Raw genomic sequence first — 67,550 nt, 5'->3', positions numbered from 1 at the left:
GGTAGGGAGACAGCAGGAGACAAATATGGTCACAGAGAAGGGTTCCAAACCCACATGCCTACAGGGGCTAGGCAAGTACCTTCAGCGAGTACAGGGGACTAGGTAGAGAGGGCATGCTCCATCCCATGGGGACAGCTGCTGCCTATTACCAGAATGTGCTGCCATGCAGAAATACAGGACCCCTGTCAGAACTTTAGATTTTTCTTGAGAATGTGTAAATGCAGATTTTTGGATTTTTTGTTTTTCAATGTTTAAATGTTGACTCAAAAAACAAAACACACTGAGGGTCAATGAAAACACCTTTTCAGGACAAATTGGCCTGAAGGCCACCACCCAGAACTCCCCGTGGGTTCTGAGCGGCCTGGGAGGGCTTTAGAAGGGGAGTATGGCTGGGCAGGGGTAGGACTGAGGCAGCCCTGGGTTCTTACCACTTCTCCGTCCCTTCCTCTTCTCAGGTCCCGTTTCATCCTCCACCCTGTCCTCTCGGCAGCCGTCCTCACCACCTCCTGCCTCCTGCTCAGCCTCCTCTGCCTCCCCTGGAGGGTTTGCTTCCTGGGGGGACTCATTGCTGGTAGGGGCTGGCTCCCCACCCTCCTCTGTTTCTACCTTCTCTGTGTCTGCAGCCTTCTTCTCTCCATTCTCTTCTTCATCTTCTGCCTCCTCCTCCCCTTCCTCCCCATCCTCTAGGCTGATGAAGCTGATGTAGGGGCTCAGGTCTCGCAGGTGGAGTGGAGGCTCATCTCCCAGGAGCCGGGCAGCCCCTAGGCCTGGTCCAGGGCCTGGCTCTGCCCCTTGCCCCAGGCTGATGCCCACATTACGGTTGGGCAAGACATGCAGTACCCAAAGGGCAGGGTCCTGGGGCAGCCTTCTGATCTGGGCCTCCAGCTGCCGCCAGTGGCCCTCAAGGCTGGCCCCTACAGCTCCGCGCTCTGCCACAAACTTTCGGAACCAGCCAAAGAGGAGGGCAGCGAAATCAAGAAACTCATCTCGGTATCCAGACACAAACTCCATGTCTTCAGGGGCACAGGGCCTGGGCCCAGACTGAGCAGAGGAAGAGATATATGGTGAGGGACAGGGTAGTGGTGAGAGAGTTTGGGGCTGGGTCACAAATTGGGGAGAGGGAGTTTGAGGGTCATTTGGGGTGGGATCTATGGATGAGTGTTAGGAGCTGAGAATATAGTTTTCAGGGCTGAGCATGGGAGTTCAGGGATGAAAATGGGGGGCGGCTGGACTTGAAAGTGCGCGATTAGGGTTGCAGATGAGTATTCAGGGATGAGACGGTATTTGCGGTTTAAATTTTGAAGACTGAAACCCTCAAAAGTAGGGTTTAAGTTAAGAATAGAGATGAGGGAGGGCTAATCCTATCGGGAAGGGTTTGGTGAGGAGGGAAGAATTTTGGATCCGCCTGTTGGGTATGGGTAGAAGAGCCAGGGCATTCCCTGGAGCCTCGGCCGCCCCACTCCTCCGGTACCTGCAGCCGCCGCCACTTTTCGAAGGTAAATACCTCGGGGGCTTGCGGGTGATTCGGTCGTGACGTCAGGGTCGCCCGAGCCCACTGCCAGCTCCTCGGGCGGCCACGCCCCCATGGGCTGAGGCGTCCATTGGTGGCTGCCCCGGCTGGAGCGTGTCTGGGGCAGGCATGGCGACTCTCCCTAGGCCGTGTGACTGAAGCCAGGGAAGTGAAAGAGTCTTGGAGGGGGAGGGGCTGTCTAGCAGCTCATCTGTTTCACCGGTGACCTGGGGCGGGCGGAGGGCACTGGCACCGCTGAGCCGAACCGAATCAGCCCGTCGGGCCATGGCCCGCCTGCCCCTTGCTCGCCCCGCGTCGCCCGGCATCCTGGGTTTTCTTTCGGTTTCTGCAGACCTTCCTGGCGGCCCCTGCGACTGAGGGCCGGGTCCCGGCGCGGGGGCGCTGGGCGGAGGAGCTCCGCCTCCGGGGCTTTCCCCGCGGTGGGCGGCTGGCAGGGCGCGGGCTCGGCGGTACTGACCGCGCACGGGCAGTTCTCGACGGCGCGAGCGCAGGTGGGACCGCGCCGCCGCCTCGCGCCCCTTCCCCAGCCGGGACCGGAGCGGGCGGCCGCCGTCTCCTCCAGAATCTCCGGCGGGCGCGGGGAGAGGAAGCGAAAGCCACCGAGAAACCAGCTAGACGCACACTTTGGAGCCTGTCCGGGAGCCAGACAGGTCGACCGCATTCCCCCAAACTCCGCGAGCCCCGAGATGAGTCGGCGCTGGAGATCCTGGTTCTGGGCGGTCCCATTCCTCCTGATTCTGCCAGGTGAGGGGGTGGCGGGGGCGCGGAGTGAGGGGGGCGCTAGAGGCCCAGATCCCCGAGCCTCGGGCCGAGGGGGTGGGTGGGGGGAGGGAACACTAGGGCCACAGAGTTAACTGCGGAGCCAGGCGCTGCCAGTCCCTGGGCAGCTGACACAAGGAAAAGGCCAGCCGCCTGGGGGGGTTCGGGACAGACGCTGGGGAACATCCGGGCCCAGGTGGGATTACGGACGTTTTGGAAATGTGATATGTGGGTTAAGCCTGGCAGTCAGACTCTGTGGCCTAGGGGAGGGGCTGCAATGGGGCAAGGGATTGGAGGCTAAGTAACAGCAGCCGGGAGGCCCTTGGCCCGGGAACCTGTGCTGACCACCTTTGTCACGCTCAGGTGATGGCAACGAGGGCAGCGTCACTGGAAGTTGTCACTGTGATAAAAGAATTTCTTCTGATTCCCCCCCAACGGTTCAATTCATGAATCATCTCCGAAAACATCTGAAAGCCTACCACCGCTGTCCTGGATTCATCAGGTAGTCTCACCTGTACCTGGGAGGGCAGCTCCTGTGCAGTCCCTCCCTGCCAGGTGCCTCCAGGACCCTCTCTAGTCAAATCCAAACTCCTTTCAGGAGGACCTTACCCTCCCCCCTTTTGGGTTCTGTTTGCTCCAGTTCTCGCACCTTAATTCTCTGTCCCACCTAACTGGGGATTTCCCAGTTCCAGCAGAAATGGCTTTTTTTTGGCCACTTCACATCTTTGGAATGAGGAAATTGCTGGGCAAGGAAGGGAAGGAAGAGCCACAGCAGAGACCAGGTTCTTTTTTTTTTTTTTTTTTTGAGGCAGAGTCTCACTCTATTGCCTGGGCTAGAGTGCCCTGGCATTAGCCTAGCTCGCAGCAACTGCAAACTCCTGGGCTCAAGAGATCCTCCTGCCTCAGCCTCCCAAGTAGCTGGGACTACAGGCACGCACCACCATGCCCAGCTAATTTTTTCTATATATATTTTTAGTTGTCCAGCTAATTTCTTTCTATTTTTAGTAGAGATGGGGTCTCGCTCTTGCTCAGGCTGGTCTCGAACTTCTGAGCTCAAATGATCCACCGGCCTAGGCCTCCCAGAGTGCTAGGATTACAGGCGTGAGCCACCATGCCAGGCCTTTTTGTGTTGTTGTTGTTGAGAGAAAGTCTCACTCTGTTGCCCAGACTAGAGTGCCATGGTGTTGGCTTCGCTCACAGCAACCTCAAACTCCTGGGCTCAAGCAATCCTAGTGCCTCAGCCTCCGGAGTAGCCCGGCTAAGTTTTTCTATATATTTTCAGTTGTCCAGCTAATTTCTTTCTATTTTTAGTAGAGACGGGGGTCTCGCTCTTGCTCAGGCTGATCTTGAACTCCTGAGCTCAAACGATCTTCCCTCCTCGGCCTCCCAGAGTGCTAGGATTACAGGCATGAGCCAGGTTCTTTCTGTGCAGGTTCCAGCTACTTACCCGGAGTGTGTGTGGGGGCAGGAAAGACCAGTGGGTTCAAGAATTGATGGGCTGCCTTGATCACAAAGGTAAGAACTTCACCCTCCTCTTCAGGCTTTGCCTTCAGGGCTCAGTGGCCTCCACCTCACAATTTTCTTTGCCTCAGCCCTTTCCCCACTGATGTCACAAATTCCTACAATGATCGGGCCAAAGTACTTTCATTTAAGACTCTGTTGGCCAAAGTTCATTCACCACCACCTACATGATTTTTGCCAATCATTCTATCACGTGCTATTATTTATTTACTTAACATTTTTTTCTGAAATCAAGGCACTATTTTTGTTTTCCAATATTTTATTATGAAAATTTAGATATAAACAAGTTAAAAGAGTTATACACTGAACATCCACATACCCACTACCTAGATTCTACACTATTTGATTTATATATATTTATTTTTATATAATATTTACATAATAAAACAAAGATATTTTATGTTTTACAATATTGATTTTATAGCATTTTACTATATTTGCTTTAATTCACATCCATTTGTCTATCCCTTTATCCATCACGAATCACCTTATTTTTTGATGCATTTCAAAGTAAGTTGCAGGCATCATTGTACTTCATCCCAAAACATTTCAGCATGTATATCTAGTAGAGTTCAGTCTCTTAGTGCTCCTTTTCTTCTTTTGAGGTAAAATTTACATACAATGAAATGAATAAACCTTAAGTGTACACAAACCAGTTTTGAAAAACTTAAATAGCAACTTATCCTAAGCAATAATATCTGTGAAGTCACAAGTTTGATGTGCTCATTGTATTTTTCTCTTAAAATACACAACCATTAAAACTGTTCTTCCATGCCTTAGCTATAGTTGTCTTGTGTAGCAGCAGTGGTGCCCATACTGCCCTTCAGACTGCTTAGACCTGTGTTATTTCATTTAATCCTCCCAGCTCCCCTGGTTCTTGGTACTAAAATTATCCTCATTTTATAGCTGAATGATATGAGTCCCAGAGAGGTTATTATTTATTTATTTAATTTATTTTGAGACAGAGTCTCACTCTTTTTTTTTTTTTGAGACAGCGTCTCGCTTTGTTGCCCGGGCTAGAGTGAGTGCCGTGGCGTTAGCCTAGCTCACAGCAACCTCAAACTCCTGGGCTCCAGCGATCCTACTGCCTTAGCCCCCCGAGTAGCTGGGACTACAGGCATGCGCCACCATGCCTGGCTAATTTTTTTTGCTATATATATTTTAGTTGGCCAGATAATTTCTTTCTATTTTTTTAGTAGAGACGGGCTCTCGCTCTTGCTCAGGCTGGTCTCGAACTCCTGACCTTGAGCAATCCACCTGCCTCGGCCTCCCAGAGTGCTAGGATTACAGGCGTGAGCCACCGCTCCCGGCCCAGAGTCTCACTCTTTTGCCCTGGTTAGAGTGCCATGGTGTCAGCCTAGCTCACAGCAACCTCAAACTCCTGGGCTTAAGCAATCTTTCTGCCTCAGCCTCCCGACTAAGTAGCTGGGCCTACAGGCATGCGCCACCATGCCTGGCTAATGTTTCTATATATTTTTAGTTGTCTAGATGATTTCTATTTTTTAGTAGAGATGGGGTCTCGCTCTTGCTCAGGCTGGTCTCGAACTCCTGACCTCAAACGATATTCCTGCCTGGGCCTCCCAGAGTGCTAGGATTACAGGCGTGAGCCACTGCGACCGGCCCATAGAGAGGTTAGAAACCAGGGCAAGGTCACATGGCTACTTTGTAGCACAGTCAGGGTTCCAACCCTGGGCTCCTCTCCCGACTTCTCAGTTCAGACCACTCACTTGTCCCAGTGGTTGCATCTTGTGGTTTAATCACTTCCTTGTCCTCTACCATTCCCCTCTGTTGCTGCCTTCCTCCTCTTGGCCTTCAGCTGTCCCGCTGATGTTCTCCCTGACCCAGTGCTCTTTCCTCTGTCGGAGCTCAGAACCCCAAAATATGGCACCTTGGCAATTAAGAAAACTGCAGAAGCAAGAAGCTCACTCTGAGCTTCCCCTGTCTTTCTGTGTGAGAGCTAGCCACAAAAGAATTCTGAGCTACCTCACCTGAGAGTAAGTCATTACACTCTTATTCCAGAGGCGTCCTGCCCTATACTGGAAGCCAAGACTTCTTAAACGGACAGGCCTTGCTATTCCCCCCTTGTTGTCCAATCACACTTCTATGCAACTGTTCTTTCTTCATTGAACCTAAGCATAAAAACAGTTTTCCCTGGGTATTTGGGTCTTAATTTCTGAAGCTTGCCATGTCTTGAAAAACTTTGATTAAATTTGTTATGCTTTTCTCCTGTTAGTCTGTGTTTTTATTATAGGGGTGTTAGCCATGACTCTTGTGATGGGTGGGGAAAAGATACTACTTTTTCTCCCCTACTCCCCTATCTGCTTTTTCACCTTGTCCCCTGATAGCCCTGATTTCTCACTTCTTTCCTTTCCAGAATGTGGATATGCTCACTCGGGGACTCTGGCCCACCAGGAGCATTTACCTCCTCCCAGCACCCAGATTTCTGAGCCCTCAGAGGGGGCACCTTCAGACATGCGCACCCCTGCCCAGATGCTCATGCCATCCACTCTGCAGTCTACCCAGCACCCCAGTCTTCCACCAGGATCACTGTCCTTGGACAAAGAGCTCCCTCATCCCAATGAAACCACCACTCCCACTGTGGGCCACAGTCTTGGAGTTGCGCATGAGGCTGGGGAGAACCAGAAGCAGCTGGAAGAGAATGCTGGTCCTGAATCTGGGATATCAACCCTCATAGCAGTGCCATCCCTCCTGGGCATCATCTTTCTCCTCACTGGAATCCTTGTGTATGTGCTGTGCAAGAGGAGGAAGGAGCAGTCACTGCACTCCTCTCCAGGTAAACTGACCCTCTGAACCCTCCCCCTGGCAGGGACCCATAGCTTCCTTGGGAGGGATCTTGTCCCCAGTAGCTCTCAGATGGCTGGAAACCTGGCCCAGGCACCGAAATATTAAGGTTGCCTGCACCATGGACCACAGGCTGTGAGGGCAGAGTCAGCCAGAGTCTGTAGAGTAGAGATGGAGGGAAGCCACCATGGGCCCAGGGACCAGTGTGCTTGGAATAAGAAGATAGCTATTCCATGAGGGTCAGGGTATGGGGATTAAAAAAAAAAAAAGGAAGATGATAGATAGACACTAAGCTAGTAGGAAATGAAGCTGTGGAGAAAGGGAGGAAGGTGAGGGCCATTTATTCAATTCACAAATCTTTACTAAGCACCTACTGTGTACCAGGTCATAGGGTTAATGTCTTGGAGTCTGATTCCCCAGTTCAAGTTATCACCCCCACCACTTCCCTGACTTCAGAGTTCATCTCTCAATTTCTTTATCCTTTCCAGATTTGCAACCTCATTATATACCTGTGGCACCAGATTCTAATGCCTCAGTCAAGAACAGAAGCTTGCTGGGTAGAGACTGTGATTTATTTTTGTAAAGTCTTTATGGTTAACCTCTGGCACCAGTAGGTGTTCAATACATATTGCTTAATATTTGACTAACTAGTTGCTGCTCTTAGACCTCTCATTTAAAAAAAAAATGCTGTATTACAAAGTATGCCTAACTACTAAAAATTATTTTTGTAATTATTGACTCTTCATTCTGCAGACATTGGCTTCAGGCCCTGGCCCCATTATGCTTCCAGGTTTCAGTTTTACTAATGGATCCCCCTTGTCCCAAGTCTCTCTTTGCACCTCACCACTTGTTCCTCCCCAACCCCCCCACTTCCTCCCTAAACCCCACAATGAAAGTCTGGGCTTTCCCAGCCTCCCTCCTTAGTAGCTGCTGTGCTGCTGCCACCATACAGACTGGTTTTACTTCCTGAATCACTTGCGTCAGTCATATACCTCAAATGAGAATCTGTTCTTGTTTTTATTGTTATTGTTTTTATTATTAAAACCCTTAGTTCTTATTTTCATCTCTTCCAATGAAGAAGAATGCATCTTCATTGGGCCAAGTCTGCGGGGAGCCTGGGACAGTGGCATGAAGTGTATGAGGAAATGGGTTGGGCGTCTGAATCTCCATCTCCTGTCTGGGCCTCTCAGAGTATTTGTGAAGTACAGAGGAGGAGCACCCTGCTGGGGAAGCCAGGGCACAGCTGTGGGCAGGCCTGGGCTTTAGTTTCTCCATTCTCACCTTTTGACCCTTTGCTCTAACATCCTCTGATCAGCAGAGCATGTGCCTGCCAGCCTGTGGTCCCCATCCATCCTACAGGTTCCCAGGATCTGTCCCACAGTGCAGGTGATGGTTTCCCTCCAAGCTCTTCATCCACCACCTTGGCCTAGTTCTCTAGCATCTGCTCACAGGTTCGGGCTACATCACTGAGCTTGAGGCGGGCATAGTCCACTCGCTTCAGAGCCATCTGACAGTCTTTCCTTGAAGAGTAGCTGGATCCCTCATGGGGCTGCCCTGTGGCCACCTACAGGACAGTTAGACTGATCAATGAAGCATGGCCTCCTTTACCCATACCCTGACCTGGCATCAAGTCTCTTGTCTCATTTCTTAGGGAAAAGTTTGAATCTGCTATGCCACCTGGTAGCTGGGTGACCTAGGGTGAATCATTTAACTTATGTTAACCTCATCTTTAAAAGGAGGTGGCAATAACTACTTTCTAGAGTTGTAAGATAAGATAATGTAGAGCGTCTTGCATACTGTAAGAATTAGTAATTGTTGGCAGCCGTTGTAACGACTTCAGAACTTTCTGGATCTTGTCCTTTTTATCAGGATGTAAGCATCTGGGGCCTCATGCCCTCGAGGCCAGGCCAAGTTTCCCAGGACAAAGTTCTGTGGCTTTAGCATTTCACACCCTCCCCCAGGCACTTCCCTATCCGGCAGCTTATGTGACACTACCCCGTGAGGCAGACAGGGACGCCTTTAATTCTTTCCTTTTAAAGGAAGAAACCGGTCCTGGAAGGCCGGCCGGAGAGACACACCCACCTGGGTGAGGTAGCGGATCTGGGCCGACAGCTCCGCCTCCACGTGTTGTACTGAAGCGGTGAAGGCCGCCGCCTGCCGGTCTAGGAGCCGCTCATTGGTTTTCTCCTTGGACAATTCTAAGATCACCGTACCTGCCAGGGCAAAAAGTGGGCGCAGCTGCCCGGAAACTGCCAGTATAGCCCCGGCCTAAGGCCTGCCCCTCACACCCCGCACCGTCGCCGCGCACGCACTTAGGATCCCTCCCCAACCCTGCTCCACGTCTCCGATCCCCGCATGTCTGCGCAGCTTGGCCTCGCTGTCGCTCCCTGCCGACCCGTTGTTGCACCGCGAACCTGCATTCTGAAGGATGGCGCCAATTTCCCGTTCGATGTCTTCCAGGGCGCGTAGTCGCTCATTCGCCAGGCTGTAAGTAGCCATCGTCACTCTGAGAATCCTCCACGGGATTTGCCCCTGCGAAACGCGAGGATTGGTCCCGGAAGTAGCCGTCGGTTAGCGCCTGCGCAGATGGCGTTGTCTAGCGCGTACTACAATTCCCAGGATGCTCAGCGTAGCCGCACGCTTCTCGGCCCACCTGGTGAACTACAGCTCCCAGGGCGTTCTGCGCGTGGCCGGGTCTGCGTCTCCGCTGCGAGGCCGCGTGTGGTAAGAGGCGGTATGGAAATATCCCGAAGCCTAAAGGCATTCACACCTGTCCACCGTCGCTATGCTGTCTTGTGGCCTATGTTTAAGTCTACGAGAATGTGTTAAGCGTCTGCTGGGTGCTAGGTGACCAGAGTGGGAGTTTTCGGGCATTTCTCCAGACTGGATAGCCCTGGCCCTCTGTTCGCTCCACCCAAGGAATGCTTGACTTGGTGAGGGTTACATTAGTCTTCCTAGCGCTTCCCTCTGACCATGAGCCCAACTGGAACACAGACCATTGATATATTCTCAGATGCTGGCTCCTTCCGGCTTATTGCTCTTTCCCTTTCCGATTACCTTTTATGTGCTGGCCTGGGGAGGGGGGGGATACAAAGATGAATGAGATGGTGTCCAGAGTATATGGCAAGGAGCACGGAGAAAGGATTATTGGAGGAAGTGCTGCTTGAATTGAATCTTTTTATTTTTATTTTTCCAGAGACAGGGTCTCGCTCTGTCACCCAGGCTGGTGTGCAGTGGCGTTGTCATAGCTCACTGCAGCCTTGAACTCCTAGGCTCAAGAAATCCTCCCACTTTAGCCTTTCCAGTAGCTAAGACTACAGGCGGGAACCACCACGCCCAGCTAATTTTAAAATTTTTTGTAGAAACAGGGTCTTGCTATGTTGCCCGGGCTGGTCTCTAAATCGTGCCTCCCAAAGTTTTGGGATTACAGTCATGAGCTACTGCTCCCAGCCTTTAACTGAATCTTAAATGGTTGACTAGGTGGATGAGAGGTGGGAGTGGAAAAGGGAAACAGCATAGCCAAGAGCATGGTGCTGTGAGGGACCTAGCACATTTGGAGTCCAGCAGGGGGCTCAGTTTGGCTGAAGTGCATGGAGCATTTCATGGAGGTTAGGTGTGACAGTGGTGAGACTGAAAGAAGAGCCAGATCAGAAAAGGGCTTGCCAGGTAAGTAATTTGGACTTTATTCTGAAGGCATTTGGGAGCCTTTAAAAGATTTTCAAGAAGTGTGTTATGGCCAGATTTACCTTTTAGGAAGGATCATTTGTGACAATTTATAGAAAATCATCAAGAATGAAACCAGTTTGCCCAGGGTTAGCAAATAAATGGAGACTCAGTTAAACTTGATGGATCTAGCATTTAATTTCATTCTTCCTTAAATCCTAATGAAATAACAGTAAAGTTTTTTTTTTAAAGGGGTCAAAGAGAAAGGGAGAGGAGTTAATAGCAAAACTTTAGATAGAAGCTGGAAAACAGAGGCCAAGGGATAATTGATTAGGCAGTGAAGTGGTAACCAAGCCAGCACTGAAGAAAGCTTAGAAGCAACCTGATTTACTCTTAAATCAGTGGCATTATGTACAACTGGGGTGAAGGTGGTACAAAAATTAGGAGGACTTTTTTTTTTTTTTTTTTTTTTTTAGAGATAGGGTCTCCCTCTGTCACCCATGCTGGTGTACAGTGGCATGATCATAATCACTGCAGCCTTGAACTCTTGGGCTCAAACAATTCTCTGACCTCAGCCTCTCGAGTAGCTGGGACTACAGGCATGTGCCACCAAGCCCAGCTAATTTTAAAATTTTTTGTTGAGACAGGGTCTTGCTGTGTTGTCCACGCTGGTCTTGAACTCCTGCCCTCAAGCAATCTCCCACCTTGGCCTCCCAAAGTTCTGGGATTACAGGTGTGAGCCACCATGCCTAATCAGGAGGATTATTTGAAGTCATTAGACCATCGGATATTTTTCTTGACTCCATATATTAATATGTTGGCCACTAATCTCCCTCAACCCATCAGAATACTGGAGGTTGCTTTGTTGGAGATGGAAAAGAGGGTTTTTAGCTTGGAGGCCATCTGGGCATAGCTGAAGGCAAGAGTATTGCATTGAAAACAGAGATTAAGTGAAAGTTTATATACTGAGTGGTGGTTTCTAAAACTCTGGTAATGCGGCTTGTACTTTCCAGGTCAGAGACTAGAAGACTTTTCTCTGGGAAATTTGATTAGTTAGAGAAAAAACCTAAGGCTGTTAACATCAGGGGTTCTCCAACCAAACAGTTGGCCAGATCTCCCCATAGTGAAACTCACAGTAGGTAAGTCCCATTTGTGTATGTGGAACTTCTAGTCAACTTCTTAGCATCTCACTCTTAAATATGAACAGAAAGCAAAAGGTTTCTAAATATTTGAAGACACTTTCTAACATGAAGGACAGAGACCAAAATAAACTGGGGAAAAAAAAGTTGTTGAAGCTCTTAGGTAAGAGATACTCTAAAATAAAGAATTGAATCCCTGTAATCCTAGCACTCTGGGAGGCCGAGGGGGGGGTGGATCTCTCGAGGTCAGGAGTTCGAGACCAGCCTGAGCAAGAGTGAGACCCTGTCTCTACTAAAAATAGAAAGAAATGATCTGGCCAACTAAAAATATATATAGAAAAAATTAGCCGGGCATGGTGGTGCATGCCTGTAGTCCCAGCTACTAGGGAGGCTGAGGCAGTAGGATCGCTATGCTCAGGAGTTTGAGGTTACTGTGAGCTAGGCTGATGCCATGGCACTCTAGCCAGGGCAAAAGAGCAAGACTCTGTCTCAAAAAAAAAAAAAAAAAAAGAATCCAAGAAAGCATCCTTGAAAAATCAAACTATGGAGGAGGTAATGAAACATCTATCACAAAACTTGATAAGAGAAAGGGTTGAAAGAGAAATTGAGAAACTCTTCCAGCAAGTAAAGCAAAAGAAAAGAGATGGCATATAGGAAAGAAAATTAAGAAAATTAGAGAATCAATCCAGGAAACTTACATTCTGGAAGGAGAGATCACAGAGAAAATGAAAGGGGAAGAAAAGACTCGTGCTTTCAGATTAAGAGGGCCCATCAAGTGCCCAGTGAACTGGAGGAAAATAGACTTGTATCTTAGAACACTAGGTTCAAAGAAAAAGGCCTTGCAAAAGCTTTCAGAGAGAAAACAGACCACATGCTAAGAATCAGCAACCAGAATGGCTGCTGGGCCTTTTTGGTTTTTTGTTTGTTTGTTTGTTTGTTTTTAGAGACAAGGTCTTGCTCTGTCACCCAGACTAGAGTGCAGTGGCATGATCATATAATAGCTCACTGCAGCCTCTAACTCCTGAGCTCAAGTGATCCTCTGACCTTAGCCTCTTGAGTAGCTAGGACTACAGGTATGTGCCATCATACTTGGCTAATTTTAAAATTTTTTTGCAGAAATGGGGTCTGGCTTTGTTGCCCAGACTGGTCTTGAACTCCTGGGCTCAAGTAGTCTTCTGCTTTGGTCTCCCAAAGTGCTGGGATTACAGGTGTGAGCCACTCGGCCTAGCTGGGCTTCTTAATAGTAACGTTCTTCACTAGAAGACAGTAGAGCAATGCCTTCAACGTTTTGAAGGAAAGTGATTTCCAATCTAGAATTCTATACTGCAGCTGTGTTAGGGTGAAGACCAAAAATGTAATGACTCAACAAAATAGGGCTTAATTTTTTCTCATAAAACAATTCAGTGTGAGTAGTTCAGTGTGCTCCACAAATCATGCAGGGACCAAGGCTAGCAGTGCAGCTCGGCCATCCTTTACTTAAAAGTGTGATCTGCAGACTGGTGGCATTGACATTACCTAGAAGTTTGTTAGAAATGCACAATCTCACTTCCCACCCTGGACATACAGAATCAGTGTCTGTGTTTTTTTTTTTTTGTTTGGTTGTTTTTTGTTTTTTGTTTTTTTCAGACAGAGTCTCTCTGTGTTGCCCTCAGTAGAGTGCCGTCGCGTCAGCCTAGCTCACAGCAACCTCAAACTCCTGGGCTCAAACAATCCTCTCACCTCAGCCTCCCAAGTAGCTGGGACTACAGGCGCACACCATGACGCCCTGCTGATTTTTCTATTTTAGTAGAGATGGGGTCTCACTCTTGCTCAGGCTGGTCTCAAACTCCTGAGCTCAAGCAATCCTTCTGCCTCAGCCTCCCAGAGTGCTAAGATTACAGGTGTGAGCACCTTACCAACCCAGTATCTGTGTTTTAAGATCCCCAGGTGATTTGTATGCACAACAAAATTTGAGAAACACTGCTTTAGGGCATTGTTATTTGCATTGTCAAAACTGAGTTGCTGCCATCCCTGGGTTGCAGCTGGCAGGAAGAGGAAAGAGAAAATGTGGAGGAGGTATACCTCTCTCAGAGGTCTGGCTAGGAAGTGGCCTGTTTCATTTCTACTTACTTACCATTGAAGAAAACTTAGTCGTATGAGCTCACCTAATTCGGGAGTTCTGGGAAATCCAGTCCTTCCTTGGGTGGCCATCTATTGTTCTGGTACCATGGAAGAATAGATTTTAGGGAATATCTAGAGTCTCACAAAACCAAACTCTCAATTATGAACGTAGAATAAAAGACATTTTGATATGTACAAGGTCTCAAAATTTTTCTACGTGTACCGTTTCTCAGGAATTTATCAGAGTGAGATCTTGAAGAGGAAGATAGGGGATCCAGGAACTAAGGCTGACTCATGAGAGAGGTGAATGGGAACCCCAGGGTTATGGTGAAGGGAAATCCAGGGGATATGAAGAACAATCAGCTCGGAATGGAGCAGATTAGAAGGATCCTGAAGAGATTTAAGAGGTGAACATCTGTTTTGGTTTAAATGAATTGAGAGGATATATAGACTTTTGGAGGAGAGTATAGGGCTGATTAGTGATAAACTCAGAGAATAAACAAATTTAAAAATGACAATTATTTAGGGAAAATAAATTTGTACAAGAAGAGAAGGGTAATTATAATATACCACATGACTCAGCTATCAATAACATTTGCATAGGCATAATTAAATACTGAATTTAGATCTAACCCCAGTTGATACAATTCTTTTGGGAGTATAGGGTTTTGGGAAGATGGAAAGTATTTCATCACGGGGCGGGGGGATTGAAAGGGAACTGTTTTCACCTTATACAGCAGGGAGCTAGTAGATGATGGTTAAAACAAAAATCAATCAAGAAGTAGCAAAATAAGCATGTTTGGGGATACGGAGGTAAATGCCAAAAGAAACATCCAAAAGAGGTGAAAGTAATTGTCTCTGGGGAGAAGGAAATTGGAGGGGGAAGGGTCTGGTTTTTATTATCATAGGTCTTGTAGTACTATCCAATTCCTTAAACTTTGGAAAAAAATATATATATTTAACTTTGAAAATTGAAAGTAAAGAATGAAAAGCAAGAGAGGAAATAGAGGTGTACTTTACTATGAAAGAGACCTAAGAGTGGAGGAGAGTTTTTTCTTGGTTTGGTTTTCTCTCTTCCTCTTCCTCTTCCTCTCTTCCTATCCCCTCCTTCCTTCAATGAAAGAGACTTGCATGAGATTTTTTTTTTTTTTTTTTTTTTACTACGGAGGAAGAGCCAGGAGAGACAGAGGTTGAAGAGAGGAATGTGGTTTGATGAATCAAGGTCTCAGAAGAGGTGGGAGGAGAGAGATCTGAGCCAGGTGGAGGGATTAGCGTTGAACTAGAGAAGGCATCTTAACCTTGACTGCGTAGGAGAATTGGTGTAGATGTCAGTGTTTGTGGGTAGGAGGTGGGAAATTGAAATCATTCATCCCTCATTGCCTAATCTTTGTGAAAAACAGAAGTCACTATGAGCACGAGGAAGGTGGAAAATTAGTGAGTAAGATGGGAGCAGGAGAGAGGTGACCCAGGACATGGAGAGGGACAAGGGGTGATCAGTGCCCCCCGCCCCCTGCCAGTTTAGGTTACAGACCGTAAATCTTTAGGGGCCCCAAATCCATACATAGTGCCTGGTACCTAGAATGTGTTCAAAAATATTTGTTGAATGGAAGAGTAAGTGTGGTTGTATGATTTTTTTTTGGCAGTGTGCATCAGCCCCTGTGTTGGAGCAGAGAAGATAGCAGGGAGGTAGTTGGACAGATTGTGGTTTGAGAACATGATTGTGAAAGGAGGAGAAGTTGAGTGTGCTGATGAGACAGTGGTTGATATGATGATCTTGAAGTGTAGGCTGGAAAGAAAAGGAAGTATCAAATTGTGGAAAACAGAAGGGCCAAGAGCTTTGTGACAAAAAACAAGAAGCCATTAAAAAAAAGTAGTTATATCTGATCACATTAAAATAAAAGATTTATGTATTATTACGAATACTAGAAGCAAAATGTTTTGGAACTTGACAGAGGTGATGATTGCACAACATTGTGAGTATACTAAATGCCATTTTTTTTTCTTTTTTTTTTTTTGAGACAGAGTTTCCCTCTGTTGCCAGGGCTAGAGTGCTGCGTCGTCAGCCTAACTCACAGCAACCTCAAACTCCTGGGCTCAAGAGATCCTCCTGCCTCAGCCTCCCGAGTAGCTGGGACTATAGGCATGCGCCACCATGCCCAGCTGATTTTTCTATATATATTTTTAGTTGTCCATATAATTTCTTTCTATTTTTAGTAGAGAGGGGGTCTCGCTCTTCCTCAGGCTGGTCTCGAACTCCTGAGCTCAAACAATCTGCCTGCCTCGGCCTCCCAGAGTGCTAGGATTACAGGTGTGAGCCACCATGCCCAGCCCTAAATGCGACTGAAGTACACATTTTAAGATAAAAAATGAGGTACAAATTCGAAAGACATTGACCCAGCAATTCTACTGTTAAGAATTTGTCCTACAGATATACTTCACATGTGCACAAAAACATATTTTCAAGGATAATTATCATAATACTGTTTGAATTAGCAAAATAGTGGATATTCTACATGTCTATCAGTAGGAAACTGGTAAAAATAAATGACCTCTAGGTGTTGGAAAGCTGTTCTTTAAAAGAATACAGTGGATCTGTATGTAGTGCTTAAGGATGCTCTCCTAGATACACTATTAAGTGAAAAGAGCAAGATGTAGAAGAATTCATAGTATGCTACTACCTGTATTTATGATAAGATGGTGAGTACATATATTCACACATGTACGGCTGAATATGCAGAGTATCTTTGGAAGGGTAATCAAGGAACCGGTGATAGTGACTGCCTCTGTGAGAGAGAAATGGAGGGCAGGGGATTGGACAGGAGGGAGCTGCCCTTTACTATTAACTGTTTTATACCATTTGGATTTTTTTTTTTTGAGACAGGGTCTTGCTCTGTTGTCCAGGCTAGAGTGTAATGGCATCATCATAGCTCACTGTAGCCTCGAACACCTGAGCTCAGGTGATCCTCCCACCTCAGCCTACAGGCACACTCCACCACGCCTGGCTAATTTTTCTATTTTTTTGTAGAGATAGGGTCTTGCTCTTGCTCAGGCTGGTCTCAAGCAATCTTCCCACTTTGGCCTCCTAAAGTGCTAGGATTACAGGTGTCAGCCACCATGCCCAGCCTGTTTGGATTTTTTTTTAAAACCATATACATGTATCACCTTCTAAAAAACATTAAAAACATAAAAAGCTAAAAAAAAGCATTGTTTCTCAAAGTGATTGCTGATTAAAAATCTAGATTCATGGATTCTTCTTGGGATCTCCTGACTTAGTTTCTGGGAAGGTGGAGCCAGACTCTGGATGTATATCATTCCTTCCAGAGGGTTCTGATTCTCCTGAAAAAGTTTGAGATCCATTGGTTTAGAGGTCAAGGAGCAGGTTCGTGGGAGTCAGAGTGATGCTGGAGGTGAATGTTTTAGAGGAGATAGTTCCTCCACATGATAAAGTCCAGGGTATACAGGGGAGGCAGCTACTGTGGCGGGGTAAGCAAGGTCATTTTGGCAGCACTTAAAGCCTGTGGATAAATAATGATTTAATTAGATGTCATGAGCTGTAACATAGACTAATGGCCTGGATGAGCTGCCTCCATCTGCCTCACCAGCCTCATCTGGAACTATTTTCCTTTGGCTGTTTCTGTCCTAGTCCTTCTGGTCTATTTCAGTCCCCAAAATGAGCTCTGTTCCTTACTACCTTCACACATGACGTTGCCATTGCTCAGAATGTTCATGCCTGCACTGTCCTCTAATTCCTCCTCATCTTTCAGTTCTCTGCTTAAAGGTCACTTCCTCCAGGGAAATCTTCCCCTAAACCCAGCCTAAGTCAGAACTCCCTGCGGTGCCTTCTCACAGCTCCTGTACCTTTCCTTTGAAGCACGGATATTGTAATGAGATAATTAGGGAATGATTTAACGTTTGTTTTGGTTCTATTGCTATATCCCTATACCATGCCTGGTATGTAGTAGGGATTCAAATCAAGATTGTTCATAGAATGAATGAAGGAGCCTTGAGAGAAAAAGCAGAGAAAGGTTGGGCTACAGCAGTGGGAGTGGGTGATACAGGTGAGAAATGTCCTTGGAGCCTTGCTAACTCCCTCCAGCCCAGCCTGGGGCTTGGGCCAAGCCTCAGGGAGTGCCTGCTGAGCTACAGGAGCTGCACTAGGATGCAGGCCTGAGGACTCTGGCTCACAGCAGCATGACTTTCTGGGCTCCCCAAGGCCTCGGCTTCTGTGTTAGGATGTAAGTACCAGACTCCACAGAGATGGCGTGTGGCTTCTGTCTGGAGAGGCCTGCAGTTGCGGTCCCACTGATCCCCGGGAATGGACTGCCTGAACAACCATAAGGAGCAATGGAAATGAATACTACTCGGTCACAATGCGGTCATGTGTGTCAGCTGCAACAGGGAAGGGCCTGCCCTGCCCAGATCCCGTGAGCGTCTTGTCTACAGGGAAGTTAGCTATTATTTCCCCTGTAAATGACCAAGTTTACTTTGTGGCTTTACCAAGGTGTACCCTTGAATTTGGACCGACCAAATCATGTTTTGGTGTTTACCTTGAAACACAAGCACAGCACAGTCATTCAGCAAACATTTATCAGTAGCCTGTGTGTCAAGTGCTTTTTGGGTCCTCACCCACAGCTAACAGAACCATGGATGAGCACACTATACACTCTTTAAATGCTCCAGAGAACACATACACGCTCATGCTTATTAAAAGGTTTATTTTCTTCTTTATGCTCGGAAACAAAGAAACAGCCTTGCCCCCGCCAAGGGTCTTATCAAATGGGAGGCAGAGAGAGTGACAGGAGGGGGTGTTGGTGTGAGGTTGAATGTGACAGTTCTTTCTCCCCCTTTCCCTACTATCACTTCTCTTTTCAGTGTCCCCCTCCAACAAATTTAGGGATGAACACAGCTTGCCACCCACTGGGGGGCTGGAGAAGCAGAGCTGTAGTCAAAAAATTAATGCCCACTTTCAGCAAGAGACGGGTGCAGTGCGTTTGTTGGAATAGGGGAAAGGGAGTGAAGGGGCTGGTTGAGGAAGCTGCCAGAAGTGAAGAGAGGCTGGGACACCTCCCCTCAGTGACAGTGGGGATCTTGGTCCTGCCCCTACCTCTCCCAGCACCATCCACTCCCTTCTTCTAGCTCCCGTTCCTAGCAGAATTGGTCATCGTAGTCGTCATCCTTCATCCCCTTCAGCCGAAGCCGGGCAAAGTCCTCAAACACAATGTCGTCGTCTGTGGCATAGCTTGGTGGTGGAAAGGAGGGGGGTGAGGTGGGGGTTTCTGACCCTTTTTTCAGCCTCCTACTCCCTGCCTCCCCACCACCAGGGACAGAGGTATTTGCAAGAAGGGACAAACAAGGGCAGCAATAGGCAGCCTCACAAGGCTGAGGTATCTCGGTGCTTCAACCACCCTTCCCCTCCGAAAAAGAAAATAGGAGGTACGAGGGCTGATATGAATGTTGTGGGAATCTTTGTCCAAAGAGGTCAAAGCAGGGGAAGGAGTTTCTTACTTGGTATCAAATTCAATGAGGTTGGTATCCACGGGGACATCTGTTTCTGGAGCAGCTGAGGGGAGGAGGAGAGGGGGTGGGTGGGTGAGTGCTGGAAGGACCAGCTTTTCTCCTCTGGCCCTGTTGCAGGCCCTCCTCTCAGGGCCCTGGGGTGGGTGGCATGCTCACCTGACTGGGGTCTGGGGAGGGTGATGTGGTCATGGGGCTTGGGGTGCATAAGAACAAAAGGCAGTTCCACCGAGACATCCCTGGGGAGGGGGAGAGGCGGCATGAAGATGATGACACCGGGCCAGAGAGAACCAACTGAGACCCCCACCCGGGCTCCCCCGTGGAACTCACCCGCCTCGAGACACCACCAGCTTCACCTTGACCCTGTAGGACACCAGGATTCCCAGCACTTCCTTGTTGGCACCCTCCTTCACGCTGCAATTGGGGGTGGGGGCAGTCGGACCAGGGCCCTCTGCCTTGTCACCTAGCCCACCTTGGGGCTCCCATCAGGATTCTGAGCAGAACTATACTGGGCTGCAGGGCTCCAGCAGCATGGGCTGTGCGATCACCATGGTAAAGCACGCCACAGCATTCCCCTGCTCAGAGCCCTCCTGTGGCCTCTCATCTCTAGCAGTGAAAGCTGACGTCCTCCTCTTTTCACAGCCTTGCACTGTTTAGCTCTCCCTTGGCCCCTGACCTCACCTCCTCCGCCTCTCCTCGTACAGAGTTCATTCTCACCACACGGGGCTCCAGGCCTGCTGCGTGTGGTTGTGCAGTGAGAACCCTGAACAAAGGCACCGCTGGAGGTGAAATCCAGCTCTTTGTGAAGCTGCAGACCTCCGGGGCTGCTGCCTGAGGGCACAATGGCACCTACTTCCTCTGGGTCCTTACTCAAAATTCACCTCTGTATTATGCCATCCCTAGCTGCCCTACACACCGTGCCCCCACCCGGTACTTTATATCTCCCTTCTCTGCCTTGCTTTTCTCCTTCATACTTGTCACTAAACACGCTGTGTATCTGACCACCGATGGGATCTGTCTGTCCTCCCTTTCCCAGGATGTAAGAGATCTTTGCATCTCTTCTGTTCACTGATACGTCCCTGACACCTAGGACAGAGCCTGGCACACAGCACTGAATGAATGTCTGTCCCCTGGCCTGCAGGGGACCCCCTCCAGTGCCCCCTCACATGGTGCTGGAAGCCAGGTTGGTGTCCTCGTGCTTGAGCTTCCCGTCCAGGGCGAGACCACGCTTCTCCCGGTTGTCACTGAGCAGTGGGGTTATGGTGTACACCTTACAGAACGTGGAACTGGGAGACACCTGGTCACTGGGGGATAGGGATAAAAGAATAAGAGTTAGAGGGGCCAGGCTGGGTGAGGGGGCAGCCTCTCCTTCCCTCACTAGTCCCTTCTCTCCTTGGGCAAAGGTCACAGGGGAGTAGGTTTTGGCTCAACCTGCTCAGGAAAATTTTTTTTTTTTTTTTTTTTTTTGAGACAGAGTGTCACTTTGTTGCCCGGGCTAGAGTGAGTGCCGTGGCATCAGCCTAGCTCACAGCAACCTCAAACTCCTGGGCTTAAGCGATCCTACTGCCTCAGCCTCCCTAGTAGCTGGGACTACAGGCATGAGCCACCATGCCCGGCTAATTTTTTTGTATATATATTTTTTAGTTGGCCAGATAATTTCTTTCTATTTTTAGTAGAGACGGGGTCTCACTCTTGCTCAGGCTGGTCTCGAACTCCTGACCTCGAGCGATCCACCCGCCTCGGCCTCCCAGAGCTAGGATTACAGGCGTGAGCCACCGCGCCCGGCCTGCTCAGGAAAATTAACAGCTCAGAGCTACCTGGCTGTGGAGGGAATGCCCTTTTAAGTGCAGATGGTTCAGGAAGAATTCTACCCTGCACCTCGCATTCTCCTGTCCTACTCTTCTCCCCTAAGCCTGGGGCCTGAGTCTGTTCTGATACTCACTCTTGTTCGATCTGAGCCACGGGACACTTGTACTGGGCGGTGCTGAAGAGGCAGATGTCAGCATACTGTCTCACTGTGGGGAAGGGCGAGGTCAAACAGCTCTGAATGGAGCGTAGGCTAGCACCACACCACAGCTCCAGACCACATGGCAAGGGCCCCAGGCTCAGCTCCCTGACCCCCCCCCCCCGACACATGGCCCTCTCCAAAGCAGTAAACGTGGGGGCCCCACATATCTTTCTGGAACAACCTTAATTCTTTGAGCCCTGGTGGGTCTCCTGCACTGGGATGTGGCCTGGGCTGAGATCACACCAAAAGCCACTTGTGCAGCAACTCCCTCCCCCAAGACCCCTTTCCAACCCCCACCTCCTACCAGAGACTTTGATCTTCTTGACGGTCTTGGTGGAGTTGTTGGTGACGTGGACATTGACACTGAGGGGCTCCCCATGGTAATACAGCTTTTGAGGGGAGGGGGTCATGTGAGTTGGATCTGTTTTATCACTGGTACCATTACTAGTGTGTCCCCCAATACACACTGCTCTGCCCTTCCCTCTAAACCCAAGCCCATAGCAACTCTCCACACCCAGGCAACGCAACCTCCTTTGAAAACGCCATCTTGACATGTGGCTTCACCCCTCTCCCCAGGGTCTGGCCTGTATTGTGGCACCCCCGTCACCCTCTCACACTCCACCTCCTTGTCCAGGGAAGCCTCAAGGTGCAGCGACCGGTCAGACATGAGGAAGTGGCGTGTGGTTTCAGCTGAAGGCTGGGGGCCGGGTTTCTCTGGGGCAAACTGCACCTTTCGGATCACCAGTCGCACAGAGTTCCTGGGGCAGGGGTGAGGGGTAGGAGGGGTCGGTTCTCAGACCTCCAAATCTCTGCTTCCACCTCCTACAGGGGCCTGGGGCTTCTGGAAGTGGGTGAGGAATTGTTATACCATGGAGGAGGTTGCTTCTCTCACCTTTTGTGACTTTTCTCTTCTAGTGATTTGGCACAGAAGGCTCGAATCTCAAAATCTACACCGCAAGCCTTGGAAGGGGAAGAAAAGGTCACATGTCATCCACAGCCCCTGCCACTGCTAACACTCCCCTTCCTTCCTCCCCTCTTCCCTTGTCTTGGGCACAGACTCTTGCCCCATTATGATCTGAGGATCGTGGGGACTGAGTTTTCTTCTTCTGCCTCCCCAGGGCCCAGCCCCTGGCAGAGGCTTGATGGCAGCAGTGCAAGGGGAGCCCCCATGCCCAGGTACGTGCAGGTCAACAGATGAGGTAGTGTCACATATATACAGTGGCCATACCATACATACCCCACTGCCAGGGGGGACAAGGCCCCACCCTCAGCCCCAACCCGGCTTCTTGACAGTTCACCCTACGGCTCAGCTGTGCTCCCAGACTCCTACCAGACCCTGTTCTGCTCATACCTTCCCTGTATCCTCTGGTCCTGGCTGCAGTGTGACGGAGCAGGGCAGATTCTGGGGTATCTATGGCAGAGAAAAGAGGAGCCTTCAGTCCCTCCAGAAAGCCCCCAGATCTTCCTCCCAATCTCAAGAGGCTGAAGATAGGACCCCTGGGGATGAGAAAGGAAGAGGGAGGGGGCCCCAGGGAGGAGGCAGAGAGCCTAGGTGTTCCTGAATGCAGTGTGACCCTGAAGGGAGGTGGAACTAGTGTCCCTGCCTCACTGTTTCTTCCAGATCTGCTCTTAACAGGTGCCTCACCCACCCCTCCAAACACAGTTCCCGACCCCTTGCCCTGCAGAGGGTGGGGGGCATCCTCACTGTGAAAAAAAAGGGGTGGGCATGCTGGCCCAGCTTCCTCAGCAGCCGGTCCTGCAGGCGGGTGGGGGGCCGGGGTGGGTTGGGCATTGGGGGGAAGGCCTGGTAGGTGGCGATGAACAGGTCTTTGCGGAAGGACAAGCCCAGCACATCCAGGTCTTCGCGGCCATAGCGGAAGGCGCAGGTGAGGGTCACAAACACTGGCAAGGGAGGGCAAGGGAGGGTGGTCAGGAGCCCCCCTTCCCCAATCCCCTCACTACCTGGCAGCCACCGCTCCTCCCTCAGCGGCACAAGACTTGCCTGAATCCTCTTCCGGCCTCCCATCTCAGCCCTCCATCTCTCTGGGGCACCCATCCAGTGCCAGCCCATTTCACTTCTCTACCTCCTACCTCCCCTTGGGGCCAGTACCTTTGCGGTCCTTCAAGTAGTCAGGGTCCACAAGCACCACACCATCTAGGAAGGGACACACAGGCTCATTTCCTGAAAGGGCCTCTCCCCCATTCCTGGGCCTAGGAACCTCTTCCCCTCTTAGAGGACGAGCTGTCACTTTTTGGGAAAACTTACCTACAGGATCCACTTTGTCCAGGTGATCTACAAAGTCCCGTTTGCCCAAGTACACGGTGAGCTGAGGATGTCAAGGGGTCACAGGGAAGATTGGGGGGCATGGTGACAAGGCATCAGCGCCCTCAAGAAGGGCCACCCTATCTAGGGATCCCAGGCTGGCCTACTAAGAAAGAAGTTCTCCAGTCTTCCTCCCAGTAGTGTTAGGAAGTGAGGGTGGTGGGGTTTCCCAGACTACCTGACCTTTTAGGCTTTTAGCTGCTCCCTAATCTTTTCACACCTCTGCCCACAACAGTCAGGGGTGAGGGTGAGAGAGAAAGAGAGACACACACACACACACAAAGAGAGAATGTGTGTGTGGGGGGGTCCTCAGGGAGGACTCCGCCCAACCAGCCAGTTAGAGAGCAGCTGTCAGCCTCACTAGGTCCCTTAAGGGGCTCTGGGATAAACAGGCCATAGCCTGGGGGCTGTTAACTTTCCCCAGCCCCAGACACCTTGGGTTAGCTCCTAAGGGGGCTACAGGCACAGGGGTGGCTTCTGGCCTACTCCCCTTTGGTTTGCTTAGGGACACAGGCCTGCCCCAAACCAACCCTGTGGCTGGCTCAGGCAGAGCAGCCACCGCGGCAAGGGGCTTCAGGAGGGAAGGAAGTCAGCTCTTGGCTGTCACAGGAAGTGGGGAGCTAGGGCCTGGGGATTGTCTAGGGGCAGGCTGGGCTTTGTTAGGGCCCAGGGAGGGTCAAAAGGACAAGCACTGTGGGAGACTCACCTTGCAGTTAGGGCTGGACTTCTTGAAGACCCTAACAAAACAGAAAGGGAAACCCCACTGCCTCCCTCAGACTCAGCAGGGACCCCCACACCAGGACCTTATCCCTCCCCCATCTGAGAAGCAGAGCTCACCCAGGGTTCCTGTCTAGAGGGTTCGAGGTTTTGCCCAGCTCTGCCCCCTCCCACTTCTTCCCAGACGGTCCTTAATATTTCCAACACAGCAGCCAGGGTGGCTGCTGGTTGCCCCAGGAACCACTCCGACCCTTCCCAGAGGACCTCCCCCAGAAGGGACCTGAATGGGCAGGTTGCAGCAGTGTCTGGGTAGGACCTAACCATGTCTCCATCTGCTCTGCAGCTCCAACAGCTGGAGTATGTGGAAGAGCAGTGGCCCTGGCCTTTGCCCCTAAAATGGTTTCTACCATAGGCACTAATCAAGTTTGACCCTACTCCATTAGCCTCCAACTGTCCCCATCTGTGACCTCAGCAGCTTAAAAGCCTATTCATCTTTCAAGGCCCAGCCTTTAGAAAGCAGACCCAGCCCAGACTCTGTTCACTCCTTGTTTGGGGTTTTTGTCACACCCTGTTTATGGTTTATTTGTGGTGTGATAGCATGCAAGGGCAGTTAGCTGTGTATCATCTGTCTCTCTACTTAGACTGGTCGCCTCAGAGGCCTTATTCATTTAGGCACCCCCAGCACAGTGCCAGCCCTGTGATGAAGATGAAGGTGCCAGCTAACATTATTGGGTGAATACTTTGTGCCCAGCACTGTTCCAAGTGTTTCAAGTGTGTTATTTCATTTAATACTCTAACAACCCAATGACACAGGCCCTAATATCCCTATTTTTACAGGTGAGGAAACTGAGGTGCAGAGAGGTCAAGTATTTTGTCCAAGGTCACAGAGAGTGTAAATGGTGGAACTCACATATAAACAAAGGCAGTCTGGGTCTGAGTCTATGCTCTTAATCGCTATTGGTCTCTGTAGTCGGCATCAATTGTTTGTTGAATTGAAGGAGATTCACTTTCCAGTTGCTGAAACAATCTAAGCCTGGACTCCACCTGTTGCTGGGAGGGTAGGGAACTATCTGAGGACCCCAGTGCTCTGGCTGATTGTGGGCCTGTTCTTTGAAGTGCCAATCCACTGTCTCAGCAGTGATCCCAAGAAAGCGTCCCCAGATGGTAGAAACTGATATCCTGCCAACTAACTGGCCTATGTCTTCTTTAACTCCACCACCCCAGCTCCTGCTACAACTTCACTTGTCCCTTCTTCCCAGAAGGCCAAGTTGTCCAAAGGTCAGAAGGCAAAGGGTACAGAGGGCCCCAGGTATCCCCAACCAATAAAGGAGAGTAAACATTGATATGGTGGCAGCTAGAATAAACACACTACCTTTAGTCCCAACTTGGGGGCTGATTGCTATGGCATCATCCAGGCTCTCCCTCCCCTTTGCTTCTGGTTTTCTCTTTGTCCCAGTGTTTCCTCCCATTCGGAGCCCTGGCAGAGTGCTGTGACAGCCACAATCAGTTGGCCAACTGGAGTGTGGCTCTGGGGCAATTGCCCTGGAGCAGCTGCAGGGCACCTGCCCTTTGGATCCTAACCCAGCCACCTCCTGCCAGGCTAGGGAGGAGCAGTGTGCATATACCGAGAGTGGCCAAGGAGGCAGACTGTGGGGATGACCAGGGAGGTGCCCAGTGAGAGGGGTCAGTTGAAGCAGATGCCCCTTCACACTTCCTACTTTTCATTTCCTGTGGCCTAGAATTTGATAGGGGTGAGGGGAATTGTGCCAAGTCAGCAGTCCCTCTTTGGTCCATCTTTCCCCCTCCCTGAACCACATAACGGAAATCAGGGGCCTCCCTCAAGTCAGCGACTTCCCCTTTCTCTGGGGTGTTTAACCCCTAATCCAGGACACCAGTCCTCCCTCTGATCATCTCTGATACTTGTCTACTTGATGCTTAGAAACCTGGGTTCTCATACTGTATGACTGAGAAGTAGTGGAGTTGATGTGATGTTTTGCAGAACAAGTGACAGCTCAGGACTAGCCCCCCATTCCTGATCCCCTCTGGATTGAGGCATAAAGCCCCTGCCTTTTCCTCTTTTGCTCCTGCTCCCCTGGGACTCAGGCATTCACCCCCCTGCCCCCTTGGGGGTGTTGAGTCACAACAGGAAGTGGATTTTGCTAGAGACCAAAAAAAGAGAACTCGGGGTGTCAGTGGAAGGAAGGAGCCTCGATTGCACAGAAAACATCCGGGGAGTGGATGTGGGCCCAGGGCAGATACTGCTTCCCCCCACCTGGGGGAGAGGGATAAGGTCCAATTTCGTGGAGGGTCGTCACCCACTCTGCGCCCCCAAGATGAAGCTGTTGCTCCTAGCAACCCAAGGGAAGGCAGAAGTTTGAAAGAGGAGCCACCCAGCCCTTGGGACAGGTGTGGGCAGCCCAACTGCCTGTAGGGTATTGGACAGGAGGCTTTCCATTGGCTCAGCACGAGTCTAGAGGGGATCCCCCTCCTGGCATCCAGCCTCCCATACAGCACCCCTTGGGGCCAGCCACCTGCTCCTCCTTCCTCTGTCCCTGCATCGCAGCCTGCACGGGAGAACACAGTAGTCTGGCCCCCAGATCCCTGCGAGAACCCGGACGCCGGCTTTCTGATCCCCTTCAGGCCTTGCTTTCTGCAGGGGCCCGGGTATGCGTCCCCCACATTATCCTCGAGGACCTACTCATGCGGCCGCGGATGGCTGTCCCCTAGGGACCCAGGCGTCCGGCCCCCGGATTCTCTCTCTCCCGTGTCCCTGTCTGGGGACCATCCCAGCACCCGCCCCGAGCCGCCGCCCTTGCCCAGCTGCGTGGCCCCACCTCCCTTACCTGGTCCCGGGTTTCTCCCCCATGGTGCGCGCGCCCGCCGCCCGCCGCCCGCTCGGCTCGCGGCTCGCTTGCAGCCTTCTCGCCTGCAGCCAGGTCCCTGCTCCTCCCCGCGCCACTGCGCACGCGCACCCTCCGCTCTTTCTCCTCTTCCCCCTCCGCTCCGGGCCCCCTCCTCTGGTCCCGGAGAACCGCGGCCAGATGCGTCAGCCGGCTCGCGCGCGCCGCGGCGCTGCCGCCCTCCCCTCGCAGACACGCGCGGTGGCTGGCTCCGCCCCGGCCTCCGCGCTCCGTCCCTCCCGGGCAGCTCTGCCCTGCGCGCCGTCCCGGCTCCTGCTCTCCCCGCCCCCTCCGCGACCCCTTAGAAGCTGATTGGGCCCCCTTAAACGAAGGCGCCCGCCTTCCAGGAGATTAAAGCCCTCCTGGCGGCCAGAACCCTGCAGGGGTCCCCTCCCCTTTGTTTGCTTTCTCGGTGGCTGTGTAGGCAACGGGGGCGGTGGAGGGTGGTGGGATGAGCTCAGACACAGTCTGGGGAAGCAGGATGAGGGGATGCACACGTGGGTGAGCGGTTCCAGTTGCGTGATGTTTGCTTCAGCGCGCGCTGCTCACCCGCTCACCTCAGAGCATGCAGCCGTCTTTGGCCCGCCCTCCCGCTTCTTTATTGTGGAGTCTCGGCTCCCCCTGGTGTCTGCCTTTGATCGCTGCACAGTTCCCTTTTCTAATTTCTCTGACTATCCATCTCCTTCGCCCACCCATCCCAGCTAACATCCACCCACTCACCCACCCATCCATCCATCCATCCATCTGTCCATCCATCCATGCATGCCTATTTTGTGCTAGTCACTATGCCAAGCAGCGGGGACACACATGAATTACCATGGCCCCTGCTTTCCTAGTATAGTCGAAGAGACTCATAAACAGGTATTATGATCCCAGGAATGCTATAATAGAGGTATGACTCAGAAGACAAAGCCATTAACAGCGCTTGGCGAGGGTGGGGGTGGAGGGAGTGCAGGCTGTCCAGAAAAGGGAACATTTGAGGACGCTCTTTATGAAGGATAGACAGGAGTCGAGAAAGGGCATTCCGAAGAGAGAAAAAGGCAAGGCACATCCTGTTCTGAAGTGTTGGTGGGGTTAGACGGCAGGAGAGATAAGACTGGAACAGGTTGTGGAGGATTTTTGTAGAGCTGGTAAGGAACGAGACTGAGGAGGGCCCTGCAGAAGGACACGTGGAACCAGTCATGGTTTTTTAAGTAGAGAGGTGGCATGATGAGGTTTCTCTTTTTGGAAGATAATTCTGGGCAATGTGGAGGGTGGAGGGAGTGGGGCAAGACTGCTGTAAACTAGCCAAGGGAAAATGATAAATGCTAGAGTGGAAGGGATAGGAGGGGTCAGACTAAGAACTCATTTCTGGGGTAACATATTGGCTGGACTTGGGGGAGTCTAGTGAATGGGATGTTTTTGGACTCATGAAGCTAAGATATTTCTCCTTCGTCCATCTTTTTTCCCATGCTCTCTCTATCTTCCCCAAATGGAATAACTTCACACCTCTCCCTCCACTTTTCCATGCAACAAAAAATAGTGTACTCAAGTAGTTCCTAAGATCATCTTTAGGTTCAGACACAGGCCTTGCTCATCAACTGCCAGCTTCCCACCGCTCAGTTCTATCACCACCTTCTAAGCTTAGTCTTCAGTTTTTTTCAAGCTTTAGATCATGCATTTCTTTTAGACTCACGAATCACTTTTATCCAATTTGACCTTTGTTAAAGGATCATGACAAGAAGATAATGAGATCTATATCTAAAGACTGATGAGACTGAAAGGTAGTGGTCTGCATGACACGAAATCTACTGTATTAAAAGATAACTAATAAAAGGCTGGGCCAGGTGGCTCACAACTGTAATCCTAGCCCTCTGGGAGGCAGAGGCGGGAGGATCACTTGAGCTCAGGAGTTCAAGACCAGCCTGAGCAAGAGCAGCCTGTCTCTACAAAAAATAGAAAAATTAGCCAGGCGTGGTGGTGGGCGCCTGTAGTCGTAGCTACTTGGGAGGCTGAGGCAGGTGGATCGCTAGAGCCCAGGAGTTTGAGGTTGCAGTGAGCTATGATGATACCACTGCACTCCAGCAAAACAAACAAACAAAAAAACCCTGACATTAAAAAAACAAGAAATAAGATAAAAAGACAAATTGGTAGAAACCCCTTGCAACACGTATAACAGACAAGAATAATTTCCAATATCTACAAAGAGTTCCTACAAATTAATAAAATAAAGACAACCAAATATGACAATGGGTAAACAACATGAAAAGATAATTAATAAACAATGAATATAAATGTCTACTAAACACATGAAAATTATTTCATTTCACTAATGATCAGGGAAAACAAGTTAATATAAGGACACATTTTTTTTTTTTGAGACAGAGTCTCACTCTGTTGTCCAGGCTAGAGTGCCGTGGTGTCAGCCTAGCTCACTCCTGGGCTCAAGCGATCCTCCTGCCTCAGCCTCCTGAGTAGCTGGGACTACAGGCATGCACCACCATGCCTGGCTAATTTTTTCTATATGTATTTTTAGATGTCCATATAATTTCTTTCTATTTTTAGTAGAGACAGGGTCTCGCTCTTGCTCAGGCTGGCCTCAAACTCCTGAGCTCAAACAATCTGCCCGCCTCGGCCTCCCAGAGTGCTAGGATTACAGGCGTGAGCCACTGCACCCGGCCAGGACACATTTTTCATCATTCAGATTGCCAAAATTTAAAAAGATAAATAAAGTTAGAATTGGGGTGGTGTATAAGATATAGAGCACTATCCTTTCCTATGTAGTTGGCAGAGGTGTAAATCAATGCAAACTTTCTAGGGGTATTTTGCCAGTTCCTATCAAAATTTAAAATAGGAATTCTCTTTCCTCCAGCATACATTCATTTATGTATTCAATAAATGTTTATTGGGTACCGTTTATGTGCCAGGCATTGTTCTAGGTGATGGGAATAAAATAGTGAAGGAGAAAGGATTTCTGTCATGGAGTTTGTGTTTTAGACGGAAGAGATAATCAATAAATACAGATGTAAATAAATTTCTGATAACGATATGAGTTATAAAAACTAATCAGGGTAATGTGATAGAGGCTGATGGGGGTTGGAGTGGGGGCTACTTCAAAAGAAGCCCTCTCTATGGATGGCAAGATGGTGTCAGTTACATAGAATCAAAGGACAATTTCTCCAGCAGACTCAGCAGCACGTGCAAAGTTCCTGAAGTGGGAATGGGTGTTGCTGGAGGATAGAAAGAAGCCTAGTTTGGCTCAAGAATAGGGGGAGAGAGGGAAAATGGTACTCATGGCATGTGCTGAGGTCAGGGAGGTGGGTATGAATCAGATCATGCAGATTCTAAGTAGGCCTAAGTGAAGAGATGGGATTTCATTCTCATCACATTTGGGAGCCACAGAAGGGCTTTAAGCAGGGAGTGATAAGAACTGGTTTACCTTTGAAAACATGGCTCTGGTTGCTGCTCTGGTTGTGGGGAAGGAACTACAGGGAGCCAAGACAGAAGCAAAAGCAATGAAGAAGCCTTTGTAAAAGGCTATTGTAAGAGACCATGTGAGAGAATAGTGATTTGGACCAGAGTAGCACTGGTGATAGAGAAAAGTTAATCCTATTGGATTAATGTATTTTGGAGGCAGAATGCCAGGACTTGAAGGATTACATAGAGCAATAAATAAGAGGAAAAAAGATGACTCTTGGATTTGAATCCAATAATCACACAAAGACAGAGGTATTAAGGTGTTCACTACAGTGTTAGTATTAGTGAAAAACTAGGGCAGCCGTTAAGTATTCAGCAACAGAACTGTTGAACCACAGTGCGCCCATTTCATTGTACCATCGGGGTATCTCCTGGAGCTGCCATGAGGACTAAAAAAAAGTAGTGTAAGCCCAGAATATATACTAAATGATAAAAGCCAAGTGCAGCCCCTACTTTTGTAAAACAAAACTATGACTTTATGTGCTTGTGCGCAGACTAATATTAGGAAAGTACACACGTTAGAGGGGAAGGGGGGGATAAGCAGGTTTCTGTTTTTACTTTATGCCCTTCTGTATTGTTTGAATTTGTTTTCGCAAGGCGCGTATATTGTATACATTTTTTCTTTTTTTTGAGACATTGTCTCACTCTGTTGCTCGGGCTGGAGTGCCCTGGCGTCAGCCTAGCTCACAGCAACCTCAGACTCCTGGGCTCAAGCAATCCTCCTGCCTCAGCCTCCCAAGTAGCTGGGATTCATGCGCCACGATGCCCGGCTAACTTTTTCTGTATATATATATTTTTAGTTGTCCAGCTAATTTCTTTCTATTTTTTTAGTAGAGACGGGGTCTCGCGCTTGCTCAGGCTGGTCTCGAACTCCTGAGCTCAAACGATCCACCCGCCTCGGCCTCCCAGAGTGCTAGGATTACAGGCGTGAGCCACTGCGCCCGGCCTTGTATAATTTCTGAAGTTGCAGTTCCCTCGTGGATATTACTAATTCCTACACAGAAAGTGTCCTGAGACTCCGTTTGCTCAAGGGAACATCTTTCGGACTCTGGCGCCTTTTGTCCGGACCACGTGTACCTCAAACACCACGGGACCGCCTCCGACCCGCCCTCAGCCCGTCCCTCCCGCCCTCAGCCCGTCCCTCCCGCCCTCAGCCCGTCCCTCCCGCCATCCCTCAACACTGCAGGAACTGCTCGCCCGCCGTCTTGGCGCCCGAGCGCCTTTACCCCGCGCATGCTCCTTCCCGATCTGAGCTAGAAAATCCAACCTCCTTTCCCCCAGTGCGCAGGACCACAGACCCCTCCTCACGCCCCCTGCCCACCAAGCGTCCGTCGCGGTGTGTTTGCGTCATCGCGCCACGCCACCACTAGAGCCTGGGGGAAGATGGCGGCAGCCGTTCTTAGTGGGCCCTCTACGGGCTCCGCGGCTGGGGTTCCCGGCGGGACTGGGGGCCTTTCGGCAGTGAGCTCGGGCCCGCGCCTCCGCCTGCTGCTGCTGGAGAGCGTTTCCGGGTTGCTACAGCCACGAACGGGGCCCACCGTTGCTCCCGTGCATCCCCCGGCCCGCTCGGCCCCACATTTGCCCGGGCTCATGTGCCTGTTGCGGCTTCATGGGACCGTAGGCGGGGCCCAGGTGAGTCCGTGGCCCCCGTGCTCGCGGCCGTGTGGGAAGGTTGGTCCCGCACCTCTGCGCCGGGATTATGGTGCACTGCAGCTGCAGTGTGGAGGTTGAGGGGAGGAGAACGGAGGGCAGAAAAGGGATCCAGGTATCAGTCCAGACGAGATTCACGTATTTCTCCTTTAAACGCCGTGAGTTTCTCTGGGGGGAAAAATGGGCCTTATTTCTCTGTTGCTAGGCTGTTGGTAGACACACAGGAATGGATTAGATTCTAGGCCCGGTCATTCACTAGAGTATGACCTAAAGCATCATTTTCCTCTGGAGATACCTGTTTTGGGGATTGTTTCGACTAAGTTAATGGGCATATTCAACAGTAGAAATTTACCGAGCTCTTACTCTAGGCCAGATACTGTTCTGTGCGTTCCAATTACAGCCGTGATGGCGATGAACATGATGAGAATTGAGTAGCAGAGGGCCTCTAACCTAATCCGGAAAATTGCAGAAATTTTCCAAAAGAACTGGGGTTTAAACTGAGACTCTAAGGATGAATAGGGGTTGGGTAGGGAAAAAAGTGGGAAAGGCGTTTCAGTCAAAGACTCATATGGGAAGGCCCTATGGTAGAATAGAACTGAAAAACAGAGCTTTGTTTCTGGGGCTCAGATGTGGAGGGGAAGAGAGTGCGAAGAGGTGAGGCTCGTGAGGTGAGTAGGCAGTGGTCAGGTCGTGCAGAGCTTTGTAGGTTGTGTTAGAAGGATATTTTGGATTATTGTAAGAGCAGAATCTAACATCCATTTAGTTCTGCAAGCTAGAAACCTAATTGTCATCGTGAGCATTCCCACACACCTCCATAAACAATCTATTAAGTCCTCTTGATTTTATTCTGAGAAGCTTTCAGATCTGTTCACTCCTTTCCATTTCTTTCCCATTGCCCCATCCTAACTTGAACCCCCATCATCTTGCCTTGGTGAGGGCACTGATTCTAAGAACACATGTGTCTTGTCTATGTTAGTTGCTCCTTTAATTATGTCCTACCCTCTCTCTCCTACTAACCCTCAAATTATTGCTATCTTTCAAGACCCATATACATGAAGTCTTCCTTTTCCACCCCTTCATTCGTGGGAGCTTTCCAGCTTTGTACTTCCTTCCAGGATGAGGGTTGTCACAGCCTCCTGGGTGGTTCAGTAATCTTGGCCCCAGATTTATCAGTTTGTTAGTCTTTAACATCACTCCTCATTTGTTAGTCTTCCTCATCGTTGAGGGTAACAAAACTATGTCTCTGGTATCTAAGCCCAGTTTCAGAGGCAGGAGCTGATTATATATTTTCTCTCTAAATCACCTTCTAATTCATGTTGCTCTCTTTCCTCAGTTATATTAGGATGGTGGTTTTTTTCTGTTTTCGCTATCTGAAAGCAGATGCAGAAATATCTTTTCTTTCATAGGTATTTGGTTTTTTGTTTTTTGTTTTTGAGACAGAGTGTCACTTTGTTGCCCTGGCTAGAGTGAGTGCCGTGGCGTAAGCCTAGCTCACAGCAACCTCAAACTCTTGGGCTTAAGCAATCCTGTTGCCTCAGCCTCCCGAGTAGCTGGGATGACAGGCATGCGCCACCATGCCCAGCTAATTTTTTCTATATATATTTTAGTTGGCCAGATCATTTCTTTCTATTTTTAGTAGAGACGGGGTCTTGCTCTTGCTCAGGCTGATCTCGAACTCCTGATCTCGAGCGATCCACCCGCCTAGGCCTCCCAGAGTGCTAGGATTACAGGTGTGAGCCACTGCCCGGCCTTTCATAAGTATTTGTGAAATATTATCCATCGTGCCTATAAATGTGTGATTTCTTTAATCATCTCTTTCAAGACTTCTTCTCCCTCAGTGCTACCTACATGAACTTATTTCTTGCTTATTTTCCCTGAATGTCTAAAGTCTAGAAGAATTTTGAGTAAAGAAGCCAAGAGTGATGTGGGAAACTAGGGTCCCCCTGTAATACTTTCTGTACCGCATTTCTGGGTGCATCTTGCCTTGAATTTTTTTCTACTTATGTCTCTTCTTTTGGATCCTCGATACATGGGATCATGTGGAGGGTTTCCCTGGCTTGCCCGTAGATTTTCATTCAGCAAACATTTATTGAGTATCTTATGTTTTAGGTACTGTTCCTGATCTCTAGGTAGATAAGTAAGACATGTTCCTTTCCGTCAGAGAATTTCTAGTCAGGATTAGAAATTGAGGATAAGTAAATAGGCCTGGAGCTTGAGAGAAAGATCCATTGTTTGATCCACCCATCTACCAACTTGGCTTTTCCACAGGTGCCACAAAGTCAGTAGTTCCAAAATGGAATTACTGTAACATAGTGCCCAATTTCTATTATAGCTTGAATTATAACAACGGGCTTCTAACTGGTCTCTTTCCCTTCATTATTGCCCTCTTTAATTCATTCCCCTGACAGTAGCTGGAGTTTAAAGTAAAATTCTGATCCTGTTTGCAGCCTTTTAAAATCCTTTAATATCTCAGCTTTCTTGCCTCAGGGCCTTTGCACTTATGTTCTCTTGGAATTCCTCCTTGTGCCGTCTCCCTCCCCCCACAATTTCATTTTCTTCTTCTTTCTTACTGCCTCTTGGAAGCCTTTCCTGACTACTTGTGATTAACAGCTCTTTATTGTACTGTTTCATATGTATGTATGACTTCCCTCTTCCACACTCACACAACTAGTGTATGTAATTAAAACTTATGTGAAATTTCAGACATATACAATATTTTGAACCACCCCCCCATGCTGTCCCTATCATCAAAATTTAACAGTGAACATTTGCCAATCTTCATTCCTCAACTCTGCCTTTTTAAATTTTTTCCTGCTGGAGCATTTTAAAGCAAATCCCAGATATCATTTCTTCTATAACTATATGTTCTTTTTTAAGAGAATTATTTTTTTCTGACAAATGCCATTCAGGGCTGGGTGTGATGGCTCATACCTGTAATGCTAGCACTCTGGGAGGCTGAGGTGGGAGGATTGGGTATGCTCAGGAGTTCAAGACCAGTCTGAGTGAGAGTGAGACCCTGTCTCTACTAAAAATAGAAAAAAATTAGCCTGTCATGCGCCTGTAGTCCCAGCTACTCAGGAGGCTGAGGCAGGAGGATCACTTGAGCCCTGTAGTTTGAGGTTGCTGTGAGCTAAGCTGATGCCACGGTATTCTAGCCCGGGCAACAGAGCAAGACTCTGTCTCAAACAAACAAAAAAAAAGGCCATTCAGAAATAGCTATATGTTCTTTGAAGGACAGAGGCAGTTCTGTCTTGTATCCCCAAGGCTTAGTACTGTCCTTTTCTCCAGCCAGTAGCTAATTATCTTTTTAAACATATCAGTAAGACTACAGTATTCTGTTTGAAACTGTACAGTAACTTATTGCATGAGGGTGTACATAATGTGTCCTCTGTTTACCTCTTGACCTCATCTCCTTTGATTCCCTGCTTGTCTGGACTGTATTCCAGCCACCCAGGCTTATCTCATTTCTAGAGCATGCTGAGGCCAATTTGCTCCTCAATTCCTTTGCTCTTTGCTGAGAAACTCAAGGGGAGGTGAGCTGCTTCTCATTTAGGTCTCAAAATAAATGCCACCATTTTAGAGGATTCTCTCCTGACCACTCTGTCTTAAAATAGTCCCCTCCCTTCCAGTCATTCTCTCCCATTACTGTTTTGTTTCTTTCCTAGCATTTATCACTATTTGAAAGAAATTAACATACTATTTTTTGTGTTCTCTGTTTGCTTCTTACCCAGTTTAAATCCCATGGTTCATTTTAATCACTTCCTTGCCTCTCTCTCCCTTCATTGTACTTGCTTAGTAATACCCTGTCCTTGTTAAATCCAGCTGTATTCTGTGCCTGCACCTGCATAGCTCAGTACAGTTGGAGAAAAACATATATCCTTGCTGATTGCTTTCAGTTTAAATTCATGGCCATTATCATCTCAAGTGGACCCTTAGTGTTGCCTAGCAATCCTGTTACGTTTCCATTTTCCTAGAGAACTATTTTGTGCCTCCTTCTTTTTAAACCTTTGAAAACTTTTCTCCATCCTCATTCTTAGCTGATGACCTTCTCATTTCACTGAGAAAGTAGAAACAGATGGATGGGAATTTCCACAGGCTCCCACCACCGTATCTACCAGCTTACTTGCATCTGTGCCTATATGCTCTGCCTTCCCTCCCATTACTAGGGATGAGCTGTCCATGCTCTTATCTAAGGCCAACCCTCTCCTTGTGCATTAGACCCATCCCCTCCCCACTTACACAAGTAGAGTCATGTGCCACATAACAATGTTTCAGTCAGTGCTGAACAGCATATGCAGTGATGGTCCCATAAGATTATAATGGAGCTGAAAAATTCCTGTTTCCTAATGACATAACTATCATGATGTCGTAGTGCAATACATCACTCACATGTTTGTGGTGATGCTGGTGTAGAGAAATCCGTTGCACTGCCAGTTGTATAAAAGTATAGCACATACAATTATGTATAATACATAATACTTGTTAATAACTATGTTACTGGTTTATGTATTTACTATTTATTGTTATTTTAGTCTGTATTGCTACTTACAAAGGAAAAAAGTTAACTGTAAAACAGCCTCCGGGCCAGGTGCAGTGGCTCATACTTGTAATCCTAGCACTTTGGGAGGCCAAGGTGGGGGGGGTGTCACTTGAGGCCAGGAGTTTGATATACCAGCCTGAGCAACATAGTGAGACCCTGTCTCTACAAAAAATAGAAAAATTAGCTGGCCATGGTGACATGTGCCTGTAGTCCCAGTTACTTGGGAGGCTGAGGCAGGAGGATTGCTTGAGCCCAGGTGTTTGAGGTTGCAGTGAGCTATGATGATGCCATTGCACTCTAGCCCAGGTGACAGAGCAAGATCCTATCTCAAAAAAGAACCCTCCCCCCCCCCAAAAAAAAACCAAACCAGTCTCAGGCAGGTCCTTCAGGAGGTATTCCAGAAGAAGACATTGTTATCATAGGAGTTGACAGCTCCATGAGTGTTATTGCTCCAGAAGACCTTCCAGTGGGACAAGACATGAAGGTGGAAGACAGTGATATTGTTGATCCTGACCCTGTGTAAGCCTAGCCTATTGTATGTGTTTGTGTCTTAGGTTTTTTTTTTTGTTTTTTTCCCCCCATCTTTTTAAGTTGGCTTGAAAATGTGTCTTAGTTTTAAACAGTTTTAAAAAACTAAAAGTAGGAAAAGACCTTACAGAATAAGGGTATAAAGAAAGAAAATATTTTTGTACAACTGTACAATGTGTGTTTTAAGCTAAGTGTTACTATCACAGAGTTATTACAAGAGTCAGTCAAAAAGTTAAAAAAAATTCAGAGTTGGCCGAGCACGGTGGCTCACGCCTGTAATCTTAGCCCTCTGGGAGGCCGAGGTGGGTGGATCGCTCGAGGTCAGGGGTTCGAGACCAGCCTGAGCGAGACCCTGTCTCTACTAAAAATAGAAATAAATTATCTGGACAACTAAAAATATATATAGAAAAAATTAGCCGGGCATGGTGGTGCATGCCTGTAGTCCCAGCTACTTGAGAGGCTGAGGCAATAGGATCGCTTAAGCCCAGGAGTTTGAGGTTGCTGTGAGCTAGGCTGACGCCACGGCACTCACTCTAGCCCAGGCAACAAAGTGAGGCTCTGTCTCAAAAACAAACAAAAAAATTCAGAGTTTATAAAGTAAAAATGTTACAGAAATCTAAGGTTAATTTATTATTGAAGAAAGAAATTTTTTAAAATAAATTGTGTGCATCCTAAGCCTACAGTGTTTATAAAGTCTGCAGTAGCATGTAACAGTGTCCTAGGCCTTCACATTCACTCACCACTCACTGACTCTACTAGAGCATCTTCCAGTCCTGCAAGCTCCCTTCATGGTAAGCACCCTATACAGATACATCATTTTTAAAGCTTATATACCATATTTTTTATTTATTTATTTTTTTGAGACAAAGTCTCACTCTGTTGCCCGGGCTAGAGTGCCATTGCATCAACTTAGCTCACAGCAACCTCAAACTCCTGGGCTCAAGGGATCCTCCTGCCTTAGCCTCCCGATAGCTGGGACTACAGGCATGTGCCACCATGCCCGGCTAATTTTTCTATATATGTATATATTTAGCTGTCCATATACTTTCTTTCTATTTTTAGTAGAGACGGGGTCTTTCTCTTGCTCAGGCTGGTCTCAAACTCCTGAGCTCAAACAATCCACCTGCCTTGGCCTCCTAGAGTGCCAGGATTACAGGCGTGAGCTACCTCGCCCGGCCATTACATACCATATTTTTACTGAACCTTTTCTATGTTTAGATAGGTTTAGATACCTATACTTACCATTGTGTTATAATTGACTATAATATTCAGTATAGTATTCTGTACAGGTTTGTAGCCTAGGAGCAATAGGCTATACCATCTAGCCTAGGTGTGTAGTGGGCTATATTGTCAGGTTTGTGTAAGTGCACTCTGTGATGTTTACACAATAATGAAATCACGTAATGATGCCTTTCTCAGAATGTGTCTCTGTTACAGGATGAATGACTACATTGTTTCAGTAGTTCTCCCTGACTCATTCATTATCAGCTTTCCCCTCTCTGTTGGATCATTTTCATCAGCATATATTTCAAAGCTGCTAAAAAAAAATCACCTTCCTGGCTGGGCGCGGTGGCTCACGCCTGTAATCCTAGCACTCTGGGAGGCCGAGGCAGGTAGATCGCTTGAGGTCAGGAGTTCGAGACCAGCCTGAGCAAGAGCAAGACCCCGTCTCTACTAAAAATAGAAAGAAATTATCTGGCCAACTAAAAATATATAGAAAAAAATTAGCCAGGCATGGTGGTGCATGCCTGTAGTCCCAGCTACTGGGGAGGCTGAGGCAGTAGGATTGCTTAAGCCCAGGAGTTTGAGGTTGCTGTGAGCTAGGCTGATGCCATGGCACTCACTCTAGCCCGGGCAACAGAGTGAGACTCTGTCTCAAAAAAAAAAAAAAAAAAAATCACCTTCCTTTAAATGCATATTTATTTTATTATCTATATATTTTTTCTGGGTCCATTTAGGAGTAAGTTGCAGACACTATGTCCTTTTATGTTGACATACTTAAGTGTGTATTTCCTTAAAAACAAGGATGTTCTCTTACATAACCACATTCCATCATCAAAATCAGAAAAATTGATCTAAGTTTTGTCAGTTTTCCTAAAAGTGTCCTTTATAGCTAAAGAAAAACAAGTTTCTAGTCCAGGGTTCAGTGCAGAATCACACATAGCATTTAGTTGTCATATCTCTTTGGTCTTATTAAATCTGAAATAGTTCTTCAGTGTTTGTCTTATGATCTTCAGATTTTTGAAGAGTACAATGTAGTTAGTGTGTAGGATGCCCCTCAGTTTGGTTTGTCTGCTCTTTCCTCATGATTAGATGAGGTGTGTATTCTCAGCAGGAATACTGCAGAAAAGATGTGTCATTCTTGGTCATCATATCAGGAGCACATATACTACATTATACGTTAAGATGAAATCTGCCAGGTTTCTTAACTGTTCTAAAGGTATGATTCTTCCATTTGTAATTAACAAGTGTTGTAGGGAGGTGATGTGAATGTCTCCTGTCTTATCAACCTTTCATTCACTTGTTTAAGAATTGTTACTATGATAGTTGTTCCGTTGAACTCATTCCATTTAGGCTTTTAGCCTAAACACTTTGTTAAAACAACCCTTTGCTGGGTGATATGGTAGCCCATGAAGGTCATTGATGAAGTTCAAAGGTCAAATTTGGGTCCTCATATTACTCGACCATTTAATGCAGTTGATTATTCCTTCTTGAACAACTGTCTTCACTTGGTTTCTGGGATGTCCCTCCTCTCTTGATTCTCCTGTTATCACACTGGTCACTCCTTTCCAGTCTTTTCCAGGAAAGACTGGTTCCTCCTGCCCTCTCTGACTGTGAGAGCTTTGAGTGCCCAAGAACCCAGTTCTTGCATTGCTTCTTTTCTCTGTTTACAGTCATTCTCTTGAAGAACTGATCCAGTCTCATGGCTAGCAACTCCCAAATTCACATCTTTAACCAGGATTTTTGTTTTTTTTTTTTTGTTTGTTTTTTGAGACAGAGTCTTGCTTTGTTGCCTGGGTTAGAGTGCCATGGCGTTATCCTAGCTCGCAGCAACCTCAGACTCCTGGACTCAAGGGATCCTCCCACCTTAGCCTCCCAACTGTATGGAACTACAGGTACATACCACCATGCATGGCTGTTTATTTTTAGTAGAGATGAGGTCTCGCTCTTGCTCAGGCTGGTTTTGAACTCCTGACCTCAAGTAATCCTCTGGCCTCAGCCTCCCAGAGACCTAGGATTACAGGCATGAGCCACCATGTCCGGCCATTTAACCAGGATTTTTCCTCTTAACTTCAGACTTGTCTATCCAGTGCCTATCTGGAACCTCCATTTTGATGTTAGTTAAATAGGCATCACAGGCCGGGCGTGGTAGCTCACGCCTGTAATCCTAGCCCTCTGGGAGGCCGAGGCGGGTGGATCGCTTGAGGTCAGGAGTTCGAGACCAGCCTGAGCGAGACCCCGTCTCTACTAAAAATAGAAATAAAAATTATCTGGACAACTAAAAATATATATAGGAAAAATTAGCCGGGCATGGTGGTGCATGCCTGTAGTCCCAGCTACTTGGGAGGCTGAGGCAGTAGGATCGCTTAAGCCCAGGAGTTTGAGGTTGCTGTGAGCTAGGCTGACGCCAGGGCACTCACTCTAGCACGGGCAACAAAGTGAGACTCTGTCTCAAAAAAAAAAAAAAAATAGGCATCACAAACTGAAAATCTTCAGCTGAGCTCCTGATTCTAACCCCCAAAACCTGCTCCCCCTTGCATTATTCCTCTTCTTAGTAAATGACAAATTCCTCTTTCTACTTGCTCAGCAAAAAACCTTGGAGTTGTTTTTGACTCTTCTCTTTGTCTCCCACCCATATCCAGTTTGATATCAAAACCTGTTGGGTCTACCTTCAGAATATGTCCAGATTCTGACTGCTTTGTATCCCTACTATTACTGCATTCTTCAGGCTGCATCATCTCCTGCCTGGATTGTTACAGTAGCCTCCCTCCTACCTCATCTGTCTGCTTCTGCGTTCCCAACTAGGCAGCTCAAGTGTTGTTGATTTAAAAAAACAAACAATGTCATTCCTTTGCTCAATTGCCGTCTCCCCCCATGGCTTTTACCTAAGTCAGAGTACAAGTTGGCAGTTGCCCATCTGGCCCCACTGCCTGGACCATCATCCTTGGTTACTCCCTTCCACCTGCTCACTCTTCTCCAGCAGCAGTTTGCCTTCCTGCTGTTTTCAGATATGTCAAGTGTGCTCTTGTCTCAGAACCTTTGCTCCTTTTTTCACTCTGCTTGAAACATTCTTTTTTTGGTTATCAATATGCCTTTATTTAAAAAAAGACATAATTAACATACCATGCAATTCAGTTGTTTAAAGTATATAATTCAATGATTTTTAGTATATTTGCAGAGTTGTGCAGCCATCACTGTGGTCGGTTTTAGGACATTTTCATCACTCTATAGAGAAACCCTGTACCCATTAGTAGTCATTCCTATTGTCCATCCCCTCCCTGGTTGCCTGTGACCCTTGGCAAACACTGATCTTTTTTTTTTTTTGCTCTATAGATTTGCTGTTCTGGCCATTTCATGTAAATGAATCTTAGATATGTTGCCTTTTGGGTCTGACTTCTTTTGCTTAGTTTTCAGTTTTCAGGGTTTGTTCGTGTATCAGCTTCATTCCTTTTTATGGCCTCTTATTCCATTGTTTGGATATGTAGTAGTTCCCCTTATTTGCAGTTTCATTTTCTATGGTTTTAGTTATGTAACTGTGGTCAACAGTGGTCCAAAAATATTAAACGGACATTCCAGAAATAACTCATAAATTTAATTAAATTAATGAATTAAATTAATAAGTTTTAAGTTTCACTCCATTCTGAAATCTTGAGCCTTTCTGCCTTGTTCCACCAGGGACGTGAATCATCCCTTTGTCCAGCATATCCACGATGTATATGCTCCGTGCCTGTAAGTCACTTAGTAGCCATCCTGGTTATCATATCAGCTGTCTTGGTATCACAGTGCTAGTGTTCAAGGCACCCTTATTTTACTTAATACTGGTCCCAAAGTGTAAGAGCAGCAATGTTGTCATATTGTTATAATTGTTCTATTTTATTATTATTGTTCATCTCTTAGTGTGCCTAATTTATAAATTAAATTTTATCATAGGTAGTGTGCATAGGAAACAACAGTATATATAGAGTTCAGTAGTATCCATGATTTCAGGCATCTGCTGGGGGGGCCTTGGAACGTGTTCCCTGTGGATAAGGAGGGACTACATTTTGTTTATCCATTCATCAATTGGTGGACATTTGGGTTTTCACTTTTTGGTTATTGCTGTGAACATCCATATACAAGTTATTGTGAGGACATACATTTTCATTTCTCTTGGGTATATATCTGGAAGTGGAATCGCTAGGTCATATGTTCACTCTATGTATAACCTTTTGGTTATACAAAAAGACCTGCCAGACTGTTTTCCAAAGTGGCTGTACCGTTTTGCATTCTTTTTTTTTTTTGAGACAGAATCTCGCTCTGTTGCCTGGGCTAAAGTGCCGTGGCATCAGCCTAGCTCACAGCAACCTCAAACTCCTGGGCTCAAGCAATGCCTCAGCCTCCCAAGTAGCTGGGACTACAGGCGTGCGCCACCACACTTGGTTAATTTTTTCCATTTTTAGTTGTCTGGCTAATTTCTTTATATTTTTGGTAGAGATGGGGTCTCGCTCTTGCTGAGGTTGGTCTTGAACTACTGAGCTCAAGCAATCCTCCCGCCTCGGCCTCCCAGAGTGCTAGGATTATAGGCGTGAGCCACCACGCCCAGCCTGTTTTGCATTTTTACCAGCAGTGTATGAGGGTATAAATATGTCTTGTTCTCACTTTCTTTTAGGTCTCTGCCTAAATAACCTTTCTGGAGGTGCCTTTTATGCCCACTCTACTACAGAAAATGCTATCTCCCTTCCCTACTCCGGGCACTCCTTTCCTTCTGTACTCTGCTTTATTCTTACTTATAATAGTACTTAGCACCTTCTGACATACTGTATATTTACTTCATCAGTTTAGTTTCTGTTTCTTGTAACTAGAAAATAAGCCACCCAGCACCTAAAACAATGTCTCATACAAAGTATATGTTAAATAAATATTCATTGAATAAATGAATGAACATTTCCCTCCATAAGAGGAGGAACTTTATTTATTTTATTCAGCTATGGATTCCTTCACCCACCTGACCCAGTGCATAATATGTGTTTGTTGAAAGAATCAATGATGCTTACCATTAGGGAGATGCAGGTGCAACAAGAGGAGGCTGACTGTCCGGAGGATGGAGAGGTTACTTACAGGCAGGTTGATGAAATATTTTTCATGGCCTTCTGGATTGTAAGAGAAGGGGAGGATTGGAAGAACTCTGACTAGCTCTGTTTTGGCTTCTTACAGCTCTAAGGAGGCCCAGGAACAGGAGGAGGAGGAGGAGGAGGATTTGTTTGGGGGTGTTTGGGGTAACGTTATCAGATGAGTTCAGAGTTCATTCAGCAAGCATTTATGGATGTTTCCTCTGTGCTAGGTACTCTCTGGGGATACAGAGGTAAAGCAGGTCCATCTTTGAAGTCTGGCCAATAGGATGAATTGGACTGTTCTCTGTTTAGCACTACTTTCTTGGGTGGGGCGTAGGGGAAGGGATCAGCCAAGATACAACTTCAGGAAAGGCTGAGAGACAGGCTAGGCTGCTTTGTATGTTACCCACAGGAAAAAAGGTCAAAGGCCTAAGGCCTCTAGAGGGATGGCCTTTGGGCTTCAGAGGAGGTGTGACTTCAGAAAGGCTTCACAGTGCTAGGACAGGGAAGGGCTTGGGGAAATTCTGCATCTTTAACATCCTATTTCTGACTCACTTCCCTGTGTTCCTTCCTCCAGAACCTCTCAGCTGTTGGGGCATTGGTGAGTCTCAGTAATGCGCGTCTCGGTTCCATCAAAACTCGGTGAGTCTTGAACCCTGTTTTTTCTCCATGGGGGATATTCCTTTAGGAAGTAGGCTGTAGGTACATCTGTCCAGCCATTGTCCCTGCCACATGGATTCAAGAGACTTCTACGTTCTCAAGAGGGTAGAGAGTTTCACTCTTCATGAGTTCACTTGAATCAGACCCCACCTTTTCCAGGTCCTAAGTTTCCTATTCCCCACCTCAGATTACTTCTGCTCTCTTCTTTCTTTGCTGCCTCCACCACACTCCAAGTTCTCCAAGTATTTCAGGAGTTAGAAACCACAGTGGATGTGGGGCAAAGTCTTACCATAGCCCAGTGAGAATAAAAGAATAGTTAGTGGCTTTATCTGAAGTCTAGCCTGTGCCCACTTGTCATGATTCTCTTCTTTCTTTTAAGGTTTGAGGGCCTATGTCTGCTGTCCCTGCTGGTGGGGGAGAGCCCCACAGAGATATTCCAGCAGCACTGTGTCTCTTGGCTTCGGAGTATTCAGCAGGTGTTGCAGGTAAGGATTCAGCTGCTGCCCTGCATCCTCCCCTACCTTCACCTTATTCTTCATCCTGGATGTCCTATGTTCTTTGAGGTTTGGACATTTAGTTCTGAGAACAGACTAATTAGAAACAATTCCCTGATAGTGGAATTGTTAGAGGACAGAGGACAAACTTTGAATAGAAACATCTTTGTAAACTTTTTGATATTTTTATCTACTGGGTTATTAAATATTAACAATTCATCTGACCTTTCACACACTATAACCTCTGACAATTTCACTTCATTAGCTTTTCTAATGAGTGACATCTCTAAAGTTCCTTTTTCTAGGTGTTTGATTTTGTTTTTTTTTTTTTTTTTTGGCCTGCTCCTTTGTTCTTTTTTTAACATTGTAATTTTTTCCTCCTGCCTTTACGTGGTTTCATGACATCTCCACTTACTTAGTCAACAAGCATTTTTTGAGCACATATGGCAGGCTGTGTGCTAAGCTCTGGGGAGACAGTAATATGTACTTAGACCTTACTTTCACGGTGCTTAGAGTCTAGTACTTTTTCTATGAAGTAAATGTTTACAGGTAGCAAGTATGTTCTAGGCTTTGTGAACCACATATAGTTTCTGTTGCATATTGTTTTCCAACACTTTAAAAATGTAAAAACTATTTTTAGCTTGTGGGCTATGCAAAAACAGGCACACACAGACCATATTTTGCTGATCCCTGTTCTAGTACAAGACATTCTAATTGAATAAGTATACAAATGAATGGGATGATGGAACTGAGGTAGGTGCTATGGAGGTAAAGACTGCAGTTCTCTAAGAACATGTAATGAGACTCTCACCCCATCTGGGGTGGTGTGGATAGTGGTGGTCAGGGCCAGAGGTCCAGGGAGGGCTTTTTTTTTTTTTTTTGAGCCAGAGTCTCACTCTGTTGCCCTGAGTAGAGTGCTGTGGCGTCAGCCTACCTCACGGCAACCTCAAACTCCAGGGCTCAAGCAATCCTACTGCCTCAGCCTCCTGAGTAGCTGGGACTATAGGTGCACACCACGCCACCCCGCTAATTTTTCTAATTTTAGTAGAGACGGGGCCTCTCTCTTGGTCAGGCTGGTCTCAGACCCCTAAGCTCAAGCAATCCTCCTGCCTTGGCCTCCCAGAATGTTAGAATTACAGGCGTGAGTCACCATGCCGGGCCTCTTTTTTTTAACTGATCAGTAGAAGTTAATTGGGCTAAGAAAGTGTTCTAAATGTGCAAAAGGCCTCAGAGAAGAGGAGCTTGGCCTATTTGAAGAATTCTAAGCTTGCAGGTATGGCTGGAGATATAGCCTGAACATAGGTGGATGGGGGCCAAGCCATGTATGGCCCTGTAGGCCGTGCTAAGGATTTTGATTTTTATTCTTGAAGCAGTGGCAATTCATGGAAGATTTTAAGTAGGGGTGAGGAGGTGGTGGTGGTGATGGTGACAGTGGCATGATCACATTTTCATTTGAAAATATCACTCTGGCTGCTTTGTGGAGAATGGATTAGAAAGGAGCAAAATGGAAGCAGAAAGACCATGTAGAAGACTACTAAAGTAATCTAGGAGAAAGTTCACAGTAGCTTAGCCCAGGCTGGTGGCAGTAGAACTTTGAGGAGAAGATTTTCGTAGTGGAGAGAGTTAGCTGGAAAAAAATGCAGTAGGATTACTGGACAGTATTGAAGGCCTGTGTATAGTTGGTAGGTCCACCTATTCCTACTTTCTTAGTAAGTAATTCTCCTTTGTTTTGTTGATACATGGCTATCTCTGATCTAGCAGGATATACGTGCTGAATGCTTTTTCTATAGATACATGTTAATTTTCCAGGGAAGTCCTTCTAAATCCAAATCGTTTTTTCTCGCTGAGTTCCAGGGTAGGTTGAGCCAGCTAGGAGCAAGCTGGGAGATAGGGGGTGGTTTTGGTGTGGCTGAGGCTCATTTTTCAGTCTTAAAAGTGTTCTTCCCTATTCCCAGCAGGGAAATATAGCATGGGAGAATCAAAGAACTGTTGTGATCTTCCAGTTAGACAGATCTTTAAAATGTGACTTTGTGATCCTCTTTTCTGCAAACAAATTCCTAGGACCCCAGATACCCTTAATACTAAAATGTAAACATATGTCCTTTCTGGGGACGAATATGTTACTCTTGGATACTTACGTCTCTCATGTCCTGTTTTCCTACAAATAATGGATTTGATGGTAATACTGATATTAACTGTGGTGTTTCTCAGAAGTCCCATGTTATGCCTCCTGCCCCTCCCTGGTGACAGTCAGGGGGAGGCCGGAAGCAAGGGCTGTTGTTGCTTTTCAGTCGCAGGACCCACCCCCCACAATGGAGTTGGCTGTGGCTGTCCTGAGGGACCTGCTCCGATATGCAGCCCAGCTTCCTGCACTGTTCCGGGACATCTCCATAAACCACCTCCCTGGCCTTCTGACTTCCCTCCTGGGCCTCAGACCAGAGGTGAGCCACTTTCCCAGCCCCTGCCCCTAGGCCCCTGTCAGTGGATTAAAGGATGTGGTGGGAAGTGATGGGGGGAATAGGATTCAAGAAGTGAGAAGGGGGAGGAGCCCAGAAAAAGTAATTGTATGCAGAAGGGTCCTTCCAGGGTGGTGGGTGAGATGGGGGTATTGGGCTCTTGGCATCTTCTTCCTTATTTTCTGTTTTTCCCACAGTGTGAGCAGTCAGCATTAGAGGGAATGAAGGCTTGTATGACTTATTTTCCTCGGGCTTGTGGTTCTCTCAAAGTAAGTATTTATAGAAAGTCCTCTCCCCACCAACATAAGCCTTGATAGCTCTCTTTCTGCAGATTCTGGTCCTGAGATTTCTAAATGCCTATTTTCTGATTGTCCTTTAAAGTTAACTGTCTCCACAGCTATAATTATACCACCTTGTAGCAGTTATCTCATTTAATCCTCACATATAAAGAAGTTGGGATGGAGTAACTTGGCTAAGATCGGCAGGGATGAAACCTATATCTCTCTGATGCCCAGTCTCTTAACCATGGACTCCTTCCTCTTTCTGCCCTGCCTTCTCTGTATGCCCTGCCGATTTTTCTGTCATGCTATCTTTGTTCCTAAAGCTCGTGTAATTTCCTCTAGGAAGCTTTCCTGACTTACCACTTTCCTAGGACAATTCCTCCAAACTTCTTTCTGCTTATATTCCCGACTAAACTCCTCTGTCGCTTCCCTACCCCTTCCCCCAAGTTGCCATGATCTGTACAAGGTGACTGTACAACAAAGCCCTGCTAGGTCAGACAGGCAGGTCAGGGTGTCTGTGGGTCAGGTGAGGGAGGAGGTCAGGGAAAGCGTTGCAGTTGTAATTTCAAGGAGATACAATAACAGATATGAATGGTTTGCAAATTCTGCCAATGTAGTAACAGTTAAAGGGCCATTTGTAATTGGCACATTTGTTATTTGCAGTGTAATTAGATGCCAGCTATACCCAGGAACAAGTAGGTGTTCCCCTGTGGATTAACTGTTCTCTCGTATTTTGTTATACTCACCATTGGCCCCACAAACCACTGGGCAGTCTTTTACTCAGATGGAAGCACAAATCTCTAGATAGCTGGAATTGGTGGCAAATTAGTAATTTTTTTGTGTAACTGGTGTGGTTAACTATCCGCCATCAGTATTATCAATTAAGGAGGAGTTTGTTATTCAAATTGTTTTAAAAGTAAGATTACATGGTTCTGTGACAAATCAAGAAGGTAAGCTCTTGAAGGGAAAGGGAACTGGTGTTTAATAAGTACCCACTATGTGCCAGGTACCCTGCTGAGTGTCTAAGATGTGTTATTTTATCATTGTAATTATTCTGTGGAGTTGGTATCACTGCTTTTTACACACGCGGAAACTAGCTCAGAGGAATTTAAGTGACAACCCAAGGTTATATATCTGGTAATTATTAAAAAAAGGGCAGATAGGTTTCAACACTAATGCTAGTTCTGATCAGTCATTTGTCGCTGTGTACAACTCTGGCTTGAGAAGGATTGTGAGTCGGAGCTCCATGGGTACGAGTGCTGTGATCAGAGTGTGGTCTTGCTGTGGCTTTAGTAACTGGTTTCTTGCAGTATCTGAAAAGTCTCAGAGCAGGTGATATTTCTCAGTAAACATGGGGTCATGTCCTTGGTGCTGCTTTGTTTTCATATGAATCCCATTAATCACAGCTAATAAATCTTTGGATAGGCAGGAGATAGGACTTTTGTCAAGAAGGTATTTGGAGTAACTCATGGATTAAATGTTCCTCTGTCACTTCCCCGCCTCTTCTCCCAAGTTGTCATGACCCATACAAGGTGACTGTACAATAGAGCCTTGCTAGGTCAGACAGGCAGGTCAGGGTGTCTGTGGATCAGGTGTGGGAGGGGGTCAGGAAAATGGATTTTAGTAAAGATTAGTAAAGCTCTGTTACTAAAGTTTTACTAAGTTTAGAAAAAACTGCGTATCTTGCAAAATGTTCTGTAAATTAACTTCTCAAATTCCACAGGCCAGCAGCTTGTCCCTGACTAAAAGTTTGTGCAGTTTTACTGCAAATGTTTGTTTCAGTTCAGCTCTGGTTTTATCTGCATCTGCGTGCACCCTCATGTGAAAGAGGAGGGGAAAGTACAGGGTAGAAATGTGAATAGTCATGGAGACTAGAATGCTAAGCATTCCTCTGCCTTTGCCTCTTAATTTTCAGTGTGAGTAGTTAGGGGAGTTTATCTATGATGCACAACCTTTTGTCAGACAATGTAGTTTTTGCAGTTAGGGCCTGCATTTTGAGTATCCTTTCCAAACCAAACAACAAACATTCGTGTGTTATTCTAGGGTATTTCTGCCTTTGTTTCCCTAAGAATAAAGTGTTTTCTGGGGCACTTTCCTCTGTTGAGGATTTTGGCTTGGTCTGTTGCCAACACCTCAGATAAGAATCTATTTTATGCAAAGGCTCCTGGAGTAGTTTGTACTTGGAAAATCTTACAGACCAGTACTTAGGAAATTGATAATTGCCATTTGAAATGTTTATATGTTCTCTGTTCCATTCCCCACATGCTCCAGGGCAGTTGCAGTCTCCAAGCTCAGGGTTGCTCCTCTCAAATGATGTGACTCAAGCATTCTGAGTCCATGAAGTCAATCCCTGCAGAGACTACCTTATTTTCTCCTCCTTGCCAAATTAATTAGTAGTTCCTTGGAATGAGCGGGAAGACTAACCCCACTCTTGAGAGATACCCAGGATGTGCAGAATGTGTGTGTGTGTGTGTGTGTGTATGTGTGTATGTGTGCCGCGTGCACGCACACATGCCCATATTTTCAGTGAAACGTTCCAAGTGAGTCATTAATTTGGTTTGCTCTGTGGGTCAGCCAGGCAGACCTTGTGGTCAGAGCCATGCCACTGCACTGTATGCTCATTTGTGGCAGTCACATAAGCAGACTTCTGTTGGCCTCAGCCCAGCTTTTTGACCCAGAGTCTCAGGGAAAGTGTGAGCAGTATGTTGGCCAAAAGGGCTGAGAGTGCCACTATATTTGGGGCTTTGGCAGCTCTCTAAGAACTATCATCCTGGGAGAAGCCAGTGAATCAGTAGACCTTGGGGTGGTTACTCCTTTGGTTTGAGTGTTCTGTAACCGTACTACGTCAGACGTGCAAGTGTTCTCCAAGTCCCAGGGGAACTGGTTCCTACTTGGCATCAGCTATAGCAGTTGTTGTCTCATGGTCAGTAAGAACCCTGGAGCGTAACGTGCGAAACTAAATGTGGTTCCTGCTGCAGGGTGGATAGGAGAGAGTCCTTGGATGGTTGGTTTCTGAACAACACTCTGACAGAGGCTTCTGCTCCTAGTTTCCTCCCTAAGTCCCCTGCCATGTGCTTGTTGTTACTGCTCATTTGTCTCCCAGTTCACCTTTGTGCCCGTGATGTCCCTGCTCCCTAGATAAAGTCCATGCTCCCTTGCCTGGGATTTATTTTTTTTTAATTTATTTTTTTTTTTTTTGAGACAGAGTCTAGCTCTGTTGCCCGGGGTGAGTACCATGGCATCAGCCTCGCTCACAGCAACCTCAAACTCCTGGGCTCAAGCAATCCTACTGCCTCAGCCTCCCGAGTAGCTGGGACTACAGGCATGCGCCACTATGCCCGGCTAATTTTTGCTATATATATTTTAGTTGGCCAGATAATTTCTTTCTATTTTTTTAGTAGAGACGGGGTCTCGCTCTTGCTCAGGCTGGTCTCGAACTCCTGACCTTGAGCGATCCACCCGCCTCGGCCTCCCAGAGTGCTAGGATTACAGGCGTGAGCCACCGCGCCCGGCCTTTTATATATTTTTAGTTGTCCAGCTAAATTCTTTCTATTTTTAGTAGAGACGGGGTCTCGCTCTTGCTCAGGCTGGTCTTGAGCTACTGAGCTCAAACGATCCACCCGCCTCGGCCTCCCAGAGTGCTAGGATTACAGGCGTGAGCCACTGCACCCGGCCCCTTGCCTGGGATTTAAAGCCTCAGTCTGCTTCTCCATTGGCATCTTCTGATTCTGGAGCATTCCTTGGTGTTTCCTCCCGTCTGGCCGCATTATCTGTATTTTCCTCTTCTAAGCCAGCTCGGTCCCACCCTCCTCAGCCTCAGTGTCATTCTCTTGACCCTCTCTCTGTCCCCCTCTCTCTACATTGCCGGTGGCAGCTCCAGCTTCTTGTTTTCCATTCACCTGTTCTGTCTTTGTAACTATTACATCCCTCTGAAGGTGGAAGTCCTGTCTCTTCCCTTTCTATATCTCTAGTGCAGTATTTTTAATCTTTTTGGTGCCATGGACCCCTTCTCAGAATAATATTCTTAAATTTATGAAATAAAATGCATGAAATTACAAGGGAAACCAATTCTGTTGGAATGTATTTATTGAAATAGCTGTAAAAATTGTGATAGAGTGGTATGTGCTGCTTTATTAACATGTTAACTAATAAGATCTAGAGGTAGGTCTTATAACTACCATAATTTCATATTAGCAATGCATGTGGATGATATTTCAAGTTATGTTATAATGTGAAATGAAAGCGATTGAGTTCTATTGGTGACAGTCACAGATAGTGCTGATGCTACTGTGGCTGTTTGCATTTATAATTGAAGGAAACACTACATTTCACTAATAGATTAGTGAAAATAATGATGTAATTTTTCCCCCCCATCTGTGTTCATAGGCCCCTTTGAGTCTATTCCTAATAAATTGCGGCCCTCAGGTCATTGCTGCTCCAGCACCTTCACATAGCAGACAGAGAAAATGTCTGCTGCCTGACAGATCTCTGCTTTGAGGTTTGCCACCTTAGTTCCGCTCCATAAGCCTGTCCTTCTCTTTTGACTTTGTCCTGTCCTCCTACCTCTGGATATTGCCTCAACTTCCAACTTGGACCCTTGTTTCTGTGTCTAAGCTGGTAGAGTTGGAGGGTGGAGATTGTTTTTCAGTACTCTGTTCTTTTGGCTTGAGGAAAATGACTCTTATTTTGCAAAAACTGGCAGGAGGGAGCCCAGTTGTTTGTGGGGGAGGGACGAGACCCTTTTTCCCCAAACAGGAGGCCAAGGACCAGAGCTGACATTAAGGATGTATTTGTACCATGAAAGCACGTCTGGTACGTCAGTGCCCAATAGAGTGCTTTGCTTCCTGTGTTTGTAGGAAAGAAAAAGACTTAGTCTTCCAAGTCTACTGCTAGGAATAGACAGGGTGTACATCTCTGGCTCTTGGAACTAGCTTAAGCCTCTTCCCTTTTTTCCCCTCATCCAGGGCAAGCTGGCCTCATTTTTCCTGTCTAGGGTGGATTCCTTGAGCCCTCAGCTCCAGCAGGTAAAGAGAAGGGAGGGAAGTGGAGAGTCTGGGGATCTGAGGCTGGAGTGGCTCTTATTGCTCCTTCTTAGTGTTGTGTTACTGTTTTTGCACCATGTTCCTGCTTTCCTCCCTGTTAGCATACTTCAACTTCTGCCTTCGTGTGTGTGCCCATCTGGGTCCTTCAACCTTATTGCCCCTCCACATGTCTCCCTCAGAGCTCTCTTTGATCTCCATCTCTTCTGGTGTTCGTGGGGTTGGGTGTTCTTTGGCTGGCCTAGATTCCTATCTGACCAGGTTTTTGCCCTTTCTTCTGCAGTTGGCCTGTGAGTGTTATTCCAGGCTGCCCTCTCTAGGGGCTGGCTTTTCCCAGGGCCTGAAGCACACTGAGAGCTGGGAGCAGGAGCTGCATAGCCTGCTGGCCTCACTGCACAGCCTGCTGGGAGCCCTGTACAAGGGAGCAGAGACCGGTAGGGACCATGGTTGGTAGTCAGTGGGACAGTGGTTGGGGAGCTGGGCAAGAGGGAACACGAGGAGGCCCAGAGAGGTGGGGCAGTTGGTTTCTAGGTGGATTGGATTAGAATATAGGCAAGTCCACAACAAATGAAAAAGGAGGAGATGAAGAAGAGACACAGAGTGTGCAAGGTGGTTTTGTTTCTGCCCAGCTCCTGTACAGAACGAAGGCCCTGGAGTGGAGACACTGCTTTCTTCCTCAGAAGATGATGATGCCCATGTTCTTCTCCGGCTTCGGCAGAGGTTTTCAGGACTGGCCCGCTGTCTAGGGCTAATGCTCAGGTGTGTGTGGGTGTGGGAGGGAGTGGCGCCTGGAGCAGTAGGGGTTGAGGTGGGAGTGTTGTCTCCATCATGAGGAAGGAGATTGAGGTGCATGTGGAGTCACACGGCGGAGCCTTCTCTGAGAGTCTCCCCGCTCTGATTCTCTTTAGCTCTGAATTTGGGGCTCCCGTGTCCGTCCCTGTGCAGGAAATCCTGGATCTCATCTGCCGAACCCTCAGCGTCAGTGGCAAGAATATTGTAAGTGGTGTTTGTCCTCTGTTCACAGCCCTTGCTCAGGACCCTGGGCAACCAGGAAAGCACTGTGGGACCTGAAGTTGTCCCAGACAGCTTCCTGCTTTCGTCCAAATACCATTACTCCCTGTGCATCCCTGGCACATGTGCACACTGTCACAGTGGATTTGCCCACACATATTGGGACCACTTGCAGCAAATTTTCCCTAGGGGAAGGTGAATTTGGGGGTCAGCCGAGTCATTGCTGAGTTGCTCAGCCAGCCCTCCCTTACCCTCCATCCAGCATCTATTTTAGAGGACGGGAGTTTGATTTTATTGGGAGAGCTGGGGTCAGAGGCTGGATTCCTAACCTGTGTGTACATGTATACGTAGTCTGTCTCCAGTTCTGCCTCTCGCTTTCTTCCCCCACTCCTTATTTTTGCCGTTTTTTTCTCCAGAGCTTGCTTGGAGATGGTCCCCTGCGATTGCTGCTGCTGCCCTCTATCCACTTTGAAGCCTTAGACCTGCTTTCTGCGCTCATTCTCGCGTGAGTGGGATTGGGCAGGATGTGGTGAAGGGATGGGACATGCTGGAAACAAGGGTCACCGTTCTGTCTCTGCCCCCAGGTGTGGAGGCCGGCTCTTGCGCTTTGGGGTCTTGATCAGCCGCCTACTTCCCCAGGTCCTCAATGCCTGGAGCATTGGTAGGGATTCCCTCTCTGCAGGCCAGGAGAGGCCTTACAGGTGACCATCCAGGAAGGGAGTAAAGAGAGGATGGGTTAGGGGATGCAGGTGGGCTGGGTGTTCTGGCATGTTGCCGCTCTGTTATAACTTGCCCTGTTTGTTGACACCACAGCACCATTCGGACCAAGGTATATGCCGTTTTAGAGCTGTGGGTGAAGGTTTGTGGGGCCTCGGCCGGAGTGCTTCAGGGAGGAGCCTCTGGAGAGGCCCTGCTCACCCACCTGCTCAGTGATATCTCCCCTCCAGCTGATGCCCTTAAGGTGAGTGAGGCCGTGGCGCCTTCCCAGGGCTCTGATCCTGTGCCCTTTGTCCAGATGTGCCTCCTCAGCAGACACTGTCTCCTGACTCTGTCCTGCCTTCCTGTTTGCCTGTGTATGTGATTTATATTTCCCTTTACCACCAGCTGCGCAGCCCCCGGGGGAGCCCTGATGGGGGTTTGCAAACTGGGAAGCCCAGTGCCCCCAAGAAGTTAAAGCTGGATGTGGGGGAGGCTATGGCCCCACCCAGCCACCGGAAAGGGGATAGCAATGCCAACAGCGACGTGTGTGCAGCTGCACTGAGAGGTGGGTGAGGCCTGTGTCCTGGATTCCCAGGGCTCTGGGATGGCCCCAAGTGATAGCCCAAAACCAACTGGTGAAGGGGAGGGTGTATATAAAATGCAGAGCCAGCTTAGAGCCTACAGAGAGGCCAGGAGAAGGAGCAGAAGCAGCCATGCAGCTACTGTGGCTGTGCGTGGAATCTTGGGTCCAGCTGTTGGACTGGGGGTTCTGGTAGTTGACACTGCCCCTGCAAGGTCTTAGTTATCTCATTTATTCAACAGATACTTTGCATATCCACTGTATATGTCAGGTATAGTTCTAGCACTTGGGGGAAAAAAAACCCTACCTCTGGAGCTTATATTCTCCCCATGGCAGGCTGCATGGTGGAGCTTCCTGCTTCCAGTGCAACTGCTCATCTGTCAACAAAAGATACAGTGTGGTTAATGGGTGACTTCCTTTTGGGTCCTGTATGTTTCACTGCTCACCACCCCACCCCATATGAAGGGGAGTGCCAACTCTCCCAGATATATGAATGCATATTTATAACATTTTACCTATATTGTCTCATTTAAATACAGTCAGCAGCATTATGTAGTAGAGGTGATTTTACGATCCCCATTTTATGGTTGAGAAAGCAAACTTAGAGAAGGTAAACGACTTGCCCAAGGTAGGCAGGCGGTGGCAGAGCCAATGCTCACCTTGGGCTGTTTGCTTCAGAATCCCTTGCTCTCAATCCTGTTGGGAGCCTGCCTCTTACACACCCCTTTTCTTCCCCAGGCCTCAGCCGGACCATCCTCATGTGTGGGCCTCTCATCAAGGAGGAGACTCACAGGGTTAGTAGAGCCTGGTCCCCATGGAGAGCAGGGGGGGGGGCTGCCACTCTGTACACATAGGGGTGTGTGCCCCAGAGGTGGCATTCAAACCTGGGAGTGTGCCCTAGAGAAGGGTTGGGTAGTCTTGGCGATGTTTCTAGGTGTGCTCTGTGTCCTTTCCAGAGACTGCATGATCTGGTCCTACCCCTGCTCATGAGTGTCCAGCAGGGTGAAGTCCTAGGCAGCTCCCCGTACACCAGCTCCTGCTGCCGCCGTGAACTCTACCGCCTGCTGCTGGCACTGCTGCTGGCACCTTCTCCTCGCTGCCCACCTCCTCTTGCCTGTGCCCTGCAAGCTTTCTGCCTCGGCCAGCAAGAGGACAGCCTTGAGGTAACTGCTGACTGGGTCTGAGCTCCTTTTTAGTTCCTGTATTCTCTCGTTTCTCATGCTGGTGGGCTCTCTCTCTCTCTGGCCCTATGGGACCCTGTATTCCTGATGCTCACGTTTGACCTTTCTTCTTTCCTCAGGTCTCCTCTTTCTGCTCAGAAGCACTGGTGACCTGTGCTGCTTTGACCCACCCCCGGGTTCCTCCCCTGCAGTCCATGGGCCCTACCTGCCCTACACCTGCCCCAGTTCCCCCTCCTGAGGCCCCATCTCCCTTCAGGGCCCCACCCTTCCATCCGCCGGGCCCTATGCCCTCGGCAGGTCCGATGCCCTCAGCAGGTCCCATGCCCTCGGCAGGACCCATGCCCTCAGCAGGCCCCGTGCCCCCGGCACGCCCTGGACCTCCAGCCACAGCCAACCACCTAGGCCTCCCTGTCCCAGGCTTGGTGTCTGTGCCCCCCCGGCTCCTTCCTGGCCCTGAGAACCACCGGGGAGGCTCAAATGAGGACCCGGTCCTTGCCCCTAGTGGGACTCCGCCACCTACTATACCTCCAGATGAAACTTTTGGGGGGAGAGTGCCCAGACCAGCCTTTGTCCACTATGATAAGGAGGAGGCCTCTGACGTGGAGATCTCCTTGGAAAGTGACTCTGATGACAGCGTGGTGATTGTGCCTGAGGGGCTGCCGCCCCTGCCACCCCCACCACCCTCAGGCACAACACCTCCCCCTGTAGCCCCTGCTGGGCCACCGACAGCCTCTCCTCCTTTGCCAGCCAAGGAGGAGCCTGAGGAGCTTCCTGCAACCCCAGGGCCTCTCCCACCGCCCCCGCCTCCGCCCCCACCAGTTCCTGGTCCTGTGACACTCCCACCACCCCAGTTGGTCCCTGAAGGGACTCCTGGTGGGGGAGGACCCCCGGCCCTGGAAGAAGATTTGACAGTTATTAATATCAATAGCAGTGATGAGGAGGAGGAGGAAGAGGAAGAAGAAGAAGAGGAGGAGGAGGAAGAAGAGGAGGAGGAAGAAGAATTTGAGGAAGAGGAAGAGGATGAAGAAGAATATTTTGAAGAGGAAGAAGAGGAGGAAGAAGAGTTTGAGGAGGAATTTGAGGAAGAAGAAGGTGAGTTAGAGGAAGAAGAGGAGGAGGAGGATGAGGAGGAAGAAGAAGAGTTGGAAGAGGTAGAAGAGTTGGAGTTCGGCTCAGCAGGAGGAGAGGAAGAAGAAGGTGGACCTCCACCCCCAACCCTGCCTCCAGCTCTGCCACCGCCGGAATCCCCCAAGGTGCAGCCTGAGCCAGAGCCAGAACCTGGGCTGCTGTTGGAAGTGGAGGAGCCAGGGACAGAGGAGGAGCATGGGGCTGAGACAGCCCCTACCCTGGCTCCGGAAGTACTCCCCTCCCAGAGTGAGGTGGAGAGGGAAGGGGGAAGCCCCGCAGCAGGGCCCCCTCCTCAGGAGCTCATTGAAGAAGAGGCTTCTGCTCCCCCAACCCTGCTGGAAGAGGGGACTGAGGGTGGGGATGACAAGGTGCTGCCCCCACTAGAGACACCTACAGAAGAAGAGATGGAGACAGAGGCTGAGGCCACAGCTCTCCAGGAAAAGGTGAGAGGGTCAGGCAGGGAGGGTACCTCTTGGGTGGGAGAGTGGTGCTGGTGGGAGAAGGGGAAGGGGTATGGCCCAGCCTGACCTGTTCCATGTATGTATGTGTGACTGTTTTGAATCTTATGTCTTTGTCCCTACAAGCAACAGGATGACACAGCTGCTATGCTGGCCGATTTCATCGATTGTCCCCCTGATGACGAAAAGCCACCGCCTACCACAGAGCCTGACTCGTAGCACTCTTCTGCAGCCCCACTCCTGTTTCCAATAAAGTTATGTCCCTAGATAGTGACTGTTGCTTCTGCCTTTTGCCATAACTGGATCCCAGCCAGAAGCCCATGTCTCCTGGGCTTTTCAGGGTATCCGTAGTATTCCCCAAATGTCTCCATAGCCACCCTGTTGTCTCCATTGTCCAGAGGAGGAACTGTTGACTTACAGGGGTAACTGACTGTCCTGGTGCTGAGCAAGGTAGTGTCAGAATTTTACTATTCTTGCCTGGTGCTAAATATGTGCGGGCTTGCATGTATGGTTGGTTAAGACTGCAGGGAGTTAGAAAACATGGCCCTACTTTTGAGTTTGTATTCCAGGTGGGGAATTTATAGGATTAAGTTTCCTAGTGAGGGAACCTGCGTAAACGCATATGCCCACATGCGCGTGTACGTGTACACACACACACACACACACACACACACACACACACCACCACCCCCCCCCCCCCCGAAAGAACAGGCTGAGTGATTGCAATTCAAGATTATAAAATCACGAAAAGGCGTAGAGGGTTTAGTCATTGAACCTTGGGCATCCTAAATTAAAGGGGCCTCCAGAGTGATTTGGGGAGTGAGCTCTTTTCCAGGGCTGGTCCTTCCAATGACGACATCCCTGCCCTCCCCAATACCTCCCTGGCAGGAATTTGATAAGCTCACCCCAGGCTTTCCTACACACTCTTGTGATCTGGACATTTCCCAGCTGGTGTCTGGTTCCTTTAAGCACTGATATTTATTATGGGCCTCCTGAGGTGCGTGTGTGAGCACGAACCTAGAGGTGTGTCTTTGAGGGTACCAAGATTTATGGGCTTGAACTACGGGCCCCATGTCTGCTGAATTATGAACATAAGTACAGTGCTTTGGAAATGCAGAAAAGGCCGTCATTTTCCCCAACTTTATGTACCCTAAAGAGCCTCTTTGAAGAGGTAGCATTTGACCTAATTTTTGGAAAGTTAGTAGGATTTTGAAAAGTATCCCCCTCAACTTGTTATTCTGAAAAATTTCAAACCTACAGAAAAGTTGTGAGACTAGTATGATATATAACGTTTGCGTAGACTCACCAGGTGTTAACATTTAGCCATTTAGCTTTTATCCCTGTATCTACATGTAGATAAATGTCTATATTTATCTATGTATTCTATACATCTGTACACTTTGTTGTTGAGACAGGGTCTCATTCTGGTGGCCAGGCTAGAGTGCAGTGGCATCATCATAGCTCACTGCAACCTCAAACTCCCGGGTTCAAGCGATCCTCCTTCCTCAACTTCCCAAGTAGCTGGGACTACAGGCTCGAGTCATCACACCTGGCTAATTTTTCTATTTTTAGTAGTGACCGGGGTCTCGTTCAGGCTGGTCTCAGACTCGACCTCAAGTGATCCTCCCCCCTTGGCTTCCCACAGTGTTAGGATTACAGGTGTGAGCTGTAAATGTTTTATAGCTGTTTGTTTTGTTTTTTCTTTGAGTCAAGTTTAAGAGGAGTTTCTTTTAGGTGGAGAAGGCCTTAAGAAGGCTTAAGGATCACTGTGAGTTCAAGGATGCAGAAGTGTGAGAACTACAATAGTGATTTTTCAAAAAGGGAAAGAACCTGATTTCTGGAAACTATAAGGTGAAGTGGGCCTTGACTCTGAGGAAGAAGATAGAATAGAAATTTTTCTAATTTAATGGTATTCTGAATTGATAATATGTTCACATGGTGCAAAAAGTTTGTTGAAAAGTCATCTCATCCGTTTTCTACACCCAGATTTTCTACCTAGAGCAGCCAGTATGATCAGCTTTTATATATTCTTCCAAGAATGTATGCGTATATGTATAAAATCAAATGTGTATGAAAATTCTTCCTTTTATTTTGTATACAATGGAGTATATTATCACTTAAGAGAAATCACTTAATTTCACTGTCATGGGGATTTTTAAATTCACCAAATGTTGAGTACCGATTATGTACTATGCACTGTCTTCTCAACGTATATATTTGAAATAATTATAGCTCCACAGGGGGTTGCAGAGATGGTACTGAGAAGGTGGGGGTGACAAGGTGCCCTTCACGCAGTTTCCCCCATGGTTACATCTCAGGTGATTATCGTGCAATATCAAAACCAGGAATTTGATCTGGGCAGTGATAGGCACTCTTTTACAAGCTGGAGATAGAGCAGTGAACAAAATGAGACAGAAATCCCTGCCCTGCTATTATGGGATTTATATTCTAAATGTGTGTGGTGGAGGTAGATGATAAACAAGATCAGTAAATATGTTGGATGGTGAGGAGCACAGTGGGAAAATAAAGCAAGGAAAGGGGGATGTCTGTGTGGGTGTGTTTTTCAACATCTTAGGACGAAAATTTCAAACATTCAGAGAAATTGAAAAAATTATAGAGAACAACCATGTGTCTACCATGTTACTACATTTCTTCATGTGTGTATTTGTGCAATTTTAAGTATAGTGGTCAAGGAAGCTCTTGCTGAGATGATGTTGAATACAGGCCCTAAGGAGTTGAGAGAGAGCTGTGCAGAGTTCTAGGGGAAGAGTTACCCAGGCAGAGGGCACAGCAAGTACAAAGATCCTTAAGCAGGTGCATTCTTGGTGTGTTCAAGAACATCAGGGAGGCCAGTGAGGCTGAAAAAAGGGAGATGAGGTAGAGAGATAGCAGGGTGGAAGGGGGACTCGGATGATGCAACGACGTGGGGTGTATGACTTCTACTCAGCGAGGTGGAAAGCCACTGGAGGGTTGTAAGCAGAGGATCGACACAGTGTAATTTATGTTTCAACAGGATCCATCCGACTGCTCCTGACCACTAGACAAAAGGGAGTAAGGGTGGTAGCAGAGACACCAGTTAAGAGGCTAATTCAGCCAGGAGAGATGATGCCTTCCACCAAGGTGGTAGAGAAGTTGTTGGATTCTAGGTAATTTTTGAAGGTGCAGTTGGCAGAATTTTGAAGATCATTTCATTTCAGTTCATACAGAGTTTCCTCATTCTCTTTTTGGTAGCTGCCTAGAATCTCATTATACCATAATTTTTTTTAACCAGTCCCTGATTTATGAATATTTAGCTATCTTTTATTGCCACAAAACAGACAGGTACATGTGTACAAATGACATTTGTACATGTCATTTTTCACATAAATGAGTATTTTTAGGATAAATTGTTAGAAGTAGAAATGCTGACTCATTTCTTGGATGTTGTATCAATTTTTGCTCCCACGAGAATATGGGTATTTCTCCAAACCAAAGTGTGATGACAGACTTTGTGATCTTTGCCAATGCGTTAAATGGAAATTGGCATGTCAGTGTGTTTTAATTTACACTTCTCTTATGAAAGAGTTTGAGTCTCTTTTCATGTTTAAGGTCTCTTTGAATTTCCTTTTCTGTGAAATGTTCATATCCTTTGCCTATTAAATTGTTGATATTTTTCTCATTTCATAGCTCTTTATATATTAGGAAAATAAGCCCTTTGTCTATAATAAGAGTTGCATTTTTTTAGCAGTTTTTGTCTTTTGACTACTTACAGTGTTTTTTTGCCATGCTGAAAATTTTTATTTTTATTAGTTGAATTTATCATTCTTTTAAAGCTCCTGGGTTTGGATGATATTTTTTTTAAATATCTTGGAAGATTATTGGAGGAGTCTCACATTTTATCTTAATATTTTTATGATATTTTGTAATATTAATACTTTCATGGTTTCAGTTTTTACATGGAAAGCTTTCATCCATTTGGAATTTATCTTAGTGTAAGGCATGAGGTATAAATCCAAATTTATTATTTTGTCCAAATGTCATTTGGTAAACAATCCATCTTTTCATGATTTGAAACACCACTTTTATTATATTCTAAATTCCTATATGTATTTGGATCAGTTTCTTGACCTTGTATGTTCTAATCCATTGATCTGCCTGTGCACATGTATTTATTGTGCCTTTATGATATGTTCCAATATCTGGTAGGAAGAATTATTAAGGTGTGTTTTGGCTTGATTGTCTTAGGGAAAAAAATATTTGGTAGGGGCCAAATAGGTCTGCAATTCAGAACAGGGCCTTTTGGACCAGTCATGGAGTTCTGGATTGGCAGTTGGGGAAATATGGACAGCATATTTTCTTCAGCAAGCTCTTCAGCAGTCTTTCACAGTGTGCTTGTGGACAGGGGCAGAGTGTTGGCTCCTCAGTTGTGTGAGTGCAAGAGAAAGATGTGGCTGAGCAGAAGTAGGGGAATTCAGAGGCGGGTAGAGGGCTTAAGAGAGGCTTCCTGCCTCAGTTTACAGGAGCAGGTGATATACTAAGGGAGCATGGGGATGTGGTAGGATGGGTTTGTGGGGGTCAGGTGGTGGAGGGCCTCAAAAGCTGTGCTCGGGAGTTTGGGCTTTGTTCTAAGTTGCAGGGATTCCTTCAAAGTTTATCCTTGAGGAGGGAGGTGACTTAATCTATTTTTGATCAGCTTTATACCCATGGAGGAGAGTTGAAGCCCGAGAGGGCTGGGGAACCTGCAGTGTTGGAGCCATATGTGGCCTTCTGGATCCTTGAGTGTGGCATTTTGACTGAATCCAAATTTTACAGAACAAATCCTTTTACTAAAGGGATTTGTTCTATGAAGTTTGGATTTGGCCGAGGGGCCGCACTTGGGGATCCAGAGGGCCACATGTGGCCTTGAGGCTGCAGGTTTCTCACCCCAGGGTGGAGTCTGGTGAAGTCCAGCTTTGGGCAGGACCCATGGGTTGGGATGGAGAGGCTGAGCTGCTCTGACATGTCACAGTGCCATTTGGCCTTTCATCCTGGGCTTGCCTGCCACTTGGTCATGATTGCTTCAGTTTCTGGTACTCTTGCCAATGGCTGGTGGGGCTGAGCAGTCTCCCAGTCTTTGTTTTTCCCCAGAAATAGCTGGTGGCCCAGCCTGGGCCTTTAGTCTTCTGTTGTCATTCTCAGTAAGATTTGTGAGTGTCTTTACTGCTTATCCTCCCCTGGAGATGGGGCTTTGGGAGATGAGGTAGCTGGAAACTATAGATAATCCCCCAAATGAAGGGCCTATAGCCAAGATAGGAGTGGTCTGGGGATTGGAGAAGGGCAAGGGAGAACGACTTAAGCATTTGTTGAGTGCTTATGGTGTACAAGCAGGGTACTAGGCATTGGGGAAATATCTTGTATAAGATGCCTCTCCAAAGGAATTCACAATCTGATAATCATGTAGAACATTTTGAGTGAACAGTACCTCTGGAGTGACAAGCAGCTGGGTATGTGGGGCTAGGAGTTCAGGAGAAGGTTCAGGGCTGAGAATTTGGGAGGGGGCAAGTCACCCAATGAGGATGATTAGAGTGAAAAGAGATGTGGCTGAGTGTGGAACCCAGATAACACCACATTTTAGGGTCAAGAGGAGCCCCTTCAAGGAGTGTGAAGAGGACTTGGAGAGGGCCGTGTCCCAGAAAAGACGAAAAGAACTTCAAACAGGAGGGAGAAAACATCAGTGCTGTTGAGAAATGTCCATTGGATCTGTCAACAGTTGGCGGCCTCAGGGTGAGCAGTCTCAGAGGGTGTTGGGGCAGAACTCAGTGGGAATGTTGGGAGGTGAGATGAGGGGAAGAACATGATTGCGGGTATGAAGGGAAGGAGAGAAGATGGCACAGTGAGGCTACTAGCTGTGCTCTGCCACCGCACCCACCACTGGCCCAGGGGCTGTGGCCACCCCACTTCCTGCCCTGCTCAGTTCCTGGCATGTTGTCTTAATGGTTTCTGTCTGCCAGGGAGGGGCCACTCCTCAGCCTGTCTCATGTGCTTCCTGAGCTTCTAGGCAGATCTCAGGCCTCTGGGCCCTGGGCACCCCAACAGAGGCAGAGGTTTGATGTTTTCAGAGAAGCCTTAACTGGCTGTCTTGTCTAAAATACCCCTTCTGCCCCCATGTCCCCTCATTAGCTCCTTACCTGCTCCCCTACTTTGTAGCACTTAACATTGTAGATTATATATTGTACAATATTATATATTGTAGCGCCTGATATAGTTTAATGTTTAGGTTGTCTCCTCCCAATAGAATGTAAGTACTATTTAGAGCAGACACTTTGTTTTTGGTTTGTCTATCGCTTTATCTTCAATCCCAAATTGCTGGTATGAGGAGTTCAAGGCTGCAGTGAGCTATGATTGTGCTACTGCACTCCAGCAGCCTGGGCAGCAGAGTGAGACCCCTTCTCTAAAAATAAAAAATTAAAACAAACATTTGTTCTTGGCCTTTTAGCTAAGGTCAAGTTTAATATCTGTTCTTATCAGTTTAACATCTGATGTGTCTTCTTTCCAAATTCCTGGTATGTAGTAAGGGCTTAGTAACTACTGAATGAATGAACCATTGAACAAATGACTGAATGAATAACTGAGGGGCAATCCCTGCTGGGTTCTGGCAGGTATCACAAACGTGGATGATTGTGGTCCTCCTCAGAGGAACTGACAGTGGGAGATAAGCACTTGCAGAGGGCTAAGCTCTGCAAGAGGCTGGGGAGGCCCCCTCTCCACCTAGTTGTGTGTGTGTTGCTGGAGACGATTTAGAAACTGAGTTCCAGTGGGGGAGCCTTAGCCACTCAGGCTCAGGTCTCCCAGCTGCTCTTCTTTTACTCAGTGTTCATCTCACGCAACCTGTCCCTGCCTGCTCCCTCTTAAAAGACTGAATACAACCACACAAAAGAATGGGCTGGGGCTATAAGGTACCCCTGGAACTGCTCCTTCTCCCCTCCTCATCCCCCATCCCCCTTGCTGCCCCCATTGCCCCTTGCAAGCCAAAGAGACTTTGAGGGATAACTCTCAGAGCACAGATTCTGTGGAGCCCACAGGATGCCATGTCCCCAGCCTTTGTGGGGTCACATTGATCCTCAGCCCTTGGGCCTGGTTCACTCACTTCCAGACTGTACCTGCCTAGGCCCAGGTGGAAATATGTTTTCAAACACTGGATGAGTTGACCTTCCTGCAACTTGCCCAGTGGATCTCCCTAAATAGTAACACATCTGTAGTACCCTCCGGACAGGGGTTATTAGGCATTCTTTTCCCCCTGTGGTTTCTAGCAAAATGCTTCACATAAAGGAGGTATCAGTGAATGGGAAGTAATTGAAATGTTTCTGTGTGTGATTCCGAGTTCAAGAGGAAGCTTCCTGTGTCCAGTCCTTCATGATTATACTTGTCTCCCTAATCTCATGCTGTTCTGGATGTTTCCCAACACTTTAACTCGGTTTTGCTCCAGATATCTTCACCTTTCTGACCCCCAGCTCCTTCAAGCTGCCATATCCTCTGTTCCCCCAGCTCCCATGTGGTAAGCACAGTGCTTTTGGACCTCGAACAGTGAGCATCTAAACCCATTTGCACTTTGTTCTTTTCAGACCCTGTCAACCAGCCTTGCTTTCATTTGTCATACTCCAGCTACCATCCGCATTTATCTGTCCATCCAGAGAGCCATTCATTCACTCATTCCTTCCACAACACGTATATAGTACTTCCTGCAGGCCACACATTATGCTAGGTGCTGGAGATAACAAAAATGAAAACTACAGTCATTGTCTCTGAGGATCCCTCAGTCTCCTGGGAAAGAGAAAGGTGAATGGATAAAGTACCATGAAGTGAAATTGCTATACAATTATTTCAGAGTTCAGTGGGAGCCCAAAAAGCTGCTAAGTCCATGAAGTAGGTGAGAGTGGTGGGAAGGTAGGAGGGTATTAGGAGAGCTTTGGAGAACAGTGCTTGTGTTCTGGGCAGTCTGCAGGACAGACATTCTGGTGAAAGGTGATTGGGAAGCTCCACCAATCCTAAGTGGCTAAAGCCAAGAAGCAGGACATTTTGATCTTCACACTTAGCAAACAAAGTTAAGCTTTTAAAAAAATTTAAGACTTCCTAACTTTTTTCCCCAAATATTTTGAGATCTGTAGAAAGTTACCAATAGCAGTACAACATATCCACATACCCTTAACTTAGACTAATCAATTATTAATATTTTGCCACATTTGCTTTCTCTATATTTGAACTTTCTTGAATCATTTGAGAGTAAATTGCATCATCATGATGCTTTAATCTTAAATACTTCTACATTCCTAAGTATTTATCTAATATTTCCCAAGGTTAAGGACATTCTTACACAATCATGATACAATCATCAGTCAAGAATTTTAACAAACCGAGAGAATACTATTACCAATATGTTGTCCATCTTTGAATTTCCCCAATTCTTTCACTAATGTGTTTTATAGTTGTTTGTGAATTTCAGCTTTTTGTGTCACCAAATCACAGGTTCCATCCCTGACATGAACTCTGTCCCTTATCCCATTCCTGGGCTTGTCTCTTCCCTGATTCCCACCTGTGTCCATTCATGGCCCTTAGTTGAATCTCTATAGCATAGGCCACCTCTGCTAATTCCTACTTAGCTGCTAAAGCATTAGATTCTAGAATTAATACTTACCTCTTTCTTTCTCTCCAGTCAAAAGCAAAAATCCCAGCTAACAGAAGATTTATAACTTTTAACTAAGAAGACACCCGTTGGAACAAGAATATCATATATGTCAGGCAAAGATAAGGTTGTGGCAGGATTGATATACTAGCAGGCTCCCACCAAGCCTCTCTCTCCTCTGGCCACGATAGTCATCAAGGGTGGGGCCTTTGACCACTGGGATACAACCTAAAAAAAAAATCCCCAAAACAAAATTCCAACTTAGTTTTTCTTTTTTTTTAAAGACAGAGTCTCACTCTGTTGCCCGGGCTAGAGTGCTGTGGCATCAGCCTGGGTCACAGCAACCTCAAACTCCTGGGCTCAAGCAATCCTTCTGCCTCAGCCTCCCAAGTAGCTGGGACTACAGGCATGCATCACCATTGCCGGCTAATTTTTTCTATATATATTTTTAGTTGTCCAGCTAATTTCTTTCTGTTTTTAGTAGAGATGGGGTCTCGCTCTTGCTCAGGCTGGTCTCAAACTCCTGAGCTCAAACAGTCCTTCCACCTCGGCCTCCCAGAGTGCTAGGATTACAGGCATGAGCCCCCACACCCGGCCTGTTTTGTTTTTTTGAGACAGGGTCTCTCTGTGTCACCTGGGCTAGAGTGCAGTGACATCAAAGCTCACTGCATCCAATTTAGTTTTATTGCTTGAATTACTTCTTCAGTTTCTGCAGAACACTGAGGGCTGGCACTCAAAAAGACCTCTGAACTTATGGTTCAGGCTGAATTGAGGATACAATTGCTCTTGTAACAACACAGTAGGAACTCATTTTTGTGGAATGAATGAAGCAGATGAATGAATGGGGAAGGAATTGACTGGATAGCAGGCAGCAGGAAAAGAAAATTTGGGATTGATTATAGACAGGTCCTTGTTAATTGGCATTGTAGGTGGGCAGAGGACAAAACAGTGAGGTAAACTATAGAGCAGAGAGGATTTAACGAGGGAAATACATATATCCTATTCCTTATCTTGTGTGACATCTCTACAAGAGTTTTGAAAACTGTTTCTACTTCTTAATATTTTAATTGTATTTATCAAAATAAGATTCATTCATTCTTGAAGACAAACTTCCTGCTCCACTCTGGATTGATTGTTCTCTAGACCTGCTATTTAATTGTTTTTCTGGAACTTCCCTTCACTGTCATCCTTGGGAATTCCCTTTGCCTTTCCTTTGTTTCCTCCATCCCACACCTTCCTCTTTCTTGGCTTATTTCTTTATTTCAGTGGACCACATCCTCCAACAGCTTCTTAAGAAAGGATGTGGAGGAGGTAAAATGGTTTACTTCTTACATTTCTTTTTTTTTTTTTTTTTTGAGACAGAGTGTCGCTTTGTTGCCCAGGCTAGAATGAGTGCCGTGGTGTCAGCCTAGCTCACAGCAACCTCAAACTCCTGGGCTTAAGTCATCCTACTGCCTCAGGCT

The 67,550-nt window shown here is 47.4% G+C and overlaps 5 protein-coding genes and 1 pseudogene across 12 annotated transcripts in view; 3 read left to right on the top strand and 3 right to left on the bottom strand.

Moving 5' to 3' along the window:
* ZMYND15 (zinc finger MYND-type containing 15) overlaps positions 1-1,969 on the bottom strand; it is a 6,489-nt gene extending 4,520 nt beyond the window's left edge. The window contains exon 1 of one of the 3 annotated variants that reach the window (XM_045527081.1): positions 429-1,969. In XM_045527081.1, the coding sequence (XP_045383037.1) occupies positions 429-1,011 (583 nt within the window). In that variant the 5' untranslated portion in view covers positions 1,012-1,969. The remainder of the gene's footprint in view (positions 1-428) is intronic. The other 2 variants (XM_045527083.1, XM_045527082.1) reach the window with 2 other exon arrangements.
* CXCL16 (C-X-C motif chemokine ligand 16) lies at positions 698-7,670 on the top strand. The gene is made up of 5 exons (XM_045527085.1): positions 698-2,275; positions 2,654-2,792; positions 3,723-3,805; positions 6,186-6,605; positions 7,102-7,670. The coding sequence occupies exons 1-5, from the start codon at positions 2,218-2,220 to the stop codon at positions 7,194-7,196; spliced, it is 795 nt and encodes a 264-aa protein (XP_045383041.1). The 5' UTR covers positions 698-2,217; the 3' UTR covers positions 7,197-7,670.
* Positions 7,172-9,195, bottom strand: MED11 (mediator complex subunit 11). The gene is made up of 3 exons (XM_045527086.1): positions 9,028-9,195; positions 8,696-8,826; positions 7,172-8,177 (listed from the first exon to the last, which is right to left on the bottom strand). Exons 1-3 carry the CDS (start codon positions 9,110-9,112, stop codon positions 8,040-8,042), a joined length of 354 nt encoding a protein of 117 aa, XP_045383042.1. The 5' UTR covers positions 9,113-9,195; the 3' UTR covers positions 7,172-8,039.
* Positions 9,196-18,213: 9,018 nt separating this feature from the next.
* On the bottom strand, positions 18,214-27,179 carry ARRB2 (arrestin beta 2). Of its 3 annotated transcripts, XM_045527079.1 has the most exons (16): positions 26,921-27,009; positions 24,988-25,127; positions 24,067-24,097; positions 23,304-23,364; positions 23,148-23,192; positions 22,743-22,939; positions 22,389-22,448; positions 21,930-21,997; positions 21,660-21,795; positions 21,342-21,426; positions 20,972-21,044; positions 20,196-20,333; positions 19,360-19,443; positions 19,189-19,268; positions 19,021-19,075; positions 18,214-18,754 (listed from the first exon to the last, which is right to left on the bottom strand). In XM_045527079.1, coding segments are annotated over exons 2-16 (1,209 nt in total). In that variant the 5' UTR covers positions 24,990-25,127; positions 26,921-27,009; the 3' UTR covers positions 18,214-18,660. The 3 variants fall into 3 exon arrangements, with proteins under 3 accessions (XP_045383035.1, XP_045383034.1, XP_045383036.1); XM_045527078.1 differs by lacking the exon at positions 24,988-25,127 and having other exon boundaries at positions 26,921-27,179; XM_045527080.1 differs by lacking the exons at positions 24,988-25,127; positions 26,921-27,009 and adding an exon at positions 25,450-25,528.
* Positions 26,721-57,723, top strand: PELP1 (proline, glutamate and leucine rich protein 1). 4 transcript variants are annotated; one of them, XM_045527076.1, is made up of 17 exons: positions 26,721-26,741; positions 44,040-44,104; positions 44,502-44,607; positions 46,908-47,057; positions 47,270-47,341; positions 52,318-52,377; positions 52,676-52,826; positions 53,022-53,151; positions 53,301-53,388; positions 53,820-53,908; positions 53,988-54,104; positions 54,217-54,364; positions 54,508-54,667; positions 55,421-55,476; positions 55,639-55,845; positions 55,983-57,434; positions 57,576-57,723. In XM_045527076.1, exons 4-17 carry the CDS (start codon positions 46,929-46,931, stop codon positions 57,666-57,668), a joined length of 2,952 nt encoding a protein of 983 aa, XP_045383032.1. In that variant the 5' UTR covers positions 26,721-26,741; positions 44,040-44,104; positions 44,502-44,607; positions 46,908-46,928; the 3' UTR covers positions 57,669-57,723. The 4 variants fall into 4 exon arrangements, with proteins under 4 accessions (XP_045383032.1, XP_045383029.1, XP_045383031.1 ...); XM_045527073.1 differs by lacking the exon at positions 26,721-26,741 and adding an exon at positions 31,745-32,065; XM_045527075.1 differs by lacking the exon at positions 26,721-26,741 and adding an exon at positions 31,796-32,065 and having other exon boundaries at positions 57,582-57,723.
* A 6,160-nt stretch (positions 57,724-63,883) lies between these two features.
* On the top strand, positions 63,884-64,013 carry LOC123621290 (annotated as a pseudogene).
* The last annotated feature ends 3,537 nt before the right edge of the window (positions 64,014-67,550 follow it).

Source organism: Lemur catta, chromosome 15 (assembly GCF_020740605.2).
Source record: "Lemur catta isolate mLemCat1 chromosome 15, mLemCat1.pri, whole genome shotgun sequence".
NCBI lineage: Eukaryota > Metazoa > Chordata > Mammalia > Primates > Lemuridae > Lemur > Lemur catta.
The sequence above is the reverse complement of the archived record's forward strand: the minus strand, read 5'-3'. Positions and strand labels throughout refer to the sequence as shown.

Bases quoted from the DNA above. Each gene is read 5' to 3' on its own strand.
- CXCL16 (XM_045527085.1), top strand. From the start codon at position 2,218: ATGAGTCGGCGCTGGAGATCCTGGTTCTGGGCGGTCCCATTCCTCCTG. The intron at 2,793-3,722 runs GTAGTCTCACCT...CTTTCTGTGCAG, and splicing joins CGCTGTCCTGGATTCATCAG to GTTCCAGCTACTTACCCGGA. The intron at 6,606-7,101 runs GTAAACTGACCC...TATCCTTTCCAG, and splicing joins GTCACTGCACTCCTCTCCAG to ATTTGCAACCTCATTATATA.
- MED11 (XM_045527086.1), bottom strand. From the start codon at position 9,112: ATGGCTACTTACAGCCTGGCGAATGAGCGACTACGCGCCCTGGAAGAC. The intron at 8,827-9,027 runs GTTCGCGGTGCA...TTGCCCTGGCAG, and splicing joins CGCCATCCTTCAGAATGCAG to GTACGGTGATCTTAGAATTG. The intron at 8,178-8,695 runs GTGGGTGTGTCT...ACTGTCCTGTAG, and splicing joins AGATCCGCTACCTCACCCAG to GTGGCCACAGGGCAGCCCCA.
- ARRB2 (XM_045527078.1), bottom strand. From the start codon at position 26,943: ATGGGGGAGAAACCCGGGACCAG. The intron at 24,098-26,920 runs GTAAGGGAGGTG...CTGTTTTGTTAG, and splicing joins GGGGAGAAACCCGGGACCAG to GGTCTTCAAGAAGTCCAGCC. The intron at 23,193-23,303 runs GTAAGTTTTCCC...GTCCCTTCCTAG, and splicing joins GGACAAAGTGGATCCTGTAG to ATGGTGTGGTGCTTGTGGAC.
- PELP1 (XM_045527073.1), top strand. From the start codon at position 31,817: ATGGCGGCAGCCGTTCTTAGTGGGCCCTCTACGGGCTCCGCGGCTGGG. The intron at 52,378-52,675 runs GTAAAGAGAAGG...TTTCTTCTGCAG, and splicing joins TGAGCCCTCAGCTCCAGCAG to TTGGCCTGTGAGTGTTATTC. The intron at 55,477-55,638 runs GTTAGTAGAGCC...TGTCCTTTCCAG, and splicing joins TCAAGGAGGAGACTCACAGG to AGACTGCATGATCTGGTCCT.